Source organism: Rhineura floridana, chromosome 18 (genome assembly GCF_030035675.1).
Source record: "Rhineura floridana isolate rRhiFlo1 chromosome 18, rRhiFlo1.hap2, whole genome shotgun sequence".
Taxonomy (NCBI): Eukaryota; Metazoa; Chordata; class Lepidosauria; order Squamata; family Rhineuridae; genus Rhineura; species Rhineura floridana.
In genome coordinates this window covers 2,857,798-2,916,571 of record NC_084497.1, presented here as the reverse complement: position 1 = coordinate 2,916,571, position 58,774 = coordinate 2,857,798, and the positions used below count along the sequence as shown (strand labels likewise).

General features: G+C 46.9%; 4 protein-coding genes across 4 annotated transcripts; 1 reads left to right on the top strand and 3 right to left on the bottom strand.

Moving 5' to 3' along the window:
- Positions 1-10,316: 10,316 nt before the first annotated feature.
- LOC133372433 (mast cell protease 1A-like) lies at positions 10,317-14,893 on the bottom strand. Its single transcript, XM_061601038.1, has 5 exons — positions 14,768-14,893; positions 14,110-14,257; positions 12,904-13,039; positions 11,941-12,192; positions 10,317-11,257 (listed from the first exon to the last, which is right to left on the bottom strand). The coding sequence occupies exons 1-5, from the start codon at positions 14,829-14,831 to the stop codon at positions 11,123-11,125; spliced, it is 735 nt and encodes a 244-aa protein (XP_061457022.1). The 5' UTR covers positions 14,832-14,893; the 3' UTR covers positions 10,317-11,122.
- A 2,180-nt stretch (positions 14,894-17,073) lies between these two features.
- On the top strand, positions 17,074-23,229 carry LOC133372405 (mast cell protease 1A-like). The gene is made up of 5 exons (XM_061600956.1): positions 17,074-17,187; positions 20,093-20,240; positions 21,027-21,162; positions 21,554-21,805; positions 22,440-23,229. Exons 1-5 carry the CDS (start codon positions 17,127-17,129, stop codon positions 22,572-22,574), a joined length of 732 nt encoding a protein of 243 aa, XP_061456940.1. The 5' UTR covers positions 17,074-17,126; the 3' UTR covers positions 22,575-23,229.
- A 2,859-nt stretch (positions 23,230-26,088) lies between these two features.
- On the bottom strand, positions 26,089-34,032 carry LOC133372495 (mast cell protease 1A-like). Its single transcript, XM_061601196.1, has 5 exons — positions 33,817-34,032; positions 32,220-32,367; positions 30,568-30,703; positions 28,263-28,511; positions 26,089-26,479 (listed from the first exon to the last, which is right to left on the bottom strand). Exons 1-5 carry the CDS (start codon positions 33,875-33,877, stop codon positions 26,342-26,344), a joined length of 732 nt encoding a protein of 243 aa, XP_061457180.1. The 5' UTR covers positions 33,878-34,032; the 3' UTR covers positions 26,089-26,341.
- Positions 34,033-38,894: 4,862 nt separating this feature from the next.
- LOC133372523 (guanine nucleotide-binding protein subunit alpha-15-like) lies at positions 38,895-54,066 on the bottom strand. Its single transcript, XM_061601271.1, has 9 exons — positions 53,980-54,066; positions 53,410-53,497; positions 49,959-50,613; positions 45,866-46,050; positions 44,841-44,995; positions 44,540-44,668; positions 43,145-43,274; positions 40,918-41,071; positions 38,895-39,744 (listed from the first exon to the last, which is right to left on the bottom strand). The coding sequence occupies exons 3-9, from the start codon at positions 50,083-50,085 to the stop codon at positions 39,503-39,505; spliced, it is 1,122 nt and encodes a 373-aa protein (XP_061457255.1). The 5' UTR covers positions 50,086-50,613; positions 53,410-53,497; positions 53,980-54,066; the 3' UTR covers positions 38,895-39,502.
- Between the last annotated feature and the right edge of the window lie 4,708 nt (positions 54,067-58,774).

Below are 58,774 nucleotides of genomic sequence, written 5' to 3'. Positions count from 1 at the left end.
CTTGATCGTTTGTCTTTGAAGTGCGAGCCTAAATGAATTTCTCTCTCCTCCCTACTCTGAAGAGCGGTTGCCGGGAATCGCATGTAGGGAGAGCTGCTGTTGCACTCGGACCCTTCTTGTAGGCTCCCCAGAGATATCTGTTTGGCCATTGTGAGGATAGGATGCTGGACTAGATGGGCCACTGGCCTGATCCAGCAAGGATTGCGTGTGTGTGGGGGATAAGATGGGCAGAGGGAATAGGCTCCTTTGTCCTGCTTGGAAATGCTACTCACCCTGTGGAGTGCGAGGTCTCTCAAACAAACAATGCCCTTCCCAAGTTTCTGCGCATAGCCAAGGCAGAGGAAAGAGAGGGGCAGCAATGTGCTCCTCAGTCTTTCTGCTGCTCAGCAGGAGAACCCAGAGGTGTGGGGCTGGAACCACCTGGCCCTTTCTCACCTCCCTGTTTTGTGACATCATCGTCACACCTCCAGGGAGCCACACCCTCTCTCCATAAGAATTTCTTCCTTATCCCTAATTGTAAGCGTTCTTCACAGTTGTGTTGCGGACCACATGAACGAAGCAGTGCTCTACAGTCCACAGTGTGGGAACCCCAGGCATAGATCTTATGACTTACTTTATTGTCTTGCCGACCCCCTCCCTTTTCTAAGAAAGGGGACTCTCTGTGCCGATTATCAATGCCTTCAACTGACAAGATGGGAGATATGAGAGGAGGGAGATCACACAGGGCAACGGCAGAGGGGTAGACATGTGGCTTCCAATGGTCACCAGACCTTTCTATAAAACGTGGGAAGGCTAAGCATGACTGTTTATTTGGAAGAGCGACAATGGATTCATCCCAGGGCTTTCTCATTTTCCTCACCCTGCTGATGTCCACCCCATTGAGCTCTGGGGGTAAGTACTGGATTCCTCATGCCTTGACGCACATTTATGTCAGGATTCATTTGGAATATTTAAAAGCATTTCTAAACCTCTAAAGCAGCCTTTCCCAACTGGTGTGCCTCCAGATGTTGTTGGACCACAACTCCCATCTTTCCTGACCATTGGCAATGCTGGCTGATGGGAGTTGTGGTCCAACAACATCTGGAGGCACACTGGTTGGGAAAGGCTGCTCTAAACGTTTAGTGTTCCCAGTCCCCATGCTCTCTTCCAGCAGAGATGCAGCAGCCACCCTCACAGTTGACTTTCAGGCATCTCTGGAAGACCTTTTCATGCCAACAGGCCTTTGCAGCTGTTCATTTTAAAAAAAACAAACAAACCTATTTGGTTAGTCATTTTAATGATCGTTCTGTATTGGGTGGTATCCAATGTCCTACTCAGAGTAGGTCCATTTGTTTGTATTCAACTGAAATTACGGGACCCTAGTTAGTTGTGGCTATTAATATCAGTGGATCTATGCCCAAGTAGGCCTAACTTTTTGAATATAACCTTTAGACTGGGGGTTATATGCAACTAAGTCCTACTCAGAGTACATCCATGAATGAATGAACCTAAGTTGGTCACGACCAGTCACTTCAGTAGGTGGTATTCAATGCTTGCCCTACTCAGAGTAGACCAACTGAAATTAATTGACCGACTGAAATTAACTGGAGGCATTCAAGAGGCAGCTGGACGGCCATCTGTCAGAAATGCTTTGATTTGGATTCCTGCATTGAGCAGGGGGTTGGACTGGATGGCCTTATAGGCCCCTTCCAACTCTACTATTCTATGATAATGAAACTAAGGTAGTCATGACCAGTCACTTCAGTGGATCTCCTCCAAGTCAGACGAGCATTGAATATCGCCCATTGACGTTAACAGATGGGACTTACATGGGTCCATTAATTTTCAGGAGGGAAACTTGCAAACGGACACAGAAATGCAGAAAACTCAATGCAAGGTTGGAAAAACGAAAGAGAACCAGAATGGTCAGATCCAGCCACCTCTGAGTCCCTCACACACTTCCCTCTCCTCCATCAAGGCAGCAAGGGGTATTATTGGTAGTTCAAGGACACATTTGCAGCCAGGTAAAGGCACTCAAGGAGGGGGTGAATCAGGGCCAGTGAGGGGTGTGGGCTGGAGAGAGTCCCAAGGGCCAGTTAGAGAGGCCTGGGGAGGCACATTTAGCCCCGAGCCTGTTGAAATGGAAATGGACTGCCTTCAAGTCGATCCCGACTTATGGCGACCCTATGACTACAGTTTTCATGGTCAGGTGGTTTCCCCTTGCCTCCCTCTGAGGCTGAGAGGCAGTGACTGGCCCAAGGTCACCCAGTGAGCTTCAGGGCTGCGTGGGGATTCGAACCCTGGTCTCCCAGGTCGTAGTCCAGCACGCTAACCAGTACACCACACTGGCTCTCCCCCAAACCTGTTACCAAGAGACAATGTGAAAATTCTCATATTTTGGTCCATGCATCATTTTTCATGCAACACATTGTTTGATATATGGCACAGGTCCCCCAACTTTCCCCCCTGCGGACCACTTAAAAATTGCCGACGGTCTTGGTAGACCACTTCATTATTTGTCTGCACAGTGCAGCAATTAATTGTGATGCGTTGTGCTAGGTGCACTAGGAGTTTAAATTGTATCTCTTTTTTTGCCTCCTTTTATTTCTTATAGATTGTGTTTTGTTGCCTCGCACTTGAATTCCATAGAATTCAAACTGTGACATAATAAAATGATAAGCAATAAAGGTAGGAAACAACAACACACGATTAAGGATCCATGCACATACACAATGCGAGGGGTGTACCATCTCCCACCGCAAATCCACCGACACACTGCGGGCCACCTGAATGAAGCTGGCAGACACGGTTTGGGAATCCCTGACTTATGGGATTCTTTAAAACAAGGGATACCGACATGGCCAGCAATTGGGTAACCTGTGACTTGATTCAGTTCCGACTGCATTTAAAAGGGAATTGACCTAATTTGCACTTTCCAGCACACAGTATGCCAAGTGAAACGCAGACGACCTTCAGCAATTGGTGCTGCTGCACATAAGTAACTTTAGGCTCTGGACTTACGGGGAGCACTGTAGATGGCGACACGTGTCATTCTGTTTCCTTCACACCAGGCTTCGAAGGCGGCAAAAGACTTCCCAGCAATAACAGAGAGGAGGGCAACCCCGAGGAAATATCCAGGGTCAGTCCAAAGCCAGAGTCCACAACGATAAAGGGGTTGGGCATGAAGCAAGGGCAGAGCAGTCCAGGGTCAAGACCCAAGCGGGGGCAAGGGGCAAGTCCAGGGTCAGGTCTGGAGTCAGCAGGAGATGAGCTAACAGGCAGAGCACAGGGCTGGTGTCCCAGGAGCTCTTCTGGTCTAGCCCTGGAGTTTTTGAGCTGGAGCTGTTGGAACCACACCCCACCCAGCCTCAGCTGACTCCTGTCAACTCCCTTCAGCCCTTTACTCCCAAGGAGGCCTTGCCTGATGCTTCTCCCTTGGGCTTGGGAACCATTCAGCCTTGATGTCAGATGCTGAACTTGCCCTGGGTGCAGACAGCTCCTCCTCAACTTCATTGCCAGACGCTGGCTCCTTGCTCTCAGAAGGGGTCTGGCCCAGGGCTGGGTCCCTGACCAGACCCTCTGGGTCTTCCTCTGATGAGGATTCTCCTGAGGACGACTCCCCCAGAGGGCAGCCAGTGGACCCTCCTGCTCCTTCTGCCAAAGGGCCCCCGAAAGTCTGCCCTAAGGTCCAGCCTGTTGGCACCATCTAAGAACATGTTGTTTCACTGCGGGGCAGAGCCCACAACCCTAATCTGCCTCTTTCAGGTGCTCTCCGCCACCAGATCGTCAGGGGGCCACCCTGTGGACAGCTTTGGATTTTTGAGCGAGTGCTGTGGGCACCACCCCACCCTCTAGGCACTTCCAGTAGAATGGATCTGAGCCTTGGGAAATACATAGAGCTGAAAAGAGGAAGCGGGAAAGAGTTACTTTTCCAACTTCCTGCTTCAGTTCTTTTCAAGGGAGAAAAAGGGGCAGTGAGGGCAAGAGGGCTCAGGCATTTTGTCGGCCCCAGGGGAAGACCTCAAGGGCACCATTGGGCCCATAGGTGCTGTGTTGGCAACCCCTGCACTATAATTCTGAATGGAAACAGAAATACAGTCTTGGTCATTCCTTGAGAGAGAAATATTTTAGGAGCCACTCTAATTGTGACTGTAAATTCTTTTAGCCTGTTTTTAATGTTTTGATTTACATTGCTTCTTGCCACGCTGGTACCTTGTGGTGGTGACCCTCTGAAATGAATGGATCAAAGTGAGCCATGCCCATACATTTCAATGAGTCTACTCTAAGACTGACTACAAGCCTATATTTATATTTTATTTGATACTATATTAAATTTATATCCCGCCCTTTCTCCCAAAAGGAGCCGACAGTGGCAAACAGCAAGTGATAAAACAGTAGGAACATCTTTAAAAACTTCCTAAAGCAAAACATCTTAAAAACAAAATATCTCTAAAACATTCTAAAAACTTTAAAAAAAATAAAAATAAAAAACAAACATCTTTAAAAACAATTCCAGTACAGAGGCAGACTGGGATAAGGTCTCTATTGAAAAGGCTTGTGGGAAGACGAAGGAGGGCCCAAAAGACAACACAGCCTACCTTGCAGGGTGGTTGTGAGAATAAAAATGGGGGTAAGGGTAGGCGAACTCCTTGGCGGAAAGGCAGAATATAAACGCAGTAGTATATAAAATAATAATTATAAATAAACATCCTCCTTATCAGGTCAACGTCCTCGCTCTCTTTTTCTCCTACTCCTCAATTCTCTTCTCAGGGGGATTCTGGAAGTGCGATGGTGTGCAACGGGGTGGCCCATGGAATCGTCTCCTACGGCTTTCAGGTCCCACCGTCAGTGTACACCCGGGTCGCTGCCTACCTCCCTTGGATCAGACTGACGTCCAACATGAGCCAGCTGCAGCCAGCTGTTTCTTCCCTCCCAGCTAGACCTTTTACATCCCTCTGCCTTACAGCATTGCGCAACAGACAAAACATGTCATCACTGCAGCTGGGAGGGCTGGTGAGCTTACGCCCTGCTTATGGGCCTCCCAGGCATCTGATTGGCCACTCTGCGGACAGAATGCTGGATTGTGATAGGCCTTTGCTCTGACCCAGCAGGGCTGTTCTTACAGAGGTCCATTGTCATAGCAGAACTGCCATGCACGAGGGCAGGCTACATCTGAATGCGAGACGGTGGGGAACAACTTTTGCACTCAGGTCCTGTTTTTAGGTTTCCCAAAGGAATACAGTTGACCCACTGTGGGAAACGTGCTGGACCAAATAGGTCTTTGGGCTGATCCAACAAGCCAAACTTTTCTGACATTCTTATTATCAGCTGCTGAGTCAGCTATCTATCTTCATCCTCCTCTCTCTCCTCCTACTCCCACCTGCTATTTTAATTTTTAATTTTTAAAAGGGCTCTGTGTCCATCAAGTATGTTCTAATTGATTTTAGATCTGTGGATTTTTACTTACGTGTTCCTCGCACTGAATTATAGGATTTTATTGTATATATTTATATTTTTCTGTTGTACACCGCCCAGAGAGCTATGCTAGTCGGGCAGTATAGAAATTCAACAAACAAAAATTCAACAAACAAATCAAGGCTGCAAGTTTTATGCACGTCGGCCTGGCAGTGAGCCCAATGGAGGCTTACTTATGAGCAGGGATGGCACTTCGGACTTGCAGCTGAATCTCTCAGATCTGCACTTTCTGAAGCAATATGAGGACCGAAACGCAGCCATCCTTCAAAAACAGCACTTCTAAATTTTGCGACGCAGTTCTCCAACTAAAGAATGTTTACCAAAAAATGTGTCATACGAGGGGGAAAGATACACAAAAAAATGAATTGTCTTCATGGAAATAACATACAGAAAGGCATTACAAAACTGCTTGTAAAACTGTGCACATTAGTAAAGACTGCAGACAAAAAGTGTATTTATTAGGAGAAAATTGCACTAAAATGCTGAAGAATTTCCATGAGGATTAAAACAAATAAATAAATCAGAAATCACTCCAGAAAGCTGGAGATCTGGGTTTAACATTGGAGAAATGAGAATCTTGACAACTAATATTGATAGATCCTGCCATCCCTACTTCTGAGTAAACATGCATACGATTGCCCTGTTGCTCATGTGCATGCTTACAGTGCCTTACTTTAAAAAAAAGCACCTTTTTAAAAACCCTGAAAAAATATCTGCAAAACAATCGAATTAACCAGTCAGGGATGACAGCAAGGTTCCTTGGTGATGTAACAGACACCAGCCAATCAACACAGCACAACTCATCTTTGTGGCAATTTTACAGGACTGTTTGCTGCTGTCCACCCCAACCCCGCACATTTCCAGAGCTTGATTGTGGAAAGAGAAAGTTATATATCTACCCAAAGGAGCAAGGGTAGTTCCAAGCTAAGTCTGCAACATAAATAGAGCCCTGCTTAAGGTCTATAGTCCAGCATTTTGGTTTGTATCTAACGTTAATCCTACTTAAAATTGACCCAGTGCAATTAATGCACATCAGTAAATTAGGTCCGTTATTAAGAACATAAGAAGAGCCTGCTGGATCAGGCCAGTGGCCCATCTAGTCCAGCATCCTGTTCTCACAGTGGCCAACCAGGTGCCTGGGGGAAGCCCGCAAGCAGGACCCGAGCATCTACTCTGAGAGAGCATAGTTGGTGACAATCCTTTGTTTCCACCGCACCTCTGGGAGGCCTAAAGCAAGTGTATGATGGCTATGCAGCATCCCCAGCATTTAGTAATTTCTGGTAGACTGCCCCTGTGCATGGAAGTTCCATTTCCTCCCCACCACCAGAATAGACCTCCACAAGGGCAGCTATGCTGAATCACATAAGAGGCCTGCCAAGTCCAGCATTGTGCCAGATACAAAGGTAACTCCCCCTTCCTGTGGCTCGATTGTAGATATTTTCCCCCAACAAAATCTTTGCTGTGAACACCCTCTGCATTGCTGCTGCTGAACTGCTCAAGAAATAAAACCTTGCATTTCATGCCTCTGACTTTGTCATGTCGTCTAGCCCCTGCGCCATCCCACTAGCCCAGAACCTCTGACAGCTAGCCGTGCAATCCTGGGCAGGTCTCCTCAGGAGAAACTGAGTTCAGTGGGTCTTATTCCCAGATAAATGAATAGAGGATTGCAGTGGGCAGCACACTTAGAATGCTGTGAAGGGTGGGGAAGAAATTCGATTTAGTTCACGTTGAAAGTCGAATCTGTCAAACTGGCACTTTCCGAAACAATATGAGAACCAAACCACAGCCATCCTTTGAAAGGCGCCCTTATCCGAATTCTGCAATGAATTCTGTCTGAATCCCTGGAAAGCAACTGCCAGTCAGTGTCGGCGATACTAGGCTTGATGAACCAATGGTCCAATATGGTATAAGCCAGCTTCCTGTGTCCCTACTTAATTTGACCCTGTGATAATGATGATGACTAGAAACTTGCTTTATTTTCCACAGAGGGAGCCATAGCTCAGGGGCAGAGTATGTGCCATGAAGAAAGTATGAAGAACGCCCCAGGCTCAATCCCCGTCAGCATCTCCAGGTAGGGCTGGAGGAGACTCCCATGCCTGAAGCCTTGGAGAGCTGCTGCCAGTCAGTGTAGGTACTACTGGGCTAGATGGTCCAGTGGTTTGACTCCATCTAAAACAGCTTCTTATATTCAACTTGTCAGCATACTACAATGAGGGAAGGTCACCACAAACTGGGGGTGGTGGAAATAAGGCAGGAGTTCTAAGCATGATTACTCGTGCATAAGCCCCATTGAATATTCTTATTGTAATTATTGCTTATATACCTCTTTTTGTTGCAAGGAGCCTCAATAGCAGCACTTCTTTCTAGGGGAGCGTGCATAAGCTTGTAGGGTAAAGGTTTTCTCCAATGAGAGCTGTTAGAAGACTCCTTCTGACAGCTGCAATTTCCAGAGTGGTTTAACAGTCAGTGCCTCTTCCCAGGGAACTTTGGGAATTAATTGAATCATAGAGTTGGAAGGGGCCTGTAAGGCCATCCAGTCCAACCCCCTGCTCAATGCAGGAATCCAAATTAAAACATCCTTGACAGGTGGCTGTCCAGCTGCCTCTTGAAGGCCTCCAGTGTTGGAGAGCCCACCACCTCTCTGGGTCATTGGTTCCATAGTTGTACTGCTCTAACAGGAAGTTTTTCCTGATGTCAAGTCGAAATCTGGCTTCCTGCAACTTGACACATACTTCCGTGTCCTGCACAGAGATCCCGGCCCTCCTCTGTGTGAGGGGGAATCAGGGGTCTCCTCACAACTCTCTGCACCCTTCACAAACTACATTTCCCAGGATTCTTTGGGGGAAGCCACGCCTGTTTCAAAGTGGAATGATACTGGAACAAATGCACGACCCATGGAAATCAAGGAGCATGACTGCCTTAGGTCCATTAATTTCAATGGTCTACTGTTTCTGAGGAGACGTTAGCTAGAAACAATCCTCATTGTTTTAAACTTGTTTCGCCACGTCAAAGAGGCCTGCAGGTGGAGAAAGAAGCTGTAAAGATGTGCAAGATATGAAAGTGTCCGTTTTGAGTAAGAATTAGCAGTTATGTGGAAGGGGTGGTAAAACTGCCAGTTTCAGATTCTTATTTCCCCCCCTCAGTCTGAAGCTCAGTTTTCCACATCAGTTTGTGATATTTTTGTAAAAAAAAGAGGTATGAACATTCATCAGCATTTTTGCAAAGCAGCTTTCCCCAACCTAATACATTTTTGGGATGCTTATTTTTATGCATGCTTTTCCCCTAGCATCTTTGCACACATTACTTGGCTTCTACTTGCAAAATGCATAGAAGTGTGAATTTTCAAAGGATGGCTGTGTTTTGGTTCACATATTGTTTCAGAAAGTGCAAATTTGGTAGGTTCAGCTTTAAAAGCGAACTGAATTAAATTTGTCCCCCATCCCTGGGAGTCTGTGGCCCACTTTGATTTACCACCCACCCTATGTCAGCAGAAGGTGCATTCAGCTTCAGTTTCCCCATGCAGAGAACTATTCCGTTCAGTACTGGTTCCAGCAGTTGAACTGGGGGTTCGACTAGATGACCTCCGAGATCCCTTCTGACTCCAAACATCTGTGAATGTCTGATCAGTTTGGTAAGACCCAAGCAGGAGACAGCCTTAACTGTTAAGGTCAATATCTTGGGGGCAGCGGGGGGAAGCCACAGAGACCTTTTAAGCAGGTGCTTATCAAGTCGGAGCAACGAAGATAATGACTGGGTTTTTAAAAAATCAGAGATAAACTTTTGCAAATATCAAGTAGCTGTTACTTTTCAGCTGTTATCTGTCTCTCTCCCCCCCCCCGCCCTGTTGGACATTGGACCCCTAACGGTTTCTGGAAGCATTTTGTTGAAAGTTACACAAGAACTTCACAATGCAAGGACCAACACTTCAACCAGGGCTTAGCGTAGCAGAATTCAGCCAGACACCAGCACCCTCTCCAGCCTGCTTTCTCTGAAGGCAATAGGGCTCTCCTAACAACTCTCAGCACTCTTCACAAAGTACAGTTTCCATGATGCTTTTGGGGGAGGGGGAGGGGGAGAAGCCACGGTCATTTAATGCAGGATGACACTGCTTTAAGCGTATAGTGCAAAAGGGAGTCTTTGTACATTAAACAAGAGAGATCTTCCACCCTCGCCAAAACATTAAAATCCACCAGCAGCATAAGAGCATCAGAAGAGCCTGGTGTCTGGAACCAGCCACAGGAGGCCCGTCATAAGCCCAACATCCTGTAGACAACATTACAGTAGCCAAGCCTAGATGTGACTACGACAGTGTTGCGTGGCACGGGCTGTAAATTGGCATAGCCACCCAAGTGAGGATAATGTTCCTGGGCCTCTTGAGCTAGCTCAGGGTCCAGGAGCCCTCCCAACCTGTAAACTTATTTAGGCCAGCATCCTGTCCTCACAGTGGCCAACCAGATGCCCCAACAGGAAGCCCACAAGCAGGACCTGAGTGCAACAGAAACTTGCTCCCACCCTTTGGCGATTCCTGTCTCCAACTGCGAGGACAGAATGTAGCCATTGTGGCTTGTAGCCATGGGTAGCCTTCTCCTCCTCCACAGATTGTTCTAATCCTCATTTAAAGCCATCCAAGTTGGTGGCTGTCACTTCATTTTGTGGGAGCAAATCCCCAGGGATTCTATCGTTAGTCCTCAGTCTCCCAACATTCAGCTTCATTGGACATCTCAGCACCTCGGACAGCTCCTGGGAAACTCCAGAGTGGATTCCACTCCCCCACTAATAAAAACAACACCATCAAACATATGGCCCGGAGGAAACATGAATGGCCCCTTGAACTAACTCCAGGGAACAGACAACTGCTGATCTCAGCCCGCAACTCTTGCAGCCCCCCTCCTGACCGAGAGCAAGGTCAATTCTGCGTGGTGCTATTGTGTGTGTGTGTTGGAGACCACTTTCCAACGAGCCACTCACGATATCAGAATGGCAGCATTCATGATGCTAGTAGCACCCCCTCCACATCCAAGTGTACCCTGAGTATTTTCACGTTCCCCTTTCAGAGAGCCAAGCAAACAGTAACAGATCAATGCTTCACCGTTTGCTTTACTTGATCACACAAGTGGTACAGAAATGTAACAAAGGTTACAGATGTAAGGGGCAGCAAGGGGCAGTGGGCAAAGTCATTTAAGGGAGCCAGAGGTCACAGGGGCTGTGAGAAGGGGTTCCACAGATAAGGGGCAGCAAGGCAGAGTGGATGGAAACCCTCCAATCTACTCCTGGTTTTAGTTCAAGCTTTCAAGGAGTTCTCCAAGGTGCTAAACCTACTTTAGGACAGGTTTGGCTCCTTGGACAGCGCCTCGAAAGTTCCAGCTAAAACCCAGAGTGGATTCCGCTGCCCCATTGACATGGATCCACCAGGTGCCACTGCAGAGGAGAGTTTCAGGCGTAAGCAGCCCCTTAGGAGAAATGGGCAGAGTTGCCTAATGGAGAAAAGGACTGTTGGGCACCTGAGGATGGGAAAACTGAAGGAAGAAAGCTCACAGAAGAGGTGGGGTGGGAAGTGAGGGCAGGAAGGGGGAAGGCTTTTCTGTGGTGGCAGATGGCAAGCCCTGCAAGCTCATTCAGCAAGCGAGGAGGCCTTGTCAAAACCACCCAGCGCAGCTCCTCCTCTTCTTCACGATCCCATGACTTTGTGGATCCACGGAAGGTAGTGGGCGATGCGGGCGTACACCCCGGGAGGGAAGTCGTAGCCGTAGGAGACGATTCCATGTGCCACGCCGCCGCAAATCATGGGGCCACCGGAGTCCCCCTGTGGGGTGGGGGAAGAGAAGAAAGGAGGCAGCAGAGGGGAGATTTGACTCCACCTCTCGGGGGACTCGGGTCCTAGGTTCACTCTTCGGCCTCTCTAGGTACGACTGAGAATGCCCTCTCCTTGAAACCCTAAATAGCTGCTGCCAGTCAGTGTCAACAATACTGAGCTTGATGGACTTGGTGTAAGAGAGCTCCCGATTTAAAGCAGCTATTCAGAAACAGAACCTTGAGGACTGGGATCTTTAGAGGAAGTGCCGAGCTGAGTGGCATCCCCAAGTAGCACCAAGAAGGCTCCCTGCCTGAAACCCTAAAAGAGCTGCTGCCAGCCAGTGTCAACAATACTGAGCTAGATGGACCAAAGCAGCCCTTTATTCAGGAGCTTGAAGACCGGAATCTTAATTTATCTTTAGAGGAACAGTCATAGCTCAGGGGTTAGAGCACCTGTTTTGCTTGCAAAAGGTCCCAGGTTCAATCTCCAGGATCCCCAGGAAGGGCAGAGTCTGAGACCCTGGGGAGCCGCTGCCAGCCAGTGTTGACAATACTGAGACAGGCAGACCTACAATCTGATGTAAGGCAGCCTCCCTGAGTGTGCGACCCTCCCCGGGCTTTTTGCAGGCATTAAAATGAATTTGATCCAACCCCAGTGACCTCCCACCCCTTGCCTTTGCTGCCGACCCTCACCTGGCTGGAGTCCAGAAGCTGGAGGTGGCCGCCTGCGCAGATCATCCCGTCGTCCAGTGCCGGCCAGAACTTCAGGCACCTCCGGCGGCTGTAGATGGTGATGTTGGTCTCATAGAGTTTCTCTGCCATCCTCCTTTGATCAATCAGGCCCCAGCCTGCGATGCTGCAAGGCGTCCCCCCGGGGAGGTCGCTGCTCGATTCCGGCAAGCGCACTATCTGCACATATTTATTCAGCACGGGCTTGAAAGCCAACTGCGGGGAGGAGAGAGAGAGAGGAGAAGGGTTAAGCGGCCTACCCTTGCAATAGACATCCCTCTGTGGGGCTGATAAGAACCACAGCAGCACTGTTCCCAGTGGCTTTAAAATGTGGCTTTCTTTCCAGGAGACGGTACAGGGTCTCGCAAGGGCCATCGCTCAGCAGCAGAGCATCTGCCTCAGCGGTTGAGTGTCTGCAGAAGGTCCCAGGTTCAGTTCACAATGGCATCTCTGGGTAGTAGAGGTCCTATGCCTGAAACCCAGAGAGTTTCCCTAGCTCTAACCTGAACATGCAAAAATGCATTATGGATAGGGGAAATTCCTTGGCAGAAAGGTGTAGGTTAGGGCAAATGTGCATACAGAAATTGGTATATTAGGAGGACTTCCCACTAATTCACATTCAAATGCTAACAAATTTTCACGGGGACTTTTTTTTTTAATGTAGCAAACTGAAAATGAGAAAGCGAGATGCCAAAGTTGACAGATTTTGTCCAGCCCTTCTTACCACCCAGTTGTACTGTCTATGCTGCTAGTCCCTGTTGAGAGACAGCATCCCTGGAAGGCACAGTGAAGCAGCTGCACCAGGTCACCAAAGTGAGTATTCCGTACACGAGGACAGAGGGAGCCATTTGCTTCCTTCTGCCATAAGGATCATTGCCATTGAGGCGCAGATAGAGAAAGATGGTGGGGAACAAAAATATACAATACCTTCAGCAGAAGGATATCGTTTGAGGAGGTGACTCTGTTGTATTCTGGGTGAATGTGGTAAGACTCGACAGCAATGACTTGCTGGGATTCCTCAAAAGCGTAGATTTCATGTGCCCCCAAGATGACAGTTATGTCGCTGGAAACAAAGCATGCAATTGCATCAGTCAGCTTTAAAGGTCCGGCAATAAACTCACGTCTAACCTAATATTTCTCTTTTCTACAAAAATGTCTCCCCACTCGCTGCTAGCAGAATTCTGCAGCCCAGAACCTGTCATGCATGTCACATCTCCTACTTTTCCACACAGGATTGGACTAGGAATGCTGATGAAATCAACCCAAAATAATTGTTTGGGATGTGTGTGTGAGCGGTTGTCTGCCAGTCACCAACCCTTCTGAGACCAGGTCACCACCCCTCTGGGGTCCACATCCATGAAAAGGAACTGGAAGGGGATCCTTTGATCCAACTTTGAATTGGATACCTCGACTGGTCACCCTAGGCGACCTGGAATTCCACGCAGGTGAGTGAGCCAGGAAGTGTGATTGCCCCATCCCTCCTCTTCCAGCCTCTTTGACTTCCATGCTAGCCTCAAAGAAAGGGAAAGACTTTCTCCACAACCAGCGCAGAATGGAATTTGGATTCCTGCATTTATAGGCCCCTTCCAACTGTATGATTCTATGAATCACAGAAGGCTGGCACAGAATGATCAATCCATCTCTCCTCTTCCCCCGCCCCGCCCCAACACCTTTTGCTAGCTTACTAGCCTGTGTATTGAAGCTTGTCTTGGAAAAGAGGCTTCCCTCTTGCATGACCAGCACAGATATCCAGCCCACTAGCCACATTATGATGTTCACTTGTTTATGCCACGTCCGGAACAGAAACCAATCTAGCAAATACGACAAGTATTTACTGTTGTGGTGGATTTCAGTCCGTGAATGATACAAAATTGATGTCATTTCCCCATCCATTTGCAGTGTCTCCTTTGCGTTTTAATGAAATGAGTTGGAATATCAAAATGACAATGCAATTTACGAAAACTTATCAATCGAGTAATTTCATTACAGCTGACAGTGAGACAAACAGCATAGTTATTTGGCAGAAGATGAACTGCAGCAGAACAGAAACAGTGCTGCATGCAAGAAATACAGGATGAAATAGAAAATGGTGCCTGCTGACATCCCTGTTGGGGCAAGATTGGAGATACTTACTCAAGGCAGTGCGCGGCTGTCATTACCCACTGGGGTGCCACAAGGAATCCACCACAGTCAAGACTGCTGTCTCTCTTCAAGATTGCCATGTAGGGTCTGGAGTGGGGCTTGGCTTCATGGCCTCCGATAATATGGCTCCTCAAAGCATCTGGGGGAATCGTAAACAGAGGTCAGCTGCTGCTAGATCTTCTTAGTTCAAGAGTATTACAAACATATTTATTTATTTATTATTATATTTATATCCCGCCGTTCCTCCCAGCAGGAGCCCAGGGCGGTAAACAAATGCACTAAAATAAAAACACTGTAAAATATCATAAAAACAGATCTTAAAATACACTACAACGAAACATCCTTAAAAACCAATTAAAAAAAATCTTTTACAACTTTTTTTTTTCTAAAGCTTTAAAAACATCTTTTGGGTCTCTATGGGGTTGTCCCCACACGCTAGGGATGCTCCCCCCCCAAAAAAAATATATGTTTGCACTTCTGCAAACTTGGGTGATTTCCTTTGTCCTTGCTAATACCTTCCTCTTGTGCAGGGACTGAGAGAATAAACAAACAGCACTCACAGCCTGAACACTGGAATTAGGAGGAATCATATTAGCTTGGCAAAACAACAACACTGGTTCAAATGGGCTCATAAGTCTCTTTTGCTCACCTGGTTGGGCCAATGGAAAGGAAAGGAGCAGGGGGAGGAGAGTGTGGCAGAGACTCCACATCATGATGCACTGGATGCCAAGATGGGGAATTGCCTGGTCTTTAACTGTCTAGCTCTTTGGCCACAGAGCTTTTGCTGTCACCTTCTAATGGACTCCTCCCCCCCCCAGGAAGCCACACAGCCAGGCTTGCAATCTGATTGTGGGATGTCAGTGAGCTTAACCAGCACCATCTTCTTCCAGCTCATCACATGCAGGTCCTTCTCTGAAACGGCAATCAGATAGCAACATGATTCACACGGTTTGATCCTGTGGGGGTGGGGGGATGCAGGAAAAGCATGCTGAACCGCAAAAGGGTCCAGCTATGACCATATGAGAGGACGGGCTGACTTTGGAGATGGTCTGGAAACGTCAGCTGGTGCAGAATTTGGCAGCATGAGTTTTGACCAGGGCCAAGTATAATCTGGGGAGACTGCTCCCTTAGAACTACTGGGGCGCAGCCCTATCAACTTCAATCTGCAAACAGTTAGCCCCAGACTTGCCCGCCTTCTTCCTTGCAACCAGCCCAGGGGCTGACTCCGCCTCCTGTTGGTCTGCCTCCATTTTGCCCCACCAGTCCCCAAAGGGCACCAGCCACTATTGCACTCCATCTCTCCCCATCCTGTTCCCCCCCAAAGTCTTCCAGGGACCCTTATTGACAGATGCTTGTAGACCCATTGAAATTAATGGACCTCGGTGAGTCATATAAGCTCGTTTCAGTGGATCTCCTCTGAGCAGAACTAGCATTGGATACAAGCCATACATTCCCTAGACTGGTGGTTTCCAAATTCCTGCCCCCATGGACCACTTCAAAATTGCTGAAGGTCTTGGTGAACCACTTAATGATTTTCTTTTCCCCAGCTGGTTGTCGCCATTGGAACTCACTGTACTAGAAGCTTTATGATTTTCCATTGCATTTCTGTTGCTCCTTTTATTTCTTACCTAGAGACCAATCATATAAATTCACACTGCAAGGCAATAGAAGAAACACAATAAACAATTAAAGCACAATTAAAAATGGATATGACTATTTAATGCGAACGTGCCATGGACCACCTGAACGAAGCTGCGGGCCACGGGTGGGGAACCCCCTGCCCTAGACAAAAATCTATGGGGGTTGTAGTTCACCTTGATTGGAATCAGAGATGGCTTGGAGCCCAAAGAGTAGGCGGAGCCAGAGCTAATGACAGGTGGATCCAGAGCCAATCAGAGGTGACTCATTCCTCCCTGCTCAGTTCTGCAAAGGCAATAGTGAGATTAAAGAGGAGGGAGCTGGCAGCCAGGCCCACCCTCTTGACTGATCGTAAGTAAGAAGACAGGCAGGTGGGGGCTGGCTGAGGGCAGGCTGAAGTTGTGGGGGCAGTGCCCCATTTGCCCTAATAAACCAGCCTCGCCTGCTTGTAATGCAATCCTGCGAGGAAAGAGCATGCACTTCAGGCATCCTTGGGCTAAAGTGGTTCCTTGACCCAGATCAAAAGGAAAATGTATTATTATTATTAGTCGCTTGATGCCCGAAGGTCCCCAACGACTTCAGCAGTATTAAAGCACAACATATAAAACACACTATAAAATACATAGCAATAAACAACAAAACAATAGCAATACCACCCCCACACAGCCGCAGGAAGGTTTGGCAGCATATTAAAAACAAAACATCCGTATGGGTCTCCCCATCCCCAAAGTTCATCAACAGAGGCCCTTCTCCAAGTGCCACCTCAAGCTGAAGTGCAGAGGGCAGCTCCGAGGGATGGGGCCTTTTCAGTGGTGCCCCCTGGGGTTAAGGAAGGCTCTCCCTAGAGAGGCTCGATTGGCACCTACTTCAATGGCTTTCTGACACCCAGGCAAACACCTTTCTGACTGTTAACCCAGCCCTCATGAACATCCTTTTAACACCCTCTTGCTCTTAATTAGGATAATGTAAGGCCAATACTGACATTTTTGTCCCTGTTTGTTTTTTAAATTGTGGCTGTGTTGCACTTCCCTCTCCAGAGGGATTCTAAAGCTGCCAACTTGTAGCCACCCCCTCTTTGCGATATCCGAACATGCTTGATGACTGTCAGGACCCCAGCAGGATCAAACCAACATGAATCATCTCACTATCTGATTGCCGTTTTTAGCGAGGGATCTGCAACATGACCGGTCAGCGAAGGCGGCACTCACTACACTTGCTGACATCCTACAATCAAATTATTTCAGCCTCTGGCGTTTGTGGCTTCCTGGGGGGGGGGGAGGAGTCAAAGGGAAGGTGGTGATTAAAAGCTACAGGCTGGATAGTTGAGCCTCAGACACACATACACAGACTTTGGCAAGTAAACCATCAAGATGCAGAGACTCAACCAGCCTCTTCTCATCCTGCTGTTGTCGTTCTCATTGGCCCAACCAGGTAAGTAAACAAACCCGCCGCCGATGAGCTCTTTTGTACAACTCTCTTTTGGCCCAAGCCAGTACAATTCCTTCTATTTCCAAGGTTCAGGCTGCGAGTGCCGTTTGCTTTTGTCACCAAAATGGCACCGCCCACGCTCAGTGCTCTTCACTGGCCCAACTAGGCAAGTAATAGAGACTCACGCGCTCATTTCTGCTCCCCTTCTTTGGCCAAGCCAAATCTGATGCCTTCTAATTCTGATGCTCAGGCTGTGAGTGCCGTTCGTTTTCTCCATCAGCCCATCCACAAGAGGGAGGACGAAGCAGCACCGAGGAAACTCTCCAAGTCTGTGCAAGTACAAGAATATTTGTACTGTACAAGTGCAAGAATATTTAGGAGTGGGGGGACATCCCTAGCAGGGAAGGAAAACCCCCAAAAGACCCAGGTGAGGGCTGAGCGTGCTCACTGTGGCTGCACACACAGTGAATGACTGTTGACAGAGGGAAATTGGGAAGCTGGTGGGAAAGGAAATGGAACGAAGTGTCGTGGAGGAGGGTATGGCTAGCTGCCTGGCAGGCAGGCAAACTGCAGGTGAAGGTGTTTGCCTTGCAGCTAAGACGGTGGTGTCAAGATTGAACCCAAGCCTCTTGCTGATGTAAAAACAAAAGGCAGAACATAGCCATGGTGGCTAGTAGCCATTGGTAGCCTTTCTCCACCTTGAATTTGTCTAATTCTCTTTTAAAGCCATCCAAATTGGAGCTTCCTGTGGGAGCAAATTCCATCGTTTCATTCAGTGCTGTGCGTGAATAGTCCCTCCTTTTGCCTGTCCCGAATCTTCCAACGTTCAGCTTCAATGAATATCCTCGAGTTCTAGTAAAATATATACAAGATAGAAAGCGCATTAAATCCTGAACATCATCTAATTTCTGCATCAGGATGGAAAGATCTGCCCGTTTCGGTTATCTGTATTTCTGCACCAAATTGCAATTTTCTTTCTTTAAAAAAAATCCTCATGAAAATTCTCCAGCATTCTAGTGCAAATTTCTCCTAATAAACCATTTTTGTAGGCAGTTGTGACTCAAGTATACATATTTGCAAGTTCTTGTAGTATTTTAGAAAGTGCAAATTTGATAGATTTGGTTTTAAATGTGGACTGAGTCCAATATCCCTGGTGCTGTGTGAAGAAATACTTGCATTTGTCTGTCCTGGATCTTCAACATTAGACATACTCAGAGTAGACCCACTGAAATTAAAGGATATCACTTAGTTCGATACATTCATTTCAATGGGTCTGCTCTGAGTAAAATATGGTTGGATATATGACCCTGTGCTTCACTTGATGAGCCCAGGTTCTAATATTATAAAAGATGGAGAAAAACTCCTTTCTATCTCTTTTCTCCAAGCCATGTGCAATCATGTTTCCCCACCCCCATTAGGCACTTTTTGTAAGAGGGAGCAGAGGGTTGGACTAGATGACCCCAAATTCCTTTCAACCCTGATGAGTTCCCAGATTTTCCTAAAATGAAGCTTAAATATGTGTAGCTGCGTTTACGAACATGCTAATTCCATTCCCTTTTGCTTTTCTGTTCACTCCTTTCCCTCAGTTGGGTGGTAATCAACGAAGTCTTTCTCAGTGTAGATCCACTGGAATGACTGAACCAAAGTTAGTCATGTTTATTAACCTCAGTGGGTCTACTCTTAGTAGGACTAGCCTTGAATACCGCCCATTAACTTCCATGCCAGGAAATGGAAAGCTCATGAAGGGGGACACCTCTGTTACTCTCTCTATAGTTTGTTTGTTTGTTATGAGAGGGGAGGCTTTGTTACTGTCTATATAACGTATTTATTTTTATTTATTAAATATTTAAAAATGGTCACAGGTCGCTTTGCAAAGATAAGGTAAAACAAACAAAATATGTAATGAACAGAAACATTAAAATGTCTCATAAATTAACTACACCATAAAGTTGACTTGATCTGTCAACAGACAAGGCAGTGTTTTGGAAGGCACTTTAAATAATAAATAATTGAGGCAAGAGCTAGGGTTTTGGGGAGGAAATAGTTTAGTTTGTATTTCAGTGCAAACTTTCCAAATTCACAGTCCCTGAACCAACAGTGAACCGAAGTACACCTCTCCTTTGAAATTCCTTCTTTGCTGAACTTGCAACGCAGTTCTCCAGCCACAGAATGCATCTGAAAAAAAATGCATACAAAAAGAGATGCATTCTACTTAGCAGATACTGCATGCCAAATTCTTATGCTAGGGGAAATTGTGTGTTAAGAACACTTATATTGAGAGAAGCATGCATAAAATGGCATGTGCATTTTAGGGATGGAGAGATCTGTCAGTCTTGGTTCTCTGTTTCTCCTTTTCCCAATCTTAAATTCAGTTCTCAGCTTTTCTGCAGCAATTCACAATTTTTTAAAAAACAAATTCTCATGAAAATTTCTCAGCATTTTAGTGCAAATTTCACGCTATGAACACATTTTTGCAGGGAGTTTTGATGAAGGTACACATTTTTGCAGGCAATTTCTCCTATGCATGTTATTTTCACCCCATATTCATTTTAACGCACAGTTTCCTCTAATACATGCATTTTTGTAAACACTGTTTGGTTGGAAAACTGCACAGCAAAATTCAAATAAGTGCAAATTTTGAAGGGGCGCTGTGTTTCGGTTCTCATATTGTCTCGGATTTCATACATGCAGCTCGAAATGCGAAGTGAATCCTTGCCCATCCTTAATACATTTTTTTTCCTTTTAAAAAATCACAACTGGGCAAGCAACGGAAAAAATCAGGAGTTGAGAGCAACCAAAACACAAAGGTGCACCCTAGTGAGATGCACTTCAGCGAGGTCATATGTTAATAACACGCATGAACAAAGGAGATCTAGCAGCAGCTGACCTCTGTTTACAATTCCCCCAGATGCTTTGCGGAGTCAGATTATCGGGGGCCATGAAGCCAAGCCCCACTCCAGACCTTACATAGCCATCTTGAAGACAAGAGACAGTTTCGGCTGTGGCGGATTCCTCGTGGCACCCCAGTGGGTAATGACGGCTGCACATTGTATGAGGTATCTCCAATCTCTCACTGAACAGAAGACACAGTTTGCCGTTTCCTCCTGTATTTATGACATGCAGCACTGTTTCTGTCCCGCTCCGGTTCATCTTCATCCACCATTCATGTGGTGGTTGTGATTGTTGTAGGTGTGGTGGTGGTTGTGAATGCTAATATTATTAATAGATTTCTTATTCACTTGTTACCTGAAGGTTGCTAAGCAACTTACAACATGGTTAAAAACAAAAAATAAATCTGTCAGGCAATAAACACAAAACAATAAAGCAACGACTGTTCCCATACAGCCACAGGAAGCTTGGGTAACCCACTCATAACAAACTGTATCATCTCAGTCTGTTAAATGCCTGGGGAAAAAGGTACGTCTTTTTCTGGTGCTGAAACGACGTCAATGAAGGCTCCTGGCGGACCTCACTGGGGAGCGCATTCCACAGACAGGCGGCCATCACCAAAAGGCCACTTTCCCTTGTCACCACCCTCCCAGGGGGGACCTGGAGAGGGGCCTCAGACAAAGACCGAAGGGGTCCAGGTAGGTTCATATCAGGAGAGGCGTTCCAGGTGATATTGGGGTCCTGAGACATAGAGCTTTGTAAGTTAAAACCAGCACTTTGAATTGGGCTCAGAAGCATTTACCTTTCCTAGCAGCAGCACAGAATCTGGGCTGCAGAATTCTGCTGGCAGGGAGTTTGAAGACACGTTTGCAGAAAAGGGAAATATCAGATTAGATGCAAGTTGATTAAAAGATCTTAAAGCTGACCGATGCAATCATGTGCTTTGTTTCCAGCGATATAACTGTCGTCTTGGGGGCACATGACATCTCCGCTATAGAGAAATCCCAGCAAGTGATTGGCGTGGAGGCTTACCACATGCACCCGGAATATAATCTAGTCACCTTTGCAAATGATATCCTTCTGCTTAAGGTAACTCGTTCTAAGCAATCTATTTCTCTGTCAGCACCTCAAACAAATGGCTCCCTCTGTCTTCATGTACAAAATACAACAAAACAACTCTCCGTTTGGCGGCCTGACACAGTCACTTCACTCTGCCTACCAGGAAAGCTGTCTCTCAGCAGGGACTAGCAACATGGATTGTGCAAGAAAGCTGTAAACCTGGGACTTTCTGCATGCAAGGCAGATGCTCTGCCGCTGAGCTATGGCCCTTGTGAGACCCTGCAGTGTCTCCTGGAAAGAAAGCCACATTTTAAAGCCACTGGGAACAGTGCTGCTGTGGTTCCTATCAGCCCCGCAGAGGGATGTCTATTGCAAGGGTAGGCCGTCTAACCCTCCTCCTCTCTCTCTCTCCTCCCCACAGTTGGCTTTCAAGCCTGTGCTGAATAAATATGTGCAGATCGTGCCCTTGCCGAAATCGAGCAGCGACCTCCCCGGGGGGACGCCTTGCAGCATCGCAGGCTGGGGCCTGATTGATGAAAACCGGGCCACCAAGATCCTCCAGGAGACCAACATCACCATCTACAGCCGCCGGAAATGCCTGAAGTTCTACCCAACGCTCGACGACGGGATGATCTGCGCAGGCAGCCACACCCAGCTTCTGGACACCAGCCAGGTGAGGGGCAACGGCAAGGGGTGGGAGTTCACCGGGGTTGGACTCCAACTCCTGGAAACCTCAGTGGGCAAGATGGCCAATGGTCAGGAATGGGGAGGATTTCTCATCCAGCAGCACTGGGAAAGCGTTGGCCCCAAGAGAGATGTTTGCATTAAAAGTTCAAATTCATTCCAAATGGTTGCAAAAAGCCTGGGGAGGGTCGCAGGAAAAGGAGCTTTCCCCTCCCACGCTCAGGGAGACTGCCTTACACCAGGTCAGATCACTGGTCCGCCTATCTCAGTATTGTCAACACAGCGTGGCAGCAGCTTTCCAGGGTTACAAACTCATCCTGGAGACTGAACCTGGGGCCCTTTGCATGCAAATCAAGGTGCTCCACCATGGGGTTACGGCCCTTCCCCTAAAGATTCCAGTCCTCAAGGTTCTGTTTCTAAACGGCTGCTTTGAATACATCATGTCAGGCCCTTTGTCCATTGAGCTCAGTACTGTTGACACTGATTGGCAGCAGCTCTTTAGGGTTTCATGGAGAGGGCATTCCCAGTCTTACCTGAGCATGAACCTCGGCCCCCAGTCCCCCAAGACATGGAGCCAAATCTTCCCTCTACTGTTACCTTTCTTCTCTTTCCACCCCCCCCAGGGGGACTCGGGCGGCCCAATGGTTTGCAACAGCGTGGTGCATGGAGTCGTTTCGCATGGCTACAGCTTCCCTCCTGGGGTCTACACTCGCATCGCCCACTACCTTCCTTGGATCCAGAAAGTCATGGGATCGTGAAGAGAAGCAGCAACGGCAACTTCACAATTGCTTCTTGAAAAGCTTTCTACTTGCTTAATAACTTGCAGGGCTTGCATTCCGCAACTCCAACTCCTAACCCCGTCCCAACACACCCTCATCTCAAATACTGCAAACCCCCACCCCCAAAAATCCTATCGGGATAAGCAAATCTGTGAGATTGTTACTGCACAATTGCATTTTCTGCGACTCACCTTCTCCAGCCAGCGTCTATCCCCTTCCTGTCATGAGCCCCCATGGAGCGTTCCTGGAGCGATCAGGAGGAGGAGAAGGAGGAGATGGGATCCAGGGGAACGGCCCAGTGGGATCCAGTGGGAGGGGGCTGAAAGAGGACCAGGCATCAGCATTTGTGACAGGGACAGCTCTACCCCCTTAGGCCCAGCCTGAGTTTGCCAACATGTGACTGATGGTCACCCAAAATTACTCACCTGGGAGCACCCTGTGAGAAGATCCCAACTCAATGGAATGGCATGGTTTCAATCTCGGAGCACTTCTTCAGTGCACAAAGAAAATGCAGGTTTCCCAAGAAAAGTCAAAGAAAAACCTGGGAGGGAGGGAGGAGAGTGGAATAAGTGCTTTGCTTTGTTGCAATTCTGTCCCGCTTTCCGTGATTGAATAAAGCAAACAGTTGCATTGATCTTGTCCTGCTTATTTGGCTCTCCAAAATGAAAATACGAAAATTCTCAGACGGGTGGGCTCCCAGTTTCGCGAAGGCTGCCGTTCCAATTATGCAAATGGCCTCGTTGGGAACTGGCTTTCTGCACTTACCAGATTTTCAACAGAAAAGCTACAGCCAGATTCAATGGGAGGAAAGATGGGGTGGCATTTTGATGCAGACAATGTTGCATGGACGACAGCGTAGCCCTGATCCCACATTAAACACACACAGTCTTCCAGCGCATCATCTGCAATCAAGCTTTCCCTGCCGCCTTTCTCTCACTCTGATAACATTGCTTAAATTCATTGTGGTAGCCGTATCCTATATGTATATCAACCAGTCAGTAAAAGACACTCTCTCCCTCTCTCACACACACACACACACACTTAAAACTAATGGACATTCTGGCCATGGGTAAGCAATGAGTTAATCCTCCCAGTATCATTAGGCAGAGCAATAGATCTTATACATGTAGCCAGATAACAGTACAGGTAGATCTAACTTGAAGACAAAGCTTGTCAAATTGGATCCAAAATTATCTTCCAAAAGCTCAGGGCAAAGGCAGAGAAAATGAGTACATTAGCTGACTACTGCTGTTGCCCCCCTCCCCCAGCACATGTAGGGGTGTAGTTGTCTCGGGAAGGGGGTCTTAGACCCCTTACCTTTTTTTAGGAGCAGGGTCCCTATGTCTCCAGCACCTTGTGAGCCGATCAGCATGAAAGGGGGTGTTAGCCACTGAGAAGAATCTTCTAATGTGTCTCCTGTTGATTGGAGCCAATTGGAGTGAAAGGAGGTGAACCAGCCACCGGGAAGACTCTTCCCAGTAGCTAACACACTCCCCTGTCATGTTGATCAGCTCCTAGGGACGATAAATGTGTAGACGCTGAACTCAGTAATTCAAGCAATATCTCTGATCTCTGACTATAAGGAAGGACAGTCAAATGATCACAGTGAATCAAAAATCACTATTTGAGCCTGGCCAGATTATTCTATAATATTAGAAGGGGCGTGGCTGTGAAGGGGCATGCCCTGTGACTATCATGAAGGGAGCCTACACGTCTGAATTTGCCACTACACTATTGAGCACACAGTATTCAGGGGTAGACTATCTCTAGACCTGGAGGTTCTACAGGATGTGGCCAGCACAAATGGCTAATTATCTGCTCTAAGTGGGCCACATCCCCTTGCTGCCTCCTCCGTGGGATCTGGCACCGGGACAGAACGTGACACTTGGTACTACTGGAGCGAGGCATGCTCACACACACACACAAATGGTTTGGTGCTAGTAGCAGCCATGCAAACTTCTTGGTGCTGCTGGAACAGCAAAACTCCTTGTGCTGCCGTTGCCATATGCCCGAAAACTGGGTGGCTGGCCTTCGGGAAGCACTGCGTATGGGGTTTGACAGGTGGGTGGCCCCACAGGAGTGGGGCCAGACACCCTTGTTGTACAACACGGGATTGAAATGTTCAGCCCCAACACTTTCCTTGGGGGAGGGTACTTGAGGGGAAGTGTGTGTGTGTATATATATATATATACACACCCCAACAATATCCAGAGTAGTAGGAAGAAATAAGGAATTTGGGGTGTACAGCTCCACAATAGACTTTGAGTTACCCCAAATCATATAATTACAACTCCAGGGGAGAAAGACATTTAGAAGAAGATGCATCTAAATGTTCAACTGCTACTAATTGGGGGGGGGGAGAAACTAACAGAGGCCATTTTTTTGTGAATTGCAAGCAAGTTTTTGTTTGTCAGATCGACATTGCGCTCATTTTTCCTTACGCCCCAGGACAACGTTGGATCCTTTTGCGATTTAACGCCATCTCAGAGAGGACTGTCTCTTGGATGTATGGGTGTATGACTTAGAGTGGCCCAGAGTTTATTATGGAGTGCATTCCAAAGGACAATCTGTGTGGTTTTTTATCCAGTTGGGGTCCCGGCCGCAGAGGAGTGACTTGCCGTGAGAGGCTACCTGATGCCAAGTTGTGCTACTTTGGACATTCCTGCTAGGTTGCAATATGACAACCTGAGGTTTGACCCGGTCCAGGCATTATGGACATGTCACGCCAGTTCCCTCTCTTCTTCACTGGCTTCCGATTCATTTCCAAGCTCAGTCCAAAGTAGGGAGTTTCAGCTCTAACACCCTACATAGCTTGAAGCCCCCTCAGTAGATAGCTTTGAACGCTTTTTTCCCTTGGCTTTTTCGTAGCATTATTCAAAATAATATGGGATGTAGAAACTGATCTGGGATGCTGATTTGGGGTATGTGATTTGTGTAGGCTGTGTGTGTGTGGAGGGGGGTGTTTTTTGTGTGTTGCCCACCATTAGAATGTGGCCCCTGGAAGTTTCGCTGGGTATGAACCTGGCCCTTTGGGCTGAAAGTGGCCCCCCACTCCAGATCAAAAGGAAATCTTCTTCCTCTATGTGCCTCCCCATGCCCCAAGTTCATCAGTGGAGGCCCATCTCCAAGGGCCCCCTCAAGCTGAAGTGAGGAAGGCGGCTCCGAGGGAGAGGGCCTTTTCAGTGGTGGCCCCCACAAGTTATGGAACGCTCTCCATAAAGAGGCTCGCTTGGCCCCTACTTTGATGGCATTCTGGCATTTCTGACTGTTAACACATGACGCACTCAGGTCCATTAATTCCCATGGGTCTACACTGAGTAGGACTTAATCCCCAGTCTGGAAGTGCCCCGAGTGTGCTTATTATTGTTTCAGAAGAACCAAGGAAAAAAGTGCAAGGATCAATGCTCAAGCAGTTGCTTTACTTGATGATACAAGTGGGACAGAATGCAAGAAAGCAAAGCCACTCATTCCACTTTCCCCCCTCCTTTCCCTTTTCTTGATTTCCTTTTGCAGCCGGCTATCATCTCATCATCACAAAATGAGCCGGAGAAGGCAACTCACAAAAATACAAGCATGCAGTTATAACCCTACAGGTTTTCTTTCTTTTTGGTCTGTGCATGTGTTTGCAGCATTTGGGACTGGAGAGGCATTGCAGAATGGAAGCTGTGCAGGGTTGTTGTTGTTTCATTTAAGCATGCAAAAGGCTTTTTAAAAAGCAGAAATACAGCTGCTCCGGCTTCTTCTCTTCATGACTCCATGGTTTTGTGGATCCAAGGAAGGAAGGCGGCGATCCCGGTGTAAACCCCAGGAGGGAAGTCGTTCCCGAAGGAGACGATTCCCTGCGCCACACCATTGCACACCATGGGGCCACCTGAGTCCCCCTGTGGAAGAGACAGAAGAGCCCCCTGAGTCAAACGATGACTTACCTAGGAAGCTGAACATGTGGTATAGCGGTTTAAGCATTAGACTGCAACCTGGGAGACCAGGGTTTGAATCCACACTCAGCCATGAAGCTCACGGGGTGGCCTTGGGCCAGTCACTGCTTCTCAGCAGGGTTAAATGAGGAAGGGGGAGAACCATGTACCCCACCTTGAGCTCCTTGGAAGAAAACGCTGGATATCAGTGCAATAAATGAAATGAAATTATATGGTTTCAAACAATATTAGTCTTTAACAGTGCTGCATCTAAGGATGGCAATGATCTCTGCATTTTCATTCTCTCTCTTTTTCCACTCTGAAACTGAGTCCTCTGACTTTCTGCAGCAATTTGCAATTTTCCTCATGAAAATTCTTCAGGCTTTAGGTGTGAATTTCTGCAACGAAGCTCATTTTTGTCTGCAGTTTTGACTAACTTTCACGTTTTCGCAAGCAATTCCTCCTAATGCAATGCATTTTTGTGTGCTGTCTTTAAATGCACACTTGCCCCCCTAATGAATGCATTTCTGTCAACACTGTTTGGCAGGAGAACTACATTGCAAGAATTCAGAGAAGGGTGCATTTCGAAGCATGTCAGGCTGTGTTTCGGTTATCACTTTGCTTTTGAAAGGGGCAAATTTGATAAATTTGGCTTTAGATGAGAACCAAGTTGAATTTCTCCCCCCTCCTGAGCTGCAACCCACTCTGGGACCTTATAGCAAAGCCTATTCTAATAATAATAATAATAATAATAATAATAATAATAATAATAATAATAATAATAATAATAATAATAATAATAATAATAATAATAATCCAAATCAGACCATCGGTCCATTTGCCTCCATATTGTTGACACTGACTGGCAGTGACTCTTTAGGGTTTTCACATCCCATTGGAAATTGAAGCTGGGTCCTTCTGCATGCCAAACAGATGCTCCACCATCGAGTGGTGGCCTTTCCCATAAAAATAAAAGATGCCAGTCCTCATGGTTCTGGATCAAAATGTGATTTAAATAGGAACCTGCTTTACAATGAGTCAGATCATTGGCCCATCTAGCTCTCTATTGTCTACACTGACCGGCAGCAGCTCTTCAGGGTTTCAAGCAGGGGACATTCCCGACCCTACCAGGTGGTGCCACTGGGGATTGAACCTGAGACCTCCTGCATGCAAGGCACATGCTCCGCCCACTGAGCTACAGCCCTTACTTAGGAAGCGGGTTGGGTGTGTGCGCACATAGGCATGTGTGTGCCTGTCTGTAAGAGAGAGCTTGAGTTTCTTGTCTATGTATGTGAGAGACCATGTGACAGGAAGAGTGTGTGCAGAACGAGAGGAGCTGAGGTGCGTCAGAGAGTTCAGCTTTGTGTGGCTTTTGTACCGTCTGAGACGTATTTCACAGTTTGTGGTTTGAGTCGCTTCCTTGAGTCACCTGTTTCCCCCCAAAAGCTTTGAGACAGCCACACCCTTTGAGAAGGGCCATAGCTCAGCGGCAGGGCACCCCCTTTTGCATGCAGAAGGCCCCAAGTTTGATCCTTGCCACCTCCAAGCAGAAAGGCCCCAGCCTGAAAAATCCCAGAGACCCAGTCTCCTGCCAGCCAGTGTCAACGGCGCTGAGCTCAACAGCCAACAGTATGACTCAGAGGAGTGGTTCAAAGGCCTTCCATAATTCCTGACCGCTGGCCATCCAGCTGTGGGGAGCTGGAGTTCAACCACATCTGGAGGGCTGCAATGTTTCCCAGCCCTGCCCGCAGTGGCTGGTGTCCCGCAGCTGCTGTTGGCTACCCGCGCAGATCATCCCGTCGTTGAGCACCGGGTAGAACTTCAGGCACTTCTGGCGACTGTAGATGGTGATGTTGGTCTCGTAGAGCTTCTCTGTTTTCCGGTACTCATCAATCAGGCCCCAGCCCGCAAGGCTGCAGGGCGTTCCCCCGGGGAGGTCGCTGCTCGATTTCGGCAAGCGCACGGGCTGGACGTACTTATTCAGAACGGCCTTGAAAGCCAGCTGGGGGAAGGACAGGGAGATGGGCAAGAGTCAAAGCAATCTGCCTTTGCAGTGTGGACCAAGAATGTTTCCTGAGGAGCCACTGCTAAGTCAGTGTTGACAGTACTGAGCTAGATTGGCTAAAGGTCTGACTCAGTGTAAGATGTCTTATGAAGGCTTTGTGCCTTTGAAATGCCAGCTCCTTTGAAGGAGAGACAACAGCCAGGGGGTGGAGAGGGGACTACATATCTGGTTATTATTATTTATTGCATTTATATACCGCCCCATAGCCGAAGCTCTCTGGGTGGTTTACAAAAATTAAAAACGTTAAAAACAAATATACGAATTTTAAAAACACATGCTAAAATGCCTGGGAGAAGAGGAAAGTCTTGGCCTGGTGCCAAAAAGATAAGAGTGTTGGTTAAAAACAGAGGTGTAGTCGTGTGGGTTCTCAGGGGGTCTTAGAACCTTTACTTTTGTGGGAGCAGGGTCCCAATGTCTCCAGCACCATGTGGGACAATCAGCATGAAAGGGGGTGTTAACCACTGAGAAGAGTCTTCTAACATGCTTCTTGTCTGCTGTTTGGAGCCAATCTCAGTGAAAGGAGGCAAGTCAGCCACTGAGAAGACTCTTCTCAGTGCTAGCACTCTCCTCTTTCATGCTTATTGGTTCCCAGGCATTAACAAGGATCTCATACTCAATCCCACAGCAAAAAAAAGTGAGGTGGGGACATAGCTGTGATCAATATGAAGGGACCCTGCACTTCTAAATTTGCCACTACACCACTGGTTAAAAACAAACAAGTTTCTGGTCCTCATGAAAGGGCATGTTCAGCCTTGAGAAGAGAAGGCTCAGGGAAGGTATGATAGTACTGTTCAAGTCCTTGAGAGATTGTCACACAGAGGAGGGCCAGGATGTCTTCTCGATCGTCCCAGAGTGCAGGACACAGAATAATGGGCTCAAGTTGCAGGAAGCCAGATTTCAGCTGAACCTCAGGAAAAAAGTCCTAACTGTTAGAGCGGTACGACAATGGAACCAATGACCTAGGGAGGTGGTGGGCTCTCCAACCCTGGAGGCATTCAAGAGGCAGCTGGACAGCCACCTGTTGGGTACGCTCTAAGTTGGATTTCTACATTGAGCAGGGGGCTGGACTAGACAGCCTTAAGACCCCTTCCAACTTTACTATTCTATGAATCTATGAGAATGGAAATGCAGAACTCATGTGTGTACATGTATATGTGTGTGTGTCTGATAACCCCCCAAAAAACCACCACCTCATTTGCAGTGGGGACAAATAGTGACACTTTGCCTGTTTGGAGGTTGGGGGTGAAGATAGAAAGCAGAGGTTTTGGGCCTTCCATTTGCTTTGGCAGGGCCAGAAATTATTTTTATTTTTTAAAATACAGACATCATCCCCTACCCCCTCTCATTCCCCTTTCAAAATAATGCTACAATCATGGCCTAGCCTCAGGGCTTTGTGGGGGAGGGACGTCCCAGGGGATCTTTTGTATCCCTTGGGCTTATTTGACTTTTGCTGATGGTGCACCTTACCTTCTGAACACCTTCCTCCATTTGCCCCCAATAGATAGAAATCCCCATGCAAAGGACTGTTATCTTCCCAGGTCAGCCTCCATTGGACTTGCTCTAACTGAGGAATCCAACTCTGCCTGAATCTGATCGATTCTGTCCCTAAAGTGCTTTGTAAAGTTGTTTACAGCAGGCTTCTCTTGGCCAGATGACAAAAGTCCATTTCACCACTCAGAAAAGCTCTGCCTACTTGCAGACGCAATGGTGGCAGAGAAGCAGGCTTTTTCTGCCACCACCACTGCCACATGGTAGGCATGATAGCGCAGACTTACCTGTGTTCTGTCAGGTTGGGATCAAGATTTGCACCCCCCGTGCTCCAGCCGCCAACCCTCCTGTTCCATCGCACACAGATCGCTGGAATACCAAGGTGACCTCCGTGCTCCACAGCGACAGAGAAGACACTCAGGAGCGATGGCGTTGACGCCTCTACGCACCTCACCATTCCACAGTGAGACTGTGGTAGAGAAAGAGAGCTCTTGGAGCAACTTACCTTGAGCAGAAGGATATCATTTGAAGTGTTGAAAGAGCAATATTCTGGGTGGATGTGATACGACTCGACACCAATTACTTGCTGACAGTCCTCGATGTCAGAGAGATCGTGCGCCCCTAAGACAACAGTCATGTCACTGGAAAACAAGAGCATCAGCTTGCATCAGTTATGGCTACAGAACCAGTAAGTAACCCATAAGAAGAGCTGGATCAGGCCGAAGGGGGCCCCCTCTAGTCCAGTACTGGAGCAACTTCCACACTATGAGCTATCCATGCTGCTGAAACACCTCAGAGCAACTTGCTCGCTATTTTATTTATTTATTTAAAACATTTCTATCCCACCCTTCTGCCCTATAATAGGGCACTCAGGGCGGCTTACAAAAATAAAATCAAACATGCACACAATAAAATTGTAAGCAGTAAAATCACAAAAATAGTAAAATAAATTAAAATACATAAAATACAATCAATGAGCTATCCATGGTGCTGAAACACCTCGGAGCAACTTGCTCACAAGAGCTATCCATGGTGCTGAATCGCCTTGCCCTATGACAGGGGTGGCAAGCCTTTGGCACTCCAGATGTTGCTGAACCACAATTCCCATCATCCCCCAGCAAGCGTGGCCCATGGGCAGGGATGATGGCAGCTGTGGTTCAGCAATATCTGGAGTGCCAAAGGTTCACCACCCCTGCCCTATGAGCTCCTCCACTGCACCAAAACAGAAGAATGCTGGATCAGGCCAGTGGCTCATCTAATCTTCTTCTCAGTAGCCAACCAGATACCCAAGGGGAAGCTCCAAAGCCCGACCCGAGTGCAAGAGCACGCCCCCCCTCCTGTAGTTTCCAGCAACTGGGAATCGGAAGCAAGCTGCCTTAGACTGGGGGCAGAATATAGCCAACATGGCTAGTAGTTATTGTTCTCTCTTGATGTCATGCAGGATGAGGTGTGGATAGGGACTGGCAAAGCCATCAATTTCAGTTCCTCTCTGTTTGCAATTTATTTATAAAAGTCCTTGTGAAAATTCATCAGCGTTTTATTTTGAATTTCTCCACACATTTTTGCATGCTACTTTTTTTGCCTCACATGCACATTTTTGCTATTATGCCTAATGTAACGCACTTCAATTGGTCCTTTGCACTGCATTCCAGCCCTCACTGTTCTGAACCAAAAGTCTGACTTAAATAGGAAATTATAAAAGAACTGGTTTCACTAGGAAGCTGCCTTACCCATTGCTCCTTCTAGACCAGTATTGTCTGCACTGACTGGCAGCAGCTGTCCTGGGCTTTAGGCATGGGTGTTTCCCTGCCCTAGCTGGTGGTGATGGGGACTGAAGCTGAGACCTTTTGCATGCAAAGCACATGCTCTGTCACTGAGCTATGGTCCTTTCCTTCAAAAGAAAGGAAGAATCCAGTCCTCATGGTTCAGAAGAAAGGGCTGGTTGAAATAGGACCAACTGAGCAGGGTGTGTGTGTGTGTTTGTGTGTGGACAGAGAGAGAGTTGATATTGCAAAGGTAGGTCACATTTAACTGTTCCCTGCTGGCCTCTCCTCTCTCTAGCTGACTTTAAAGCCCTTCCCAGCCCCCTGTGCAAAAAGACCAGCATCCAACCCTTAAGCATTGTCTCTATGATCACCAGGGACTGGCAATACTTACTCAAAGCAGTGTGCAGCTGTCATGACCCACTGGGGATCCACGAGGAATCCACCACAGTTGTAGCCCTCTTCTGTTTTGAGCGTGGCCATGTAGGGTCTGGAGTGGGGCTTGGCTTCATGGCCTCCGACAATCAGAGTCCGCAAACGCACTGCAAGAATTGTAAGCGGAGGTCAGCGGCTGCCTGCTCCCTCTTGCTAGTTCAAGGTCACAGCCCCAATGAGCTTACAATCCATTTTGCCAGTGTGGGACTTGAAGAGGGGAAAGGGGTCCAGAGGAAAGCAGGGGTGGGAGGGATGGAATTAAGTGTGTCCACAAATGCAGTTATGCACCCTGAACCTTCGCGCTGGGAAACGTGGAGTCGAAGGGTTCTTGGAGGTCCTCTAGTCCAACCCTTTGCTCCCAGCAGGATCTATGAAGCAGGGCTTTGCAATGACAGCCCCCCATGTCCAACCTCTGCTAAAATACTTTCCATGAAGACGAGTCCACCACCTTCCTAATGAAGCCTTTTCCCCCATTGAACAGCTCTTAATCTTTGACAGGTTGTCCTAATGTCAAGCCAAAATCCGCTTCCCTAACAATGCCCCCCTATGGGCTCTAGTCCTACCCTCTGGAGCGACAGCGCAGGAGGCTGCTCCATCTTCTGTGTGACCATCAGATATCTGAAGGCAGCTGTCACATCTTCTCCAGCATATCCAGCTATTCCAAGCATTCCTCATCATTTTCCTCGCAGCAAGGAAATTGCTTGTGGGCATTGTTCAAAGATTTCCAGATTCCTCACCATCCTAGTCACTCTCCAAAGGGTTATCCTAATTTTCCCTGGCCTTACCATCAGGCAGGTGAATTGGCCCTCCTCACAACTGCAAATCTTAAGTGAGGCAGCAAAAACTATCATGCTTTCACCACCCCTGGAGGTCATCCAGCAGCTGTGGATCACACCAACTCTGGTGCCCCCTGACTTGTAAGGGCCTTATGGGGTTCCCCCCAAGTATGAGAAAACAGAAATTAAATTGCTTCAAATATTATTGCTCTTTAAAAACAAAAAAGCTTCTCTGGCAACTAGAAAGCAAACAAGGGTTGAATCCAACTCAGTTCTACTCAGAGTAGACCTACTGAAATGAATGGCGCCAAGTTAGCCATATCCACATAGCCATATGGGTCTACTCTGAGTAGGAGTAATGTTGGGCTGCATTCAATTAAATCCTACTCAGTGCAGGCCCATTGGAATGAATGAGCCTACTCTACTCTTCTCTGATTCTGTTGGGAATGCTTTGATTTGGATTCCTGCATTGAGCAGGGGGCTGGACTCGATGGCCTTATAGGCCCCTTCCCACTCTACTATTCCAAGTTAGCAGTGTCCATTGCCTTGAATGGGCCTACTCTATGTAGGACTAGCATTGCTTCCCACACCCTAATGGTTTCAAATGGTCTCTGTGCAAATGTTTGGTCCGCCCTCTTGAGCGTGGGCGATGCCGTTTTGGCGACAGAAGCAAATGGCACTCACAGCCTGAACATAGGAAATAGAAGGAATAAGGTTGGCTTGGCCAAAAGGGAGGAGTAAAAATGAGCTCATCAGCGGTGGGTTTGTTTGTTTACTTACCTGGTTGAGCCAACGAGGAAGACGAGAGCAGGAGGAGAAGAGGCTGGCGGACTCTCTGCATCTTGACGTTTTGCTGGTCACGGAAAGGATGGATTGGCTGCCACTTTACTATCCAGCCTCTCGACTGAGCTTTTAATCACCACCTTCCCTTTGACTCCTCCACCACTCCCAGGAAGCAACAAGGCTTAAACGATCTGATCGTGTGATGTCAACAAGCTTAATTAGCACAATCTTCTCTGGCAGGTCCCTCGCAAAAATGGCCATCAGATAGGGAGATGTTGCACATGGTTTGACCCCCCTGGGGTCCTGATATTTATTTATTTATTATTTATTTTGTTTCATTTTTAGACCGCCCATAGCTAATAGCTCTCTGGGCGGTGTACAAACAGGATTAAAATACAATAGTATAATAAAATCAATAACACATAACAGCAAGTTAACTAACAATGTTAAACATGAAAACATTAAACATTAAAAAGCCTGGGAGTATAGTCAGGTCTTAACCTGGCGCCTAAAAGAAAGTACCGTAGGCACCAGGCGTATCTCCTCAGGTAAGCTGTTCCAGAGTTCGGGGGCCACCACAGAAAAGGCCCTAGATCTAACAACAATCCTCCGGGCTTCCTGATGAGTTGGTATGATGATAGCCAGTGAGATGGCCGCATTGCAAAAGGTGACCATAAGAAGCTACTTTAAACTGGCCCCAGCTGACCTTGGAGATGGTCTGGAATCTCTAGCTGGTGCAGAAGACGGGAGCATGCGTTTTGACCGAAATTGGATATCAGTTACATAACATTGGGTCTCTCTCATCCTCACTGGCTTCTGATTCTTTTCCCCCAGGCCCAATTCAAAGTCTGATTTTTTTGACTCCGAATGCTCTACATAGCTTGGGACCGCCTCACTTTCAAAAAGAAAGCCTCTCGCTGTATGCACCTCCCCAAGTTGATAACAGAGGCTTTTCTTCAAGTGCCTCCTCTGTCTGAAGTGTGGAGGGTGGTTATGAGGGGCAAGGCCTTTTCAGTGGTGACCCCCATGGGTTATGAAATGCTCCTCCTAGAGATGCCCACCTGGCACCGACTTTGATGGCTTTTTGGTGCTGGGCAAAGACCTTTCTATTGCAACCCAGCCCTCTTGAACATCCTTTTATGCATCCTCTCACTCTTAATTAGCATTATGTATAGCTAATATTAATATGACGGCTGCCGGTCCCAAGTCACTTTCAGACTGTCAGTATTTTGCAGAAGGGACTTAGTCACAGAACGGAAATTTCGGCCTGTGCCATTTTTTGATTATCTACCCTTATTTATTAAGTTTATATCCTGCCCTTCCTCCCAGAGGGAGCACAGGGTGGCAAACGGATAATAAAATATGTGAAAACGTCTTACACATCTTCAAAAGACAAATAATTGGGTGTTAGAACAAATTAAACCAGAACTATCACTAGAAGTTAATATGATGAAACTGAGGTTATCATACTTTGGACACGTAATGAGAAGACATGATTCACCAGAAAAGACCATAATGCTGGGGAAAAACAGAAGGGGGTAGAAAAAGAGGATGGCCAAACAAATGATGGATTGATTCCATAAAGGAAGCCACAGACCTGAACTTACAAGATCTGAACAGAGTGGTTCATGACAGATGCTCTTGGAGGTTGCTGATTCATAGGGTCGCCATAAGTCGAAATCAGCTTGAAGGCATATAACGACAACGAAGATGGTAAGATCATTTTCTCCCTACTAGGGTCTCTCCCTCCCTTTAACGCACCTCCTTTCTGTTGCCTTTCAGAGAGACTTTGGTTCGGGGTGAGGAGTTACTCCTCAGCTAGGGCGAAAAAGGAAGTCAGGAAAAAATGGGCATGTGAGCAAGTGGAACTCTTGGAAGGTATGCTTGCAAACACCCCAAAGGCCCTATTTCACCAAAGCCACGTAAAGGAAGCCACAGATCTGAACTTACAAGCTCTGAACAGGGTGGTTCATGACAGATGCTCTTGGAGGTCACTGATTCATAGGGTCACCATAAGTCATAATCGACTTGGAGGCACATAACAACATCTTTAGAACAAAACATCTTAAAAAATGTCTTTTAAAAAAAATCTTTAAAAACCCAGTTCCAAAGAAGATGCAGACTAGGATAAGGTACCTGCTTAAACGTCTTGTTGAATTACAGTGTGCTGATGCAACAAATCCCCTTTTTCAAAGGGAGGGCCTTTTTGCAGTTAGGAAATCATAAGAACATAGAAACCTGCCTTGTATTGAGTCAGACCGTCAGTCCAGCCACCTCAGTATTGTCTACGCTGACCAGCAGCAGCTTTCCCGGGTTTCAGGCAGGAAATCTCTCCGAGCTCTACGTGGAGATGCCAGGGACTGAATCTGGGAGCTTCTGCATGCAAAGCAGGGGCTCTGCCCCTGAGTTACGGCCCTATCCCAAGAAACAGGGAAATGCAATAAATGCATTTGGCATAAACGACCAATTAAAGGGGAAAGATATAACTCTCCCTGCAAGCAAATCAGCCACCATCTAACCTCCAAGGGATCTACCTGTGCTGTTCCCAGCCTGCTAGCAGGAAAAACCCTGTGGAATTCTCTCCCCTTAAATATTAGACAGGCGCCATTTCTGTTATCAGTGCCTATTGAAGACTTTCCTCTTTCAACAAGCCTTTTAAGTAGAGACTTTATCCCAGTCTGCGTCTGATTTGGAATTGCTTTTTAAATGTGGTTTCCCCCCCTAAACTATATGTTTTTTTAACCCTTTTTATTTAAGATGTTTTTAAAGCTTTTTTAAAGAATGTTTTTAAAGTTGTTTTGTTTTAATGTATTTTAAGGTCTGTTTTTATGATGTTTTAAAGTGTTTTTAGTGTTTTTGTTTGCTGCCCTGGGCTCCGGCTGTGAGGAAGGGCAGGATATCAATCCAATAATAAATGTAAATAAATAATAAATAAAAACCAGGACACAAAAGTAATTGGAGGGATCTGGCTAAACCCTCGCAGTGAGCCCCCCAGGCTCATGCCAAGCCCTAATCATTAGGGCCACGTTAATTTAGCACGGGTCACCTCTCCCCTGGCCCCACAACACAGACCTTCCTCTGATCTTTTAATCTGCCCCACACAGAACAGAAACTTTTAACAGGCGGTTTGTGGTCCAACGTCTGTTTGGAAAATGGCCGATAACACCGGCAAAAAACAAATGATCGGCCACTTGATATTTGCAAAGGTTTATCTGTGGCTTATTTTTTTAAAAAAACACAACCACATTATCTTCATCACTCAGTTTCAACCATTGTCTGCTTGAAAAGTCTCTAACGCCTCCCTGCTACAGTTAAGGGCATCTGTGGCTTGGACCCCACTGATCGACCAGAGAATCGTAGAATTCTTAGAGGTGGAAGGTGTCGTGACAACTGGCAATATATATAAGGGGCGAGACAGTCTTTCAGGTATCCTGGTCCCAAGCTGCATAGGGCTTTGTACACCAAAACCAGCACCTTAGAATCATAGAAGAGTAGAGTTGGAAGGGGCCTACAAGCCATCAAGTCCAATCCCCTGCTCAATGCAGGAACCCAAATCAAAGCATTCATGACAGATGGCCTGAACTTAGCCCAGTAGCTAATGGGCAGCCAGTGCAATTCCTTCAGCAGCAGGGTGACATGTTTATTGGGAGAAATTTGCCCTAAAATGCTGGGAAATTTTAGTGAGGATTTTTTTAAAAAAAAAAACGAACATGAATTGTTGCAGAAATGTGGAAAACTGAATTTAAGACTGGAAAAATAAGAAATGCTGAGAACCAAAATTGAGAGATTCATATATCCCTCCCCTCTGCTTACCTTCCAGGTGGGAGGAAGAAATAAAAATGGGTTCAAGGGGGAGGAGAGAAAAAGGAACTTGTTTGTTCTCAGTACAGGGTGGTGGAAGGAAAAGAGGTCACAGAATAGTAGAGTTGGAAGGGGCCTATAAGGCCATCCAGTCCAACCCCCTGCTCAATGCAGGTCCATTTTTCTTTTTCTTCTTCCCCACCCAAAAAGGGGAGATCCAATCTTCTTACCATTTCTATACCAGGCAACAGGGAAAGGAATGAATGGATCCCTTTCTGTTTTCAAAAGCAGTCCTCAGAGAGGTTGACAACACCCATTCATTACCTCCCCTGCTGCCACTAGCCTGACCTGGTCGGTCTCCATCTCCAGATCTCTTCCCCTTCACCACCGCCTCCCCCCCCCCACATCCTTACCCAGCAGGCAGCATTAAGGACAGCAGTCCCTGCAAGGCAGCAGCAATGACAGCAATACTCACAACTTTTCTATTCTTAGCATTGTGCAGGATAGGTGTGCCGCCGCCACAGCAAAGCTCCAAGCAGTTCCCAGAGTGCCTCTTGGCCTACATGAGCATCAGTGATGCTGGGGGCAACCGTCTGGAGCAAGGGTGGGGATCCCAGGCTTGGTGGGCCCAATGCAGCTATCTGGCCCTCTCCACCTGGCCCTCAGATCTCTGCCCAGGCCACACCCTTCACTGGCCCTGCCTTGCACCCCCCTTCAGTGTTTTTGCCCTGTCCTCGATACCTCAGAAGGCTTCCCTGGATGTAGGATAGAGGATGGGTGGAGAAACAAGCCTACTGTACTAAAGTAAATTTTACACATCCATGGCTCCGCACACTTTTGCCTCTGGCTCCACCCACCACTGGCATGCGGCCCCCTGGAAGGCTGCCTAGAAAGGGATATGGCCCTTGAGCAGAGAAAGGTTCCCCAACTCCCGCTCTGGAGTTTTGTTCAAACTCCAGCATCACGCTCCACTCTGTGCTTTTTAGAGGGGAAAAAGAAGATAGGAAAGGAATTGCAAAGGGCTGCTGCTCATTTCCCCGCCCCCCAGGCCCTGTGCCCCCTTGTCTGGGCGTAGCAGCGCCACTGCAACCATTTGTTAAGTGTGGGAATGGACCGATCCCAGCAGCGGATTAGCACCGTCGCTCCCAAATACACCTTGAAGATTGCTGAGGGTCTTGAAGGGCCACTTCGTGATATTCCTGCCTGTGTTGCAGCCATTGCAAGGCACCCGATGCTGTACGCTTCTCAATTGCATTTTTATTGCTGCTTTGCTCCTGTAACACGGCATTTTTAGGGACTTCAGACCGTAATACAATTAAATGCAATATATATATATATATAAAAGAAAAAAATCAAAGATCTATATGAAGATCTAACGTGGCCCATGCCCCGGACCACCTGAATGAAGCTCGTGAACCACTGGGGCTCTACGGGCCAAAGTTTGATTAGAAGCAAAGTTTCAGAGCTGTGGACAGAGGCTGAGAAGGAGCCAGAACGAGGCCTGTGGACCTTCTGGCTGCAACTCGCAGCCCCAGCCCCAGCGAAGCCATGAGACCAATTCGGAGGCAAGACTCCACGGCTTGCCCTCTGTTCCCACAGTGCATTCTGGGACAGCGTCATGTCAAGGCCAGGGAGGGTGCAACTTTGAAATCCCTTCCGACAGAGCCGTGTCCTATTTGTTGCAGCCCTGGAGCTTTTCCTTGGTGGACAGGTCTCCAAAAGACAGGCCCATCCGCGCATCGAGGACCCCCAAGGGTTAAGGAAAGATCTCGCCGCTTACAGCATTTTGAAACGGGCATCAACACAGCTGCCAGTTTCCCAAAAAGCCTCGAAGGGGAATGGGTGGATCAGTCCAGCCTCTTCTGGGCCCCCCCAAATCCCTTTAAACCAGGTTGAACTCATCCAGGTAGGCGGCCAGGACTGCGTCCTTGATGTCCTCAAAGACCGTGCAGATGTTCTGCGTGTCCGTGGCGCAGGTGTAGTGAGGGTAAAGGATCCGGGGCCTGCAGACCTCTCCGGAAGGCCCCACACTAGAGTTGCCATCGGAGACCAGGAACTGCCTGAAGATGTCCCTGTACATTTCGAGAATGAACTCTTTGGCAGCGTGAACGTCCTGCTTGGGGCCTGGAAATGGACAAGTGAAACAGCCCTCTGAAAGTGCATAGCTTGGGGGGGCAGGTCTGTCTTTGTCACTTGAGGCTCAGGTAGCCTCACTGGCTAGGAGTGCCTTTCACCAGCTAGCCTCTGCCCCCAAACATCCCCGTGTCCTGTGCCCCCTGCTGTCCATGTAGTCAGCCCAGGCCCATTTGGCAATCCAGAACGACCAGGGAGTCTAATTAAGCAGAGAGGCTGGCTGGCTCCATGTCAGCGGGGCAGTGAAATCCACTCCAGGTTTTAGTTGGGACTTTCAAGGGTCTGCCTATTTCAGCACCTTGGACAACTCCTTGAAAGCTCAGAGATGGAACCACCAGTTGCTACCCACAAAGAGGTAACATCCACACCATAAACCTAAAGCACCCTCTTTACCACTTGAACAGTCATGACTCCCCCCACCCCAAGAATCCTGGGAACTGTAGTTTGGTAAGGGTGCTGACCTGAACAAACTGCAGTGGCCCAACACCCTTAAGCAACTGCACTTCCCGGAATTCTCCGTGACTGTTAGAGCTGCATAAGAGTGCTTTCAAGGAATGGTGTGGAATGGATGATGCGACAGGAGACTCTTTTCCAATATTCTACAGGGAAGGGCTGTGACTCAGTGGTAGAACATTCTGCCCAGAAATGGGCACATTACTCTGGGAAGAAGTTTACTTCCTCCGAATTGGAAACTGTGGGTTAGATTCAGGCTAAGTTAGTTGGAGAGTTCCTCAGAAATCTATTATTATTATTATCATCAATATTTACTGAATTTATATCCCGAAGGAGCACAGGGCAGCAAACCAAATCAAAACCATTTAGCAAGAACAAGAGAAGCATTCGAAAAAGTTAAAAACATTCCAAAACACAAGCTTAAAACATTCTATGTCCCATTCTATCAATGGCACTAGTTGGTCCTAGCTTAGCTTGAGTCCTACTAACTGAAGTGGAAACTAGCTTCATCTAATCAATAGCCCAGTTCCAACCCGTTCCCTTCATTAATGCAACCAAAAATCCACACAACAGCCTTGTGAGGTAGGGCTAGGTTGAGAGATAGCGGCCAACCCCAGGTCACCAGTGGGCATTACAGCTAGGTGGGGACTGAATCCCAGCCTCTCAGGTCTTTATCTGAGCTACTCCATGCCAGTTGGCTTGGGATGTTACCTGGAAAATTTGGGAAGTAAGCAGCCAGGTCTGAGCTCACAATCTTCTCTTCCAAGATGTCCACTTTGTTGAGGAAGAGGATGATAGAGGTGCTCCAGAACCAGGGAAGCTCCAGGATGGTCCTGAAGAGGTCAAGGCTCTCCCTCATCCGATTCTAACACAAAGGAAAAATGTAGGAACATAGGAAGCTATCTTAAACTGAGGTCCATCTAGCTCAGTATTGTCCACACTGACTGGCAGCAGCTCTCCAGGGTTTCAGGCAAGGGACATTCGCAGCCCTGCCTGGAGATCTCGGGGGTCGAACCTGCATGCAAAGTAAATGCTCCACCACTGAGCTATGGCACTTCCCCTAAAAATAAAGATTCTAGTCCTCATGGTTCTGAACAAAGGCCTGGTTTAAACAGAGCGGTACCGAACCAGATGTGTTTACTGATCCAGCGACCATTAAGTAGAAATGTAAGAAGCTGTTCGATATGGAGCCAGACCCCTGTGGGTCCAACCTAGCTCAGTATTGTTGACACTGACTGGCAGTGGTGTCTCCAGGGTTGCAGGCAGGGGACATTCCCAGCCCTACCTGGAGATGTGGAGGATTGAACCTGGGACCTTCTGCATGCAAAGAAGGTTCTGCTCGAGGGGACCGTGACTAAGATGTTGTAAACCACCCAGAGAGCTTCAGCTATGGGGCGGTATATAAATGCAATAATAATGTGATGTCCTTTGCAGGCGGTGGGGGCACACAGCTCTGTTCATTTCCTCCCCTCCCTTCTTAACTTGGGGGAAAGGGAATGAACCCTGATAAGAAAAGGGGGGGAAGGAAATGCCTCCCCCCCCCCAAAGGAGTGTGAGACGCTGCGGGAACCAGACATCAAAACCGAACCCAGCTGGGTTTATTTTTGGTTTGATGATTTTCTTTTCCTGAAGGGGAGGGAAGACTAGCCCACTTGGGAGGCCACCTTCCATATCGTCATCCCCTCCATTTCCTGCGCTCGGGCTGTGAGGGCCGACCATTGCGAAGTCACAGCAGCAGCAGCAGCAGCTACCCACACGAGGGAGCTGAAGTCCTCTTTAAAACCGTTTCAGAAACGGCAGGCGTAGTCGACCTTTGTGCGGCTTGGCTTGCCTCCTGGGGATGCTCATCCAATTTGCACAGCCTGCACGTTGAACAGAGCCCTAGAACAGCAGAGCAGCCCAGCCCAAAAGCCCATCTGCACCACCATCCTGTGCTCACAGCGGCCAACCAGATGCCTCTTCCGGGAAAAGCAGGACCTGAGCGCAAGTGCAGTTTCCTGCTTTTCGGAAGCAACTACGGAGGCCTTTAATAGCCTTCTCCTCCGCGAATTTGCCTAATCCTCTTCTAAAGCCATCCAAATTGGTGGCCGTCACTGCCTCTTGTGGGAGTGAGTTCCACAGTTTAACTGTGTGGGAAGAAGGTCCTACTTTTTGTCTCCCCTGAATCTTCCAACATTCAGCTTCATTGGAGGCCCACAGGATTTGTATGTTAAGAGAGAGGGAAGGGGGGAAAAATCTCTATCCGTTTTCTCCATGCCATGCATCATTTTATGCACTTCTATCATGTCACCTCTGAATTGCCTTTTCCCTAAACTGTTGTTTTTATGTGCCTTCAAGTCGATTATGACTTATGGCAACCCTACGGATCAGCGACCTCCAAGAGCATCTGTCATGAACCACCCTGTTCAGATCTTTAAGTTCAGGTTGTGGCTTCCTTTATGGAGCCAATCCACCTCTTGTTTGGCCTTCCTCTTTTTCTCCTCCCTTCTGTTTTTACCAGGATTATTGTCTTTTCTAGTGAATTGTGTCTTCTCATGATGTGTCCAAAGTATGATAACCTTAGTTTCATCATTTTAGCTTCTAGTGATGAAAGCCCCACCCAGAGCATATTTTGTTGTTGTTGTTATGTGCCTTGAAGTCGATTACAACTTATGGGAACCCCATGAATCAGCGACCTCCACGAGCATCTGTCGTAAACCACCCTGTTCAGATCTTGTAAGTTCAGGTCTGTGGCTTCCTTGATGGAGTCAATCCATCTCTTGTTCCCTAAACTAAAAAGCCGCAAATGCTGGAACCGTTCCTCAGAGGGGAGTTGCTTTGGAACCCCGTGACGCCGGACTCACTGGCCTGATCCAGTTCCTCTGAGGTTCCTAAAATTCCACTTTAGCACACACGGAAATGTACACTTGTTTAAAAAAAGAAAAAAAGCAGGCCTTACTTCACTACTGCTCTCTTCCAGAAATTGGTCGTATTCACTGAGGGAAGCCAAATAGATGAGGGCAATCACGTTTTCAAAACAGTGGATCCATTTGCGGCGTTCTGACCTCTGCCCTCCAACGTCAACAATCCTGCGCAAAGTCAGGAAAGGGAGACCATGTTTGCGGTTTCAAGGCAGCTGCAAAATGTTCACGCTGCTGGGTTGAAGGATGCATGAAGGAACACGCCCCCTCCCCGAATAAATGAAACAGAGCAAGAATAAATTGACCTAAGGAGGGACTGGATTTTTTAAAAAAATTATTTAATAGAAGTTGTATTCAACTATACACTACTCAGGATAGACTCAGTGAAACTGATGGATTTAGACTTGTAATCCATTGATTTAAATGGTTCTACTCTGAGTATCACGTAGTCAGATGCAACCCAAGGTTTTTAGAGCATTCATTTTTAGGCGTAATTGTCACCCAAAGCAGACCGTATACATGTCCACAAAAATCCAGCCATGAAACCATTTAAAATACCAGGCTTCATCCAAAAAATACAAGCCACTATTCACCCAAAAGCTATAATAATTATTACCCATCCTTCACTCTAAGATCCTAGGGGTGATTTTCAACAAAAAGAGGGTGGTTCCTAGACATGTGAAGACCTGGAAAAAACCCAGAACATTCAAAGGGGGGGGGAAGCAGCATTTCCCCCCTAATTTTTCTGTCCCCCCCCAGGCCTTCACCTCTCTAGTGGGTCCTAAAAATACACATCTCATCTAACTATGGAGGCCAACATCAATATTATATTCCAGATTAGACCCCAAAGGCCATGATGGGGGGAGGGAAAGAGTCTTTTAAGGCCTTTGGAATATTAACAAGTGATGGCGCTTGCCTGATCTCAGTTGGGATTGAATTCCATAAGCAAGTGGCCAACACTGATAATCCCCTGCTCTATTTAGAGTTCAGACAGTTGCCCATGGCATATCTATGGACTAAGGAGTTGGCATAACTAGTGAGGCATGATGGGAATTTTTTTTGACCCCCCCTCACTCACTCTCCTGCTTGCTAGGTGGTCAGCATATCGACAGTTTCACAGGAAGGTACAATAAGGAAGCTCACTCACGCACACACACACATATATATATATATAAGGGTGCACCAGTAATAACAGTGAAGATCGGTGGCTCTGATGTCAGTGGGATAGTCAATCCACTCCAGGTTTTAATCCTAACTTTCACGGAACTGTCCAAAAATAAATTCAGCACCTTGGACAGTTCCTTGAAAGTGCCAAGTAAAACCCAGAGCAGATTAGCTGCCCTGCTGATATAGAGGCGCCAGTCTCCAATGATGGGGAACCAGACAATGCTGAAGGTTGCATGAAATGAGGTCCCTTTCCTAACACCGCTCACCTCAGCGTCACCTTCTGCATTGAAAAGCAGTACTCGTTAATGCCCGTTGTTGGCACACGGGTCCTCAAGATGTCCTGCGCGCTGGGCACATATCCTTCCCCTGCAATGCGATCCAGATTGGCGAGGAAACTGAAAGACAAGTCACCAGAACCACCAACATTGCCGTGAGCAAACTGAGAAAGGGCTCCCTTCACTGCTTGTCCCCATCGCTGAGAATCAGCCCTCCGTTCGGGATGCAACCCACAGCCCAGAAATAAGAGAGATTTGTCCATCCCTAAGCAGGAAAAGCGAATGTGCTCACTAGGAAGTGGAATCCAGCAAATGGTACTCCCTTCGCCTCCGGTAGCAAATTCGGATCCCGGCATCTTTCCACAAGCTTTTGATCATCCTCGCATGGCACGCATCCATCACCGTTGTTTTGTAAGCATCGACACCCATGAGCATCTGGGCGTTTTGCTAGAAGTGGACATAAGACATCATTATTTGGTTTTGACTTGGATTTTATTGCAACTAAGGATGGGGGAAAATTTGATGAGGGTTCGCATTTAAAGCCATATTGAGCAAATCCACACTTTCCAAAATGATACGAGAACTGACACAACTATCCGTTGAAATTCACACACATAAAAGCTACAGGTGAGGACAAACATCTATGTATTGTGTGCAGCATCAGCCATACTCAGAGTAGATCCATTCAGATACATGGACATGACTACTTTACGTCCATTCATTTCAGTGAGTCTGCTCTGAGTTGAAGTTAGTGGGATATATCCAGTTTAACTGAACTGGTTCCAAAATCTCTAAACACCACGCAAAAGTCGTTCCCAGCTTTGCTGCGTGAACTGAAGACAAACAACATTCCTTCCGGGGTAGCGACTTCTAGTTCATCATCAACTTCATTCTCTTACATAAATTGACAGAAGACAGCTCTATCCTGTGCTAAGAGCCATCATTACTCAATAGAACCTCCATGCTCTGGAACAGTCTACCTCTGAAGATATTTTTGTGCCAGCAGGCCAATGCAGCTGTTTAAAATTGTGCCATCGTTGCTCTGAGCAGCCAGTGATTTTAACCATCGGTCTGCATTGCTTCTAAATGGGTTCATGTTGCTGCACACCTCCCTGATTTTTCGCGAGAGGTGGGTAGAGAAATAATTTTATAAACAAATATGACGGAGGGCAAAGTAGCTTTGGGGGGGGGCTGTTGCCTCTGCACCCTGCTTGTGGGCTTCTTGGATTGGCTACTCTCAGAAACAGGAACCTGAGCGAGATGGAGACGCTGGCCAGAGATCTCGTGGGGCTCTTCTGATGTGGCCGCGTTACTCACCGCATTTTCCGGCTGGGCGTAAGAAATCTGGAGGGCCTCCATGGCTTTGATCATGGCCTGGATAGCTGTGAAGATGTTCTGATAAACCACCTTGGCAAATCCTTTCCGGTCCTCTTCTGTATAGCCCAACCCGTGGATTATCCGCATCTGTTTGATGAAGGTGCTTTTACCACTTTCCCCGGTACCTAGAGGGGCCACGTAGGAGAGGAAAACACACAATCCTTTTTTCTTTTAAGGAACATCAGAAGCTGCCTTTTATTGAGCCAGACTCTTGCTTCATTTAGATCAGTATTATCTACACTGACTGGCAGCAGGAGTTTCAGGCAGGGAGTCTCTCCCAACCCTACCTAGAGGTGCCACTGAGGATCGAACTTGGGACCTTCTGCATGCAAAGCAAGGGCTCCTCCACTGAGCTATGGCCCTTACAGTGGCGGCGAGGAGAAGCCTTCCTTTCTTCCGTTCCTGGCAAATCAACCATTTTTTTCCTCTAGGCAAGGCAGCCTTTTTTAACTGTTGGGGAAAAGTTGCTTGCAACAATTTCTAGGCACCTGGGAAAAATGGCATCCAAACTTTAAGAGAAAAACAGGGTTTAGTGAGGATATTGTTACTATCGTTATTACAGCTGGTCTAGCACAGTGAGGACGAGAGCCTGGCTGGAAGTCCAGAGTCTGTGAGTTCACATCCCCGCTCATGTCTCCTGGGTGTCAAGGCAGGCCAGCTAAAGATCACTCCACAGGGAGTGGCTCAGGGGTGACGTGCCCTGCCACCTGTGAAGCCGTGGGCAAGCTGCAGAGTCCCCAGGAGCCCAGTTGCCCCCTAGCTGGCCGTTGCGGACAAGGAAGGGGCTGGCTCGTGCAGCTCTGGCAAGCTGAGCAGGCCCTAGCCAGCTGGGGAGGACTAGCCATAGAGGGAGGCAATGGGAAACCCCCTCTGAATACCGCTGACCATGAAATCCCTATTCGTAGGGTCGCCATAAGTCAGGATTGACTTGAAGGCAGCCCATTTCCATTTTTATTATTATTATTAAAGTGAGGCTTCCAAGGAGCATGTACGATGTCAGGTGTAGGGAGGCCAGCATGGCTTCCCCGATGAAGTCTTGCAGGCTTTGAAAGCCGGTGCCCATTTGGGGACTTGCAGGGACGTCCAGCAGAGGATCAAAGTTTATTCCAATGCGCAGCTAGACACATTTTGTGCAGTGTCAAAAAAAAAAAGTCTGTGCCGTGTGAAATAAGTTTTTGTGCAGTTGAGTATCTGGGATTTAAAGAAGGAGCTAGTTAGTTTCCAAACAAAGAAACAGACGAGAGAAGAGAAAAAAGGAAAATGAAGAGAAATGCTGGTTGCTTTCAACCTGACACGACTAGGCAGTGCTTTCTCGGTAGAAAAATGAGGTGCCAGTACTCGTATATGGACAAACACACCGTGGATGCCAGCACAAAATGGCTGGCATTAGCAGCCAAAAAGAGGCGCAGGTTCTCCATGCCGGTGAGTGGTATAAGGCCGCTTCCTATATATCTAAACCAGATAAAGTCTTCGTAAGAGGCGGGGGCTGAGTAAACGCACGGGCCTCAAAACCTCAACAACAATGGCTTGGTTATACTCTCGTGCTTTTAAAGTTTTTTTTAAACAAAACCTTTTTATGGATGAAAACAGTTACGTGAGTTATATCTTTAAGATCCTCGTTTTATGCCGGTGACCTTATTGTCATTGACCATAGGGTGTAAGCAACTAAGTCAGAGTAGACCCACTGAAATGAATTGACCCTAAGTGAGGCATGCCCGTTCATTTCAGTGCATCTACCCTGGTCTCACGCTGGTTAGAACCCTCTCTGTAAATCTGCAGCCACTTTGTACAGAGGATTTTCTCAAAAGTGTAATGTAAACCCCTTAAACAACATAAAGCCACTGGCTCAGCTACTGGGGTGGTATGGAATGTTTAGGAACATTCCAGCTTCTCAGATGTTTAAATGAGAACACTCTAACCACTACGTCACACTGGCTCTCAATCAGGAAACAAGACCTAAGAAAAGATGAGGCTGGCACCAGGAAGTGGTGAACCAGAGCTTGGTCACAAATACACTGTGTGTGCGACACCTGTGAAACTAGTGCGCTGTGTGCCCTGAGTGATAGTAGAAGACCACAAGGCATTGAACTTTAAAAAAAAAATGCCCACAACTGCAAAATTGCGCACACCTTTCCGTCTGTTTATATTAGGACTGCAACCCAACTAAAAAAATCCTAAAGCAATGATGAGTCTATGAACTCATAGGATTAGAGTTCAAAGGTCATCTAGTCCAATCCTTTGCCAAGGCCAGGTAGTCAACCGCTACAGTTTCCCTGATAGGTTGGGCCATACAATCTCTGTTCAAAAACCAAAGGAGAAGTCACCACTTTCTATGGCAGCCTGTCTCACTGTATAATAGCTCATACCATCGGAGGGTTCTACCTAATATTTAATTGTCTCTTCTCCAGGCTAAAGATGCCCAGTTTTTTCACACTTTCCTATTAGGATTGAAGCTGCAATTCAATACATGTCTACTCAGAAGTAAGTTCAACTGGGTTCAATGGGACTTACTCCACGTAAGTGTGTATTGGATTGCAGCCCAAGTCTCCAGAGCTTTCAATGATTAATCTATGCATGAAATTTGCCTATGGGCTAAGAATAAAATTTACAAAGCAGCGTATTTTCACCATTTTTAAAAAATGCATCATAGCTAAGGACAGAGGAGGATTTCCTTCAGCCTGCATTTTTAAACTAACCAAGGCCAGTCTCCACACCTTCCAAGCTCATGCACAGATCAGAAATGCAATTTCTCTTCAGATGTTGCACTTCAGTGGACACCACCCATTGTATTTAAAATGCTTTTTTTTTTTTTTACAAAATTGATGCCCAAATAGTTGGGGTGCTTTTGGGCTGAACAAAGAAAAAGGTTGCTTAAAAAAGAAGAATCAAAATTGTGATATTCGTATTTTATTAATACGTAAAAAAGTGTTTCTAACAATTTTGTTTGCCACCTTGGGCTCCTGCTGGGAGGAAGGGCAGGATATAAATCCAATAAATAAATAATAAATAGTAAGAGATAAATCAATGCAGCGCAGCAGCCCTAGTTTGTGTGATTAGATAGACGGACGACAGACGGACGACAGACGGACGACAGACGGACGACAGACGGACGACAGACGGACGACAGACGGACGACAGACGGACGACAGACGGACGACAGACGGACGACAGACGGACGACAGACGGACGACAGACGGACGACAGACGGACGACAGACGGACGACAGACGGACGACAGACGGACGACAGACGGACGACAGACGGACGACAGACGGACGACAGACGGACGACAGACGGACGACAGACGGACGACAGACGGACGACAGACGGACGACAGACGGACGACAGACGGACGACAGACGGACGACAGACGGACAGATATTAAAATGGAAATGGATTGCCTTCAAATTGATCCTGACTTATGGCACAGCAAGCAGTATTCAGAGGTGGTTTTACCACTGCCTTCCTCTGAGGCTGAGAGGCAGTGACTGGCCCAAGGTCACCCAGTGAGCTTCGTGGCTGTGTGGGGATTCGAACCCTGGTCTCCCAGGTCGTAGCCCAACACTCTTAACCACTACGCCACACTGGCTCTCTAGATAAATATAAATCTAATAAATAAATAATAAATAATCAGAGATAAATCAATTCAGCGCTGCAGCCCTGGTTTGTGTGTATATGTGTTGAGCTGCAGCCAACTAAAGTCTACTCAGGAGTAGATCCCACTGAAATTACTGAACCAAAGTCAGCCATGTCCTTTAATTTCAACGGGTCTACTCTGAGTAGAATGACCGTCGAATACCTTAAGTAAAAAAGCTGGTTTACAGATAGCTTTAGGGACTCACGGGGAATGATTATACACAGGGCACGATCAATAAAGCTGGGAAGAAGTGGAAGGGAAGGTATCCTTTCTACGCTCGTTAGAATGGAAAACATTTGTGCTCAGAGCCCATCACCCAAGCCTCAGACCTCTCCTTCCTGACACACAACTCCTTGCCAGAACTCCGTTCCAGGTTATAAGAAGCAAATTCGCTCACCCAGCAAAAGCAGCTTCAATTCCCATCGATCCCGCTTCTTCTGCTCCTGAAGAAGCCGGTTTATTTCTTTATCGATTGCAATGGCATTTTTCTCTTCTTCGGACAGAAAGCAGACACACCAGACCATGGTGACAGGACAGGAAAGGAGAGCCCCCTCCCACCAGAATCAGGCAAAAAATAAAACGGATGAAAAGCATGTATTTTTTCTAAAGGCAGAAGGATTGGTAAAAAGGAAAAAAAAGTGTCAAGAATGCCCAAGTCCAAGTTAAGTGTTTGGCCCTCCCTGGGAGAAAGAGGAGGGGCCCTCCAAAAGCTGGCTTGAGATCAAGTTTCAACAGAATAAGGAATCCAGAGGGTTGATCACAGAAGCATAGTTAGATCCAAGGTTGGCAACATTAGGGATCCTGCAGGCATAATAATATGTCCCTTGCATAAACAGCTGGTGTCCAAGGGGAAGAGGAAGGGATTCTTTGGCCAACAGCAGAGACATGGACCGTTTTCTAGAAGTGTTCCTGACCATGGGCAGCAGTATGAGCCACACCCACACACTGTAAATTCCTTTGCTGGAACTGCTCACCACCCAAGCGCCAAGTCCACGGGTGATCCAAGAGCTTTTAAAAGATATCAGGGGTCCTCTTCAGATCAGGCCTTCAATCTTTTTCACATTCAGGTAACAGGAAAAAATGTTCAGGATGAAAATGAATAACGTTACTCCCAGCTAACTTTCATTTCTTCACACATATTCTACTTATATCTTTTTTCATTCGCATCAGGGGTTTTCTCACCAAAGAAAAATTAGAACTAGGACAGCAACCTGTGTTTTTGATAAATTAACTGATTAACCATATAAGTTCAGGTTGATTAATCTATTGAGTTCAAGTTGATTAATTCATCTGTCAAGCTCGGGTTGATTCATCTATCCATCAGATTTGCATGTGGATACAGTAATCCAGTATTTCTGAAGCAAGAAACATGCAAGCTGTGCTCGATTAATCTACATTAAATTTACACGTGGGTGAAGCACTATTTCCAAAGCAAGAAATGTATACGTCCTTTTGTTTTTAAAACAAGGGCGTTTTTCACAGGAGGTATCCAAGTGAGAAAATGAGGCATTCTTCCTTTGCGGGAGAGAGCATGCCTCTTAAGATGGTTCTTGACAGTGGCAGATTTTAAGAGCCCTTCTATTCATGTGTACATACACATGCGGATGATTGATTAATTTTGCACTTGACACCATTTCTCTTTTTTCAGCACAATAAAATCATCAGGAAAAAAACCCAAGCGCATTAAGCGAACGAATTAATTGATTCATTTCATTCAGACAAAAGGGGCAGATTCCTCCAGCAAATATTTTGCAGGACTCCTAACATTGTGTACAATTTTATATTTTCTGGCACCTTGGCAGTACACAATGATTTTTTTTAAAAAAAGTACAACCTGTAACAAAAACAGGTTACATTTTTTACAATTAGCAATAACCCCCTTTATACTAATGACATAGAATAAATTTAGTGATCGTTTGAGCCTCCGATAATTACCAATACCAAATAGGAGGGCCATTCTGAGTGCGATTAAATCTGGGGACATTTTTCATCGATAAGGCTTTGCAATAAACGAACCTGATCGATTAAACACTGTCACCCTAATTGAAACTCGTTTCCCAGCTCAGCAGAGTAAGAAGCCTTTTCTCAATCACATGTTCTGCTGTGAATGATCTCCTCCAACCGGCAGAGGCTGGTCCATTGTTTTCAGGCCCTTCACATCTCTTGGTGGGGAGGCACTTGGTAACTCAGACTTTATATCCTCCCTGCCAACCTGAATCTTTCCCCAGAACGGAGAGACTGTTCCTTTATTAGTCAGGCTCCAATCCATCTAAAGACGTTATAATCAATTAGATGGGTTTTACCGTTTTAGGCAACGGATCTAGCGATGAAACTCTATCTAAACTTGCCTCTGGGTAAAAATCTGAACTAAGGAGCATCCTTTTTGCAGATGATCCTTGGAAGCATCGCAGCAGAGGCGTTATCTTCAGAGCTTGGAAAAGTTACTTTTGAGCTACAACTCCTATCAGCCCAGTCCAGTGGCCATGCTGGCTGGGGCTGATGGGAGTTGTAGTTCAAAAAAAGTAACTTGTCCACGCTCTGGTTATCTTAGGGGGATGGTGGGAGGTGGCATCCAAACTGTTCCTCCTGCGTGTGGCCGAATGGGCTATGCCTCTTTTTAAGAAGGCGCTTGCCGTCTGCCATTTTTGAAAGAACCTGTATGAAAAAATTTACCCGCACAGAGGAAGCTGCCTTATCTTGAGTCAGACCCATTGGTCCATCTAGCATAATAGTGCCTACACTGACTGGCAGTGGCTCTCCATGATTTCAGGCAGGGCCCTTCCCCAGCCCCACTTGGAGATGCCACTGGGGACAACGTGGGACCTTCTTGCATGCAAAGGAAGATGTTCTAACCACTGAGCTATGCCCCCTTCCCCACCAACGTCAGTCTGCCCTCAGCCAGGCCCCACTTGTCTGCCTTCCTTCTTATAACCAGTCCAAGGGAGGAGAGGTCACCTTCGTCCTCCTCAGTCTGTGTTGCCCCTTGCAGAACTCATCAGGGAGGCGGAGACAAAACTAGAACGAGTTGGCTCCGCCTCTCATTGGCACAGGCCCCACCTACTGTTGGGGCATCCTGCCTTCCGCCCCACCAGCCCCAAAGGGCAACAAGCCAACCCAGCCACCTCTCCGGAAATGGTCACAAAAGAGCAGAGGACCAAGGATAGACGGGAGAAGTTAAGATACAGTTCACGTTTCTAGGCAGACCTGTCTAAACCTGCATTTTTTCAAAACCGTTGCACAAAGCGGGACACAGCCCTCCTTCCAAATCACAGCCGTTGCACTTCTCCAAATTGTGCAAGGCAGTTACCCAGCCAAGGGACGCATCCAGAATAGGGTAAAGCATGCGTACAAATGCGAAATGTTAGCGAAAACAATACATTCTATAAAGGGGAAATTGCTTTGCAAAGCTGTGAACATTGGTCGACATTGCATACAAAGATGCATATAATTAGGAGAAACATGTACTAAAATCCTGCTGAGTTTTTTTTTTTTTTAATCACAGGCTGGTATGGAAATGTTTTCCCAACCTCAAATTTAGTTCTTTACGAGAAAACTGAGCAGAAACCGACACTGAGGGATTTCCCACCCCTAATCAAGGAGCAGGTCCTGAATAGCTCCTAATTTCAATTCTCCCACGGATGCAAGTCTTCTGTGCAGAGTGGCGCTGCATTTATATTCCAAACAGCACCTAGCGTACACACACACACACACACATCATCAGGGTCAGTATACAAAGGGAGACAAGAGGAAGAGAACCTCAAATCCAGAAGTGTTAAAAAAACACAGAGATGCTAAACACAGATGCTCAGTTTGTTCACGGAGAGGACGGTTAAAAAAAGGGGGGCTACCTAATTTATCTTCAGAACCGCTGCCGCCATTGCAATACGGATCAGGTCATACTCCATCTTGAGAGGTGCACAAACTATATCCTTTGCACTGAAAGAAAAAGAAATTTGCAAGGGGAACCTTCCGTTTGGGTAAATCTCCGCCCAGAAAGGCCTCATCCTGTTTGCTCACCCAAGCGGCTGAGATGTACCAATCCACCAAACTTCCCTCATCTTTCTTGCTCACAAAGGCAAACGGAAATTATAATTTGTTGTTGGGGTGGTTTTTTTTTTTTTTTTTTTAACAAAAAGAGTTCTTCCTCTTTTGATACCTTGCAAAACCATCACCCCTGCTATGCCCTCCACGCCCCTTGTATACAAGAGAACAGGAAGGGTGGTGGTTGATTTAATTTATTTGTTTATGGTATGGGTGGAGAGCAGTGTGGCATAGTGGTTAAGGTGTTGGACTACGACCTGGGAGACCAGGGTTCGAATCCCCACACAGCCCTGAAGCTCCCTGGGTGCCCTTGGGCCGGTCGCTGCCTCTCCGCCTCAGAGGGAGGCCATGGGAAACCCCCTCTGAATACTGCTTACCTTGAAACCCCTATTCATAGGGTCGCCATAAGTCGGGATGGACTTGAAGGCAGTCCATTTCCATGGCATGGGTAGGCCATCTCAGGGTTCTGAGTGGCTTAGGGTAAACAAGAAGAGGATACAATCACAAACTGTTACATCAAAAACAATGCAAGAAAAATAATAATAAAAGCTCACTGCACGTACATATACGCACCCCAAAGTTAAAAACACCAGGGGCTTGTGATCAACTAAGCTCTATTCAGAGTTAGGTATTGGTGAAGATCCCAATTCAAGTTTTTCTCTTCTGCAGTTTGCCTTGACACATCCCCAGATCAGTTTGTGGTTTTTCTACTTTTTTTTTTTTAACAAGCCCTCATGCGAATTCATCAGCATTTAAGCGCAACTTTCTCCTGACACCATTTTTGCAGAGCAATCTTTCCCCAATATTACGCGTTTTTGTCTGTGATTTGGACTGTCATATACATTTACCTGCCTCATCTACCCCTCACAGAACTACACTTCCCAGTGTTCCCTGGGAAAGAAGACTCAGTTGTGAAACCACTCTGGGAATTGTAGCTCTGTAAGGGGAAGAGGGTGTCGCCTAACAACTCTCAGCACGGTTCACAAACTACAGTTTCCAGGAGTCTTTGGGGGAAGCCACACCTGGTTAAAGTGGTACAATACTGCTTTAAATGTGTAGTGCAGATGGGACCTCAGTATCAACTATGTTCCAAATCCACCAAGCAGACATTTTCTGGCTGGGGCTCTTCCACTGGCTCGATACAAAGACACCACCTTGTCACGGCAACTTGCGCAACCACAGGAAGACAAGCTCTTTCCACACAAGGGATTAGACACAAGGAACCTCACCGCCTGCCAAGAAACTGACAAAAACCCCTCCATGGCCCAAACCGGCTCACACCCAAGAAATATGACCAGCAACCAGTAGCAGGAACAGGACAAAGGTAAATATTATTGTTCAAAAGGAGATGGAGAAATGGGCGCCCGCTTTGCTCAGTCCCTCGGTGTGCTGTTTGCTCGGCACCCCGGGATTGTTTATAAGAAATTCTGAATGTTTAGAGAAATCGCATTCCTGGTTTAACAGTGCAGAGGGGGGAAAATCCCAGAGCCACCATACCATCCATTACTCTCTGAAAGCAGTCGGGTTCTGGAGAACAACATTGGCAAAAGCGTCACAAACTTTGACCACCCACCTTTTTAACTCAGGGAGGTTTTCAATCCGAGTTGTCTTTAGAACATTGCCATTGACCCATTGCTTGGAAAAGCATTTATTTTTCTGCGGCCGTGAACCTTCTTGCCAGCCGGTTTCATCCAGTCCACCTCCAGTAGGAATTTCAGAGGAATTGGGGGTGGGTGGGAAACCTAGCCACTCTCCTCTAGGCCATTCAGAATTTTATAAAACCACTATCGTGTCAACACACTTCAAACATTCCACTTTGCCTAAGGCAGTGATCAGCAGCCGTTACAGATCCAAGACCTGCTTTTAACTTCATGAGGCCTAAAGCTTAATTTTTTTGCCGTATATGTCCATGAACAATTATCTCATATCCTTTGACTAAATAACCCTGATGGTCTAGGGTGCTGGTACAAACCATCCTGTTGAAAACTGAGGATTGTATCCAAATATCCGGATTCATGATTGGATTACTGCAACACACACTGTGAGGGGCTTGGTCTAGAAACTTTAGTGCAGAATGCTGCAAGGCGATTGCTGACAGGTATGAGAACCCTTTCGGCATATTAGGGAATAGACATGCTTATTCTGCTGTTTCACTCCACCTCTCTCTTCTGAAAACATGATACTAGTCAAATCCCGCCCCTTTTTACTGTAAAACGTGGTGGGATCAGCTCCACTGCCTTTTTTTTATTCACTTGACAGATTTCACAACTGATTGGTAGATGAATTCATTGTCCCTCAAGGTGTGGCCAATGGAAATCTGTAGGTGGCAAGTGTGCTCATAGCTGTACACGTCTGCACAGAGATCTGCACCGACTGCCAATTTATTCCTGGGCTGTTATTATTGGGATATAAAGCCCATAACAGCTTGGGACCAGTTTACTTGAAGGATCGCCTTACCCTAAAAGAATTTATCCATTTCAGGTTTGCTGTTTTGCCAATCTTAAATTTAGTTCTCCACATTTCTGCAGCAATCCAGTAATTTTTTAAAAAATAAAAAAATCCTCATCAAGGTCCTTCAGCATTTCAGAGTGAATTTTCCTAACACACACATTTTTGTGTGCAGTTTTGACCGACATACACATTTTTGCAAGCAACTTCTAACAAAATGCATTTTTCTATGGTGAAAGTCATTTTGATGCACATTTTCCCATAATGTATGCATGCTGGTAAACATTGCTCACTTGGAGAACTGAACTGCAAAATTCTGTAAGTGCAAATCTTGGAAGAATGCCAGTGTTTCAGTTCTAAAACTGTTTTGGAAAGTGTGAATCGGACAGATTCAGCTTTAAACCCCATCCACACTCTCCATATATACATTCAATGGCTTTGATCTGCAGAACTGACAAGCGCCATGTAATATTCATTTTCCACAGGTAAGGAATCCATCCTTCAGTGTGGCTCCACCTACACTTTGGAACTCCTTGCCCATTGACATTAAGCAGGCCCCTTCGTTGTCCTGTTTTTGGTGCGTGCTGAACGCTTCCATCTATTTAAGCAAGTCTATCCAGACATATAAGGAGAGCTTTGGGTCAGAGCAGATAGCTCGATGAAGATACCGACCCAGTGAGCAGCAGCAGCGAAAAAAAACAAAAGGTGTGCTGTAGTGGTTAGTGTTGGACTACGACCTGGAAGACCAGGGTTCAAATCCCCACCTAGCCATGAAGCTCCCTGGGTGACCTTGGGCCAGTCACTGCCTCTCAGCCTCAGAGGAAGGCAATGGCAAACCCCCTCTGGATACCGCTCACCCTGAAAACCCCATTCATAGGGTCGCTGTTAAGTCAAGATCAACTTTATTCTAATTATTATTTGATTTATATCCTGCCCTTCCTCACAGCAGGAACCCAGGGCAGCCAACAAAAGCACTAAAAACGCTTTAAAACATCATAAAAACAGACCTTAAAACACATTAAAACAAAACAACTTTAAAAACATTTTAAAAAGAGCTTTGAAGACATCTTTAAAAAAAAAGGTTAAAAAAGTTTTTTTTAAGGTTTAAAAACATGGCTCGTTGAAAGAAGACTTCAATAGCCACCGAAAAGGTAACACAGACGGCGCCTGCCTAATATTTAAGGGGAGGGAATTCCACAGGGTTGGTGCTGCCACACTAAAGGTCTGTTTCCTATGTTGTGCAGAACAGACCTCCTGATAAGATGGTATCTGCAGGAGGCCCTCACCTGCAGAGCGCAGAGATCAGCTGGGTATATAAGGGGTGAGACGGTCTTTCAGGTATCCTGGTCCCAAGCTGCATAGGGCTATGACTTGAAGGCACTCCATTTCCCATTTAAATTCCATGCTGAGGATCACCAAGAAAGGGATTTAAAACAAAAAACTGTCAACATCATGCTGTTTAACAAATCTACAGGGCGACCAAATTTGGAATACTGTGTACAGTTCTGACTGCTTCACCTCAGCAAAGGCTACTGCAGACTTGGAAAAGGTCAAGAGAAGGGCAGCACAGAGGTCAAGGTGATGGAACAACTGTGAGGAACTGACACAGCATTTGGGATGCGTTAGAGAAAAGACTATCGAGAGGCAACCTGACAGGACAGTATAAAATGATGCACAGCATGGAGAGAGTGGACAGAGAACACTATAGCTCATGGACACCCAACGAAGCTGAATCTTGGAAGATTCAGGAGACAAAAAGGACTGCTTCCTGCAGTGCAGAGTTGAGCTATAGAATTTGCTCCCACAGGAGACAGTGATGACCACTAACTCAGAGGGCTTTAAAAGACCGGACAAATTCACAGGGGAAGAGGCGGCTATCAAGGGCTACTACCCATGATGGCTAAGCTCTGCTTCCATGGACAGAGAAACTGCTATTACCAACCCTGGTCTTCTTTGCCATACAAGTCGATGAAGAGATATTAGGAGGGAATGCACCGCGCAAACACATTTTATGAGAAGTGTTGCAGCTCCCCATTGCCCACACAGCCCCAGCCGCATTTGTTGCATTCCAGCTCAAAGCAGGCTGTGCAATGCAGAACTTGAGGAGCAAGGGCGAGCAATTTGCACCCGAGACAAAGTGAAAATCAATGCTCTTTGGTGACATCTGGTGGATAGTTCGAAACCAGGCCTTCAAGAAACAAAGATGAATCAATGCATGCTAATGGCAAGTAATCAAGACACTTTTGCCCAGTCAGGCATGGCCAGTCTGGTGCCCTGCAGATGCTTTGGATGACAGTTCCCATCAGCCCTGACTGGCACAGCCATATGATACTGAATCTGGCAGGAACTGTAGCCCAGAACATCTGGAATGGCCTCAGGCTGGCAGAAGCCACGATAGGATGCAATCCGGAAAGAGAAATCATTTTTTTAGGAAGGAGTTAAGAACAAAACAATTAAGGCTAGTATTACAAGGCCACCAAAATGTTTGTGATCCATCCACTCGATGGATCGTCACCTTGCAGTGGTGAGTAGCCTTGCGCGTCCCAATGAATCCTATGAGCGATGTCGTCGGAAGTCATGTACTCCCAGCAGGGTCACCGATGGCGGTCAGGTCAAGGGAGAGGAACCAGACAAAGAACGATCCAAGAATGTCCTCAACGGCAGAACAGGCAGAGGATAACAATGTGTATGTTACAACGGCTGTGAAGGCGGATGAAGGCTGCA

Excerpts from the sequence above, each read along its gene's own strand:
- LOC133372433 (XM_061601038.1), bottom strand. The coding sequence starts at position 14,831 with ATGATGTGGAGTCTCTGCCACACTCTCCTCCCCCTGCTCCTTTCCTTT. Across the intron at positions 14,258-14,767 it reads CTTTCCATTGGCCCAACCAG|ATGCTTTGAGGAGCCATATT; the intron begins GTGAGCAAAAGA and ends CGATTCCCCCAG. Across the intron at positions 11,258-11,940 it reads AGCTTCTGGACTCCAGCCAG|GGGGACTCCGGTGGCCCCAT; the intron begins GTGAGGGTCGGC and ends CCCACCCCACAG.
- LOC133372405 (XM_061600956.1), top strand. The coding sequence starts at position 17,127 with ATGCAGAGACTCAACCAGCCTCTTCTCATCCTGCTGTTGTCGTTCTCA. Across the intron at positions 20,241-21,026 it reads ACGGCTGCACATTGTATGAG|CGATATAACTGTCGTCTTGG; the intron begins GTATCTCCAATC and ends CTTTGTTTCCAG. Across the intron at positions 21,806-22,439 it reads AGCTTCTGGACACCAGCCAG|GGGGACTCGGGCGGCCCAAT; the intron begins GTGAGGGGCAAC and ends CACCCCCCCCAG.
- LOC133372495 (XM_061601196.1), bottom strand. The coding sequence starts at position 33,877 with ATGCAGAGAGTCCGCCAGCCTCTTCTCCTCCTGCTCTCGTCTTCCTCG. Across the intron at positions 30,704-32,219 it reads ACAGCTGCACACTGCTTTGA|TGACATGACTGTTGTCTTAG; the intron begins GTAAGTATTGCC and ends CTTGTTTTCCAG. Across the intron at positions 28,512-30,567 it reads ATGATATCCTTCTGCTCAAG|CTGGCTTTCAAGGCCGTTCT; the intron begins GTAAGTTGCTCC and ends TCCTTCCCCCAG.
- LOC133372523 (XM_061601271.1), bottom strand. The coding sequence starts at position 50,085 with ATGGTCTGGTGTGTCTGCTTTCTGTCCGAAGAAGAGAAAAATGCCATT. Across the intron at positions 44,669-44,840 it reads TTGCTGGATTCCACTTCCTA|TTTCCTCGCCAATCTGGATC; the intron begins GTGAGCACATTC and ends CTTGTCTTTCAG. Across the intron at positions 41,072-43,144 it reads TGGAAGAGAGCAGTAGTGAA|AATCGGATGAGGGAGAGCCT; the intron begins GTAAGGCCTGCT and ends CCTTTGTGTTAG.